The sequence below is a fragment of the Chiloscyllium plagiosum genome, unplaced genomic scaffold (genome assembly GCF_037043375.1).
Source record: "Chiloscyllium plagiosum isolate Xiang-an unplaced genomic scaffold, Cpla_swu_hap1 HiC_scaffold_23, whole genome shotgun sequence".
NCBI classification, from domain to species: domain Eukaryota; kingdom Metazoa; phylum Chordata; class Chondrichthyes; order Orectolobiformes; family Hemiscylliidae; genus Chiloscyllium; species Chiloscyllium plagiosum.
This window is the reverse complement of record NW_028270161.1, coordinates 62,192,169-62,264,257: the sequence shown is the minus strand read 5'-3', so window position 1 is coordinate 62,264,257 and position 72,089 is coordinate 62,192,169.

Genomic DNA, 72,089 nt, shown 5'->3' with positions numbered 1-72,089 from the left:
GGGGGACTGGGAGGAAGCAGCCAGTGCAGGGACCCCCTGCGACCGTTCACCTCAAGAACAAGTATACCGTTTTGGATACTTGTGGGGGGGATGACTTACCAGGGGTAAGTAACGGGGCTCAGGTCTCTGGCACGGAGCCTGTCCCCGTTACTCAGAAGGGAAGGGTGAAGAAGAGCAGAGCAGTAGTAATTGGGGACTCGATAGTTCGGGGCACAGATAGGCGGTTTTGTGGGAAAGAGAGAGACTCACGTTTGGTATGTTGCCTCCCAGGTGCAAGGGTACGTGATGTCTCTGATCGTGTTTTCCGGGTCCTGGAGGGGGAGGGGGAGCAGCCCGAAGTCGTGGTCCATATTGGCACCAACGACATAGGTAGGAGGAGTGCCGAGGATGTTAGACAGGCTTTCAGGGAGCTAGGTTGGAAGCTCAGAGTTAGAACGAACAGAGTTGTTGTCTCTGGTTTGTTACCCGTGCCACGTGATAGAGATTCGAGGAATAGGGAAAGAGAACACTTAAATGCGTGGCTACAGGGATGGTGCAGGAGGGATTCCGGTTTTTGGATAACTGGGGTTCTTTCTGGGGACGGTGGGACCTCTATAAACAGGATGGTCTACATCTGAACCTAAGGGGCACCAGTATCCTTGGGGGGAGGTTTGCTAGTGCTCTTGGGGGGGGTTTAAACTAACTCTGCAGGGGCATGGGAACCCAGATTGTAGCTTCAGGGTGCAGGGCCTGGAGTGTTGGGAGGTTAGGAACATGGCATCAATTTCAAAGGAGGGTGCCTGTAAACAGGAAAGTGGCTTCTTGAAGTGTGTATACTTCAATGCAAGAAGTATACGAAATAAGGTAGGTGAACTTGCAGCGTGGGTTGGTACCTGGGACTTCGATGTTGTGGCTATTACGGAGACATGGCTAGAACAGGAACAGGATTGGCTGTTGCAGGTTCCAGGATTTAAATGTTTTAGTAGGGTCAGAGGTGGGGGTAAAAGAGGGGGAGGTGTGGCATTGCTTGTCAAAGATAGTATTACAGTGGTGGAAAGGACGATGGATGAGGACTTGCCATCTGAGGTAGTTTGGGCTGAGGTTAGGAATAGGAAAGGTGAGGTCACCCTGTTAGGAGTCTTTTACAGGCCTCCTAATAGTCCTAGAATCATTGAAGAAAGGATAGGGAAGGTGATTCAGGAGATGAGTGACAGTAATAGGGTGGTTGTTATGGGGGACTTTAACTTTCCTGATATTGATTGGGAAAGCTATAGCTCAAGTTCGTTAGATGGGTCAGTGTTTGTTCAATGTGTGCAGGAGAGTTTCCTGACACAATATGTAGACAGGCCAACAAGAGGTGAGGCCATACTGGATTTGGTTCTGGGTAACGAACCAGGCCAGGTGTTAGAATTAGAGGTAGGTGAGCACTTTGGGGATAGTGACCATAATTCGGTGATTTTTACTCTCGTGATGGAGACGGATAAGTGTGTACTACAGGGCAAGAGTTATAGCTGGGGTCAGGGAAATTATGATGCGGTGAGGCATGACTTAGGATGTGTGGCTTGGAAAAGCAGACTCCAAGGCAAGAGTGTAAATGATATGTGGAGCTTGTTCAAGGAGCAACTATTGAGTGTCCTTGATAATTATGTACCTGTCAGGCAGGGAGGAAAGGGTCGTGCGAGGGAGCCGTGGTTTAATAAGGAATTGGAATCCCTTGTTAAATGGAAGAGGGCGGCCTATCTCAAGATGAGACGTGAAGGTTCAATTGGGGCGATTGAGAGTTATAGGGTAGCCAGGAAGGACCTGAAGAGAGAGAGCTAAGAGCAGCAAGGAGGGGACATGAAAGGTCCTTAGTCGGTAGGATTAGGGAAAACCCTAAGGCTTTCTATAGGTATGTTAGGAATAAAAGAATGACTCGGGTAGGAATAGGTCCAGTCAAGGATAGTAGTGGGAAGTTGCGTGTGGAGGCGGAAGAGATTGGGGAGACACTGAATGAATACTTTTCTTCAGTATTTACTCAGGAACAGGGCATTGTCGTCGATGTGAATACTGAGTCACAAATAAGTAGAATGGATGGCTTTGAGGTATGTAGAGATGAGGTGTTGGAAATCCTGGAAAAGGTGAAAATAGATAAGTCCCCTGGGCCTGATGGCATTTATCCTAGGATTCTCTGGGAAGCAGGGGAGGAGATTGCAGAGTCATTGGCCTTGATTTTTATGTCCTCTTTGTCTACAGGAGTAGTGCCAGAAGACTGGAGGATAGCAAATGTGGTTCCCTTGTTCAAAAAGGGGAGTAGGGATAACCCTAGTAACTATAGGCCGGTGAGTCTCACTTCTGTTGTGGGCAAAGTCTTAGAGAGAATTGTAAGGGATAGGATTTATGCACATCTGGATAGGAATAATGTGATCAAGGATAGTCAGCATGGTTTTGTGAAGGGCAGATCGTGCCTCACAAACCTTATTGAATTCTTTGAAAAGGTGACGAAGGAGGTTGATGAGGGGAAAGCGGTAGATGTGGTATATATGGATTTTAGTAAGGCGTTTGATAAGGTTCCCCATGGTAGGCTACTGCAGAAAATACGGAGATATGGCATTGAGGGTGAGTTGGAGGTTTGGATTAGGAATTGGCTGGATGGAAGAAGACAGAGGGTAGTAGTTGATGGCAAAGTTTCTTCATGGAGTGCCGTCACTAGCGGTGTTCCGCAAGGATCTGTTTTGGGACCATTGCTGTTTGTCATTTTTATAAATGACCTGGAAGAGGGGTTAGAAGGTTGGGTGAGCAAGTTTGCGGATGATACAAAAGTCGGAGGAGTTGTTGACAGTGAGGAAGGATGTGGCAGGTTACAGCAGGATATAGAGAAGCTGCAGAGCTGGGCAGAAAGGTGGCAAATGGAATTCAATGTAGCTAAGTGTGAGGTGATTCACTTTGGGAAGAATAACAAAAAGATGGGGTACTGGGCTAATGGTCGGATACTTGGTAGTGTGGATGAGCAGAGGGATCTTGGTGTCCATGTACACAGATCTCTGAAAGTTGCCACCCAGGTAAATAGTGCAGTGAGGAAGGCATATGGCGTACTGGCTTTTATTGGTAGAGGAATTGAGTTCCGGAGTCCTGAGGTCATGATGCAGTTGTATAAGACTCTGGTGCGGCCGCATCTGGAATATTGTGTGCAGTTTTGGTCGCCATACTATAGGAAGGATGTGGAGGCACTGGAACGGGTGCAGAGGAGGTTTACCAGGATGTTGCCTGGTATGGAAGGAAGATCGTATGAGGAAAGACTGAGACACTTGGGGCTGTTTTCATTAGAGAAAAGAAGGTTTAGGGGTGACTTGATTGAGGTGTACAAGATGATTAGGGGGTTAGATAGGGTTGACAGTGTGAACCTTTTCCCGCGTATGGAGTCGGGTATTACAAGGGGGCATAGCTTTAAATTAAGGGGGGGTAGATATAGGACTGAAGTTAGGGGTAGGTTCTTCACTCAGCGAGTCGTAAGTTCATGGAATGCCCTGCCAGTAGCAGTGGTGGACTCTCCCTCTTTATGGGCATTTAAGCCGGCATTGGATAGGTATATGGAGGATAGTGGGTTAGTATAGGTTAGGTGGGCTTGGATCGGCGCAACGTCGAGGGCCAAAGGGCCTGTACTGCGCTGTATTCTTCTATGTCCTATGTTCTATAAGTCATTTGTGCCGACATGCATCACCACCTCTGGCTCTTCACCTTCACCCTTGATGATTCTGTGTACTCCGTCAGTGACATCCTGGATTTTGGCACCAGGACGTCAATGCAACTTCCTCAAATCTCGCCTGTTGCTGCAGAAAACACGTCCAGTCCCTCTCACTGTGGAGTCCCCTATTACCACGGCTCCGCATGATGCCTTACTCCTCGGCTGTGCATCCACGCCAATTTTCGAGTGGCAGACCTGTCCGCCTCTCGGACTGGCAGTGTCGTCTGGCTCGACAATTTCCAAGAGAGTCAATCTGTTCACGAAAGGTACTTCCCCCGGGTCTCTTGTACTTGAACCATCTCTTCCTTCATCTTCGTCATCTCCCTCCTCTCTTCTGGCATGCTCAATGTCATGACCTCGCTGTAGTTTCTGTCAAGAAAATTCTCGTTTTCTCGGATGAACCTGTGGTCATCTAGTACTTTCTTCAGTGCTGCAGATTGCTCCTTCAGAAACTAAATATGTTCACACTTTCCACAGCTATAGGAGCCAGAGACACCATCAGTGACCCTTGCCTCCCACATCATGCACGCAGCACACACAGAATCAGCTTGGCCGTCATGTCTTCATGATTAATGCAGTGATGAGCAGTGGAATGTTGTTTGGTAGCCTAAAACTAGCCTACGAATTATGTGCTTGCCAAGCAGTAGCCAGAATTTATATTCGTACTGACTCTACTTCATAGTCTGACGCCAAATGCTTTCTCTGTAATGCCTTTGCTACAAATTACTGTCAGCGTTACACATCCTGCTTTCCCACTCTGCATAAGACCCCACAAGATTGTGTACATTTGAATATTTATGTTCCATGTTTTGTTGATTCTGCAACCACGGTACTCTAGTGGCTAAATCTTATTTGCCTCGGTGTCAGAAATTCATCTACCTTATTGCAGAGACTTTGTCCATTGCAAAAAATGTAATTTAATCTTTCCCACAATCTTCTCTCACAAACCTATCTGCTGATGTGCAGCTTTAGTTAAACTCTGTTAATGCCTGTTCCTTTCTGCTTGTGTTCAGGAAAATCCCCATGCTGTTCCGATGCTTCACATTTTCTCTTTAGATTTGGAAAGCTCCTTCCGCATGAACCTTGTCGCCGCATCCTCTTTGTCAGTTTAAGGCCCTATCCATAAACTGACCAACACGATTTGTCTGGACACTGTTCCCAGAACTGTTCCATTCGGGCTCAGTGCAATGGGATTGTTTTCATTCATTCGGGGGATATGGGTGCCTCGAGCTCGTCAGCAGACACAACCACAGCTTCCCTTGAACATTCAGAGGGAAATTGAGAGGCAAGCACTTTGTTGTGGGTATGTCATGCAGACCACGTGATGATAGCAAATATCCTTCTCTAAAGGAAAGGTGATTGGGTTTTTTGTACATCAGAAATTATTTCATTATTATTTATGAATTGTTAATTGTTATTTTCAAAATTATTGATTTTAAATTCCACACTTTCTGATGTCTATTTCTGTCTCCTGTACGGGGTCAGGAGAGTCGTGACTCAATAGACTTCCCAAGTGCTGGGTGTCTCATCCATCAACTCAATAAACCCTGAACCGAGGTCAGACTACTCACATTGAACAGAGCAGAGAGCAATGAGAGGTTTCCAAACATTGGCTAACAAGACATGATATAGATACAGTGCTGGACACACCCCAGGTTCAATCACCACTCCTACTTTAATTTCTGTTATACTAAGACAGCATAGGGATTTCACAGATATCAATCATGGCCTATGCTGTCTTAGTGAACATTAGTACAACACAGCTGAATACAGACCTCCCACAACAGGGTGGTAATGCTCCTGGAATCGTTCTGTTCTGTGTTCACTCTGCAAGACTCTATATGTGGCATGTCTTTTGGAGCAGTGCCTTCAATATATTTGTAACTGCAAGAAAAGTTCCTATCTATGTTACCTTCCCTATATTCTCTCCACATATTTGAAATGTACTGAATTCCAGACGTGCATCCTTATCACTGTAACTTGCTTATGTTCACAACATGCCTTATCTCGGTGGTATCCTCCTTCAAAAACTGGAAACAGAGTCATGCAGCACAAAACAAGGACCTTTGGTTCAACTCCTCCATGTTGACTCGTGTCCCTGGGCGAGTTGCGGTTTCCCTGCGTTTGCCACATCTTGCTTCAAACCGTATCCTCTCCATGTCCCTGCCCAAGTGTCTTTGACATGTTGTAATTGTACTTTTCTCTATCACTTCCCCTGGAAGCTCATTCCATACGTGCGCCATCCTCTGTGAGGAAAATATTATCCTCCAATCCCTTTTAAGTCTTTCCTCTCTTACCTCATATTTCTGGCGGAACATTGAAAATTACAGTGTAGTGCAAGCCCTTCAGCCCTCGATGATGCGCCGACCTGTGGAACCAATCTGAAACCCACATTATTCCATTCTCATCCACATGCCTATCCAATGACCATTTAAATGTCCTTAAAGTTAGCGAGTCTACTACTGTTGCAGGCACTGTTTTCCACACACCTATTATTCACTGAATAAAGAAACTACCTCTGATAGCTATCTTCTTTCTATCACCCCTCAATTTAAAGCTATCTCCCCTCGTGCTTGACATTGCCATCCGAGGAAATGTGTCACTTAATCGCCTCTCAACCTTCTTCTCTCTCACACGAAAACAGTTTCAAGTCCCTCAGCCTTTCCTTATAAGGTCTTCCCTCCATACCAGGTAAAACCCTACTAAATCTCCTCTGGACCCTTTTCAAAGCTTCTACATACTTCCAATAATGTGGTGACCTGAACTGTACGTAACACTCCAAATGTTGCCATGCCAGAGTTTTGTACAGCTACAGTATGAATAAAAGCTGTACAAAACTCTTAACAACCCTACCAACGTGGGTGGCAACTTTCAAGTATCTATGTACCTGGACACTAAGACCTCTCAGCTCATCTGCACTGCTATAATCTTACCAATAGCCCAATACTCTGCATTCCTGTTACTCCTTCCAAAGTTAATCACCTTTTACTTTTCCGCATTAAACTTCATTTGCCACCTCTCAGCACATCTCTGCAGCGTATGTATGTCCCTGTACGACCGACAGCATTTTATGTCTCTTTCCACAACTCTACCGACCGTAGTGACATTCACAAATCTACTAACCCATCCTTCTATGCATTCATTCAGGATATTTATATAAGTGACAAGTAACAATGGAACCAAAACACATTCTTGCAGTCCTCCACTAGTAGCGAAATTCCAGGATGAACATTTCCATTAACAAGCGTCATCTGTGTTCTTTCAGCTAGCCAATTTCTGATCCAAACCGTGAATCACCCTCAATCCCATGCTTCCGTATTTCATGCAATAGCCTAACGTGGGGAGCCTTATTCAATGCCTTATTGAAAGCCATATACACAAAGTCAAACACTTTACCCTCATCTACCTGTGTGATCACCTTTTCAAAAAAGTCAATAAGGTTTCTGAGGCACGTCCTGTCCTTCACAAAATCGTGTTGACTATCCCTAATCAAGTTAATTATCTTTGGATAATTATAAATCCTATCTCTAATATCCATTTACAACAATTTACTCACAACCGAAGTAACGCTCACTGGTATATAGTTACCAGGGTGGTGTCTACTCCCCTTCTTGAACAAGGGCACAGCATTTGCTATCCTCCTGTTTTTGGCACTATTCCTGTAGACAATGTAGACATAACGATCAAATGCAAAGGTTTGGCAACCTCCTTCCTGACTTCCCAGAGAATACTAGGATAAATCCTATCCAGCCTAGGGGACTTATCTATTTTTACACCTTTCAGAATTGCTAAGAACTCCTCCTTATGCACTTCAATCACATCCAGTTATGGACTCTTTTATTCTGGGGTAGCGACCTTTGGTATTCACCTTATCTATATCCCTCATGGTTTCATGAACATTTATGAGGTCACACCTCAACCACCTACGCCCAATGGAAATACGAAGGACACGGAAAAAATATCTCATCTATGGCCCCTGTTGTGGAAATTAAATCGAATCGAGCAAAGACAAGAGCTTTATTCTAATTCTGCAGAATCGAACAATACATTCAGCTAGATGCCTCACGTAAAGGGCATTGAGCATAATTCACATACTCTTCTGAAACCATTCTTATCACGCTCTCAAGGGCAATGACTGGGAAAACTTAATTGTTATTTTGTCAGTCCCTGTTCATAGGCATGCTGTTTTTAGGTTTTTCCTCAGCTTTTTACTGAGTTCGACTGCCACAATGTCAAGTTCAATGTTTACAAAGTTCAAATAACGACAAGCTGTCTCCTGGCTGCAGAACCCAGCACTCAGCACATCATTAAATTTAGAAAAGCATTCTCTTTCATGTTTCACAGTAAATGTTACATTTGTTTATTTCCCATTACATTTTTCCCCTTTTGTTATTTTATGACAACAAGAACTACTCCAGCAACAAACAAAAGAGCCAGAACAGCTAGACATAAAAAAAACCAGGCCATTCCTCAGACACCAGCTACCTGTAACACAGCCGTATCGTCACTTGCTCTGGGTGTCCTATGCACAGCCCAAGTTCACACGTAACACTCGTCAATGTCATGGTAGGGTGGGGTCCATGAAATCGGATCTTTCTGCCATGGGGCTACTGATAATTTTAGCATTTGGTATCCTACTGACCTCAGAATAAAGCGGCATAGGCAGGTACACAAGCAGGGTCCTATACAAAGCACTATGAGTAAGACCAGTACTACAACTAATAGGACGTGTTGGCTCCAGTACCCCCATCCTCCCCAAAGGGAGGTGAGCCATCAGAACCAGTGGTCATCTGCTGAGAACTGTGGTCGTATGACTGCCTTCATATGATTTATTACGCAAGTGATATTTTGGGACTCATCAGGAACATTAAAACAGCATGAGGTACCTAACATTTTGCAGACACCCCCTCTCTTGGCCGTTAATATGTCAAGCACTAATCGATTTTATATTACTGCTTCCCTAATCGCCGTTGTCTCAGTGTTCACGAGTGCTACGCTTTCCTACGTCACATTTGCTAACAGTAAAACACTACATGAGAGGCCATTCATCTTGTTCATTGCCACCACTGGGCCTGCTCCTAAGAGAATAGACCACCCAATTTTCACTGCTCGTGTAGTCCAGGGATCTGCGAGTGTGCACCCATTCCAATACCGTGGGATGTCCCTTCGTGTGCCCTTGTGACGGACACTGTTGTCCCAGTAGACAGTCTCGCGGGGAAGCAGCACCCCTTCCATCCCAGGGGAAGGCGGTCGTACCCTTTCTCTCCACAGGCCCATAATATACCTGCTATCATGGTCTGATTATTGATAAAGGAACAAGCAATGTTTATGACAGTATCATTTGCATAAGTTGCTGAGCAAGAATCATTGTTCAACTACAGCGTCGAAATACACTGGGAGATCCATAAATGAAGTCTTCCCCGATTGGTGCAAATATACGTTTCACCCCTGCCCTTCACTGTATGGAAGGCTGTGGTCGGGAGCGTGTCAGTTTTGGGACTGCAGTTAGCCTTGAGTTCAGGTCATACCGCGAGATTTGTCTTAATTTCTCCCCCTATCAGGGTTAGGGTAGTCGCTGCCGTCAGAAGCAGACTGCTACCATTTCTTGTCAGGCTCTCTGTGATTGGTTTGGCAGTCCACCATTGGGCTGTGTGCAAACATGTCCAACAAGGAGAGCCAGTGTCTAATCTCCGGGGTTGTATTCGGGCCAAAGTGCATACTCTGTTCCCTTTACATGCAGCAATAGCCATTCGCACTTCCCAACCTACTGGCGTCACTTCCACCATTTATCTCCTGCAGGGCCAATTACACTACCTATAGTCGTCGGAGAAGGGTCTATTTATTCCACACCACCAGATTCCCTCATCGCTCTTTTGAGTCTTGGATATTATCACCGGTGACCTGGCACCACCTGCCTTGATCATAGAATATCTATTTCCTGTATCAGGTGTCCCTTTGGCCATGGTGGTTACTAATAAATGCCAGTCTCCGGTGCTGCAAGGATCCCTGCATAAATAAGTATTATCCAATTTGCAGTCGTCCTACATGGCTGTGAGTCACATGTGAAGGTCCCATTAGCACCCTCAGCTAAGATTACCGTCTGTGGCTGCATTCCAAGTGCCCCTTCCCTTATGAAAACTCCCATCAGGGCGTTTGCTAACAATATGAGTTGGGGCATCCCCCATATACGTGTGAGGCTTCTAATATCTACTTGCACTTAATTGGTTCTGGTGTTGTCCGATGTCTCCTCAGCCCAGCTACATGCTTGCAATGGCTGGCGTGTATACACGTGGCTCTTTTGGAAATCTTAACAGCGTCTGTGTTGTAAGGGGCACTTTAAACGGTCCCAGCCACCTCTTTGCCCTCCAGTTTTTCCTCTGGAAGTCTTTCACCATTATCCAGTCTCCAGGTTCATGATCATGCAGCTTCCCTTCTACTGGTTGGGGTAGTGCTGCTTTCACTTGATTCTGTATTTGAGACAGAATTGCAGAGTGTTTTATACAGTAACACAATATCTGTATATGTTGCCGTCGCCTCTACACTGAGGAGACAGGTCACCTACTCGCACAAAGCTTCAGGTAACATCTCCGGGCCAATTGCACAAACCAACCCCAACGCCCAGTGGTTGAACACACCAACTCCCCCTCCCACTCCACCGAGGACATGCCTCGACCCACCCCTATCGCCACGCCCTTACCACCCGACGTCTGGAGGAAGAATGCCTCATCTTCCTCCTCAGAAGCATTCAAGCCAATCAGTGTGGATAACACCAGTTCCTTCATTTCTCTTCCCCCATCATATCTTAGTTCCAAACTTTCATTTCAGCACCACCCTCATGACCTGTCCCTTGTGTCCATCTTCTTTTCCACCTATCAGCTCCAACGACCCCTCCGATCTATCACTATAAACCCCCACTCCATCCACTGATTGCACTCTCGGCTATCTTACCCCCAGCCCAACTCCCTCCCATTTATCTCTCCACTCCCGATTTTCCCAGCCTCCTTTTTAATGAAGGGCTTTTGACCAAAACGTCAATTGTCCTGCTCCTCAGATGCTACCTGATCTGATGTGCTCTTCCAGCGCAACATTCTTACCTCTGATCTCCAGCATCTGCAGTCCTCACTTTCGCCTACTTGATAGGTATCTGCCTGTCAGGTAGGGTGGATATGACTGAGCGCAGGACCCGTGGTTTACTCATGAAATTGAGTCTCTTGTCAAGAGGAAGAAGAAAGCTTATATTTGTATGAGACGACAAGTTTTAGTTACGGTCATTGAGAGTTACAAGATCGCGAGCAAAGGCCTAAAGAGAGAGCAAAGTGAGGACTGCGGATGCTGAAGATTATAGTCTATATGAGAGTGGTGCTGGAAAAGCAAAGCAGCTGAGGAGCAGGAAATCGACGTTTGGGGCAAAAGCCCTTCATCAGAATGAAGGCAGGTAGCCTGCGGTGTGGAGTAATAAATGGGAGGGGTATGGGACTGGGAAGAAGGTAACCAAGAGCCCCAATCCCTCCAATTTATCACTCGACCCTGAAGACTCCCTGCCTTCATTCCTGATGAAGGGCTTTTTCCCTAGACGTCGATTTTCCTGCTCCTCGGATGATGCCTGGTCTGCTGTGCTTTTCAGGACCACTCGAATCTAAGGAAAAAGCTAAGACGAGTGAAGAGGGGACAAGGGAAGTTGTTGGCACATTAGGATCAGGCAAAACCCTGAAGTTTTCTATCGGTATATAAGGGATAAACCAATGACTAGACCAAGTTTAGGGCCAACAGTTGACAGTAGTGGGAAATTGTGCGTGGAGGCAGAGGAGTTAGGGGAAGCGCTAACTGAATATTTTTCGTCAGTATTCACACTGGGAAAGAAAAATGGTGTCGAGAATAATACTGAGAAACAGGCGACTAGACTAGATGGTATTGTTCACAATAAGGAGGTGTTAGAAAATCTGGAATGTATCAAAGTATATCAGTCCACTGCGCCGGACAGGATTTATTTCTAGATTTACTGGGGACCCAGGGAGGAGATTGCCGAGCATTTGGCTTTAATCTTTATGTCGTCATTTTCTGCATGACCAGTACCAGAAGACTGGAGCATAGCAAATATTGTTCCCTTTATTAAAAAGGGGAGTAGAGAAACTCTGGCATTGAAAAAACAGTGAGCCTTACTTCAGTATTGGAAAGGGTTATAAGAGGTAGGATTTATAATCATCTAGCGAGGAATAAGTTGATTAGGGGTAGTCAATATGGTTTTGTGAAGGGTAGGTCGTGCCCTACAAACCTTATTGAGTTCTTTGAGAAGGTGACCAAACAGGTGGATGACGGTAAAGCTGTTGATGAGGTATATATCGGTTGTCAGTAAGGCGTTTGAGGAAGTGTCCCATGGTAGGCTACTGCAAAAATATGGAGGCATGATTTAGCGGTTCGGATCAGAAACTGACCAGATGAAAGAAAACAGGGGTTGGTGGTTGATGGGAAATGTTCATCCTGGAGTTAAGTAACTATTGGTGTACTACAAAGATTTGTTCTGCGTCCACTGCTGTTTGTCATCTTTATAAATGATCTTAATGAGGGCAAAGAATGATGTGCTAGTAAATTTGTGGATGACACTTCAGTATTTACAGTTGTGGATTGTGCCAAAGAATTCTGTAAGTTACAGAGGGACATAGATAGAGCTGGGCTGAAAGGTGGCAAATGGAGTATAATGCAGAAATATGTGAGGTGATTTAATTTGGAAGGAGAAACGGGAATGCAGAGTTCTGGGCTAATGAAAAGATTCTTGGTAGTGTGGATGAGCAGGGAAACCTCAGTGTCCATGCACATAGATCCCTCAAAGTTGCCACCCAGGTTGATAGGACTGTTAAGAAAGCAAAAGTGAGTACTGCAGATGCTGGAGATTACAATCATGAGTTGCTTCTGGAAAAGCACAGCAGGTCAAGGAGCATTGGAGTATGAGGGTGTGTGCAAAATGTTCCTGCTCATCGGATGCTGCGTGACCTGCTGTGCTTTTCCAGCACCACACTCAGAACTGTTAAGAAGGCATACAGTCGGTTAACTTTCATGAATAGAGGGATTGACTTTCGGAACGAGGACGTCATGCTGCAGCTGTACAAAACTCTGGTGTGGCCGCTTTTGGAGCATTGCGTGCCGTTCTGTTCCCCTCACTATAGGGAGGATGGGGAAGGTTTGGGAAGAGTCAAAAGGGTATTTACTAGGATGTTGCCTGGCATGGAAGGAAGCTCTTACTTGAAACTTTGAGGGACTTGAGACTGCTATAGTTAAAGAGAAGAAGGTTGAGAGTTGACTTAATGGTGACATATGAGATAATAGGAAGTTTAGATAGGATGGAAGGTGAGAGCCTTTTTCTTGAGATGGTGATGGCTAGCATGAGGGGCCTAAAAATTGAGGGGGGTGATAGAATTATGGTAGATGTCAGAGGTAGTTACTTCACTCAGAGGGGCATACAATGCACCGCCTGCAACAGTGGCAGACTCACTAACTTTGTGGGCATTTAAATGGTCACTGGATTGGCATACAGGCGAGAATTGAATAGCATAGATTATATGGGCTTCAGATTGGTTTCACAACACCGATGGCCAAAAGGCCTATATTACGCTGTAATGTTCAATGTTTTAGGTTGAGAGTGCTAGGCCTTTTCTCGTTGGAACGGCGAAGAATGAGGGGTGACTTGATCGAGGTTTATAAGATGATCAGAGGAATAGATAGAGTAGACAGTCAGAAACTTTTTCTCCGGGTGCAACAGAGTGTTACAACGGGACATAAATTTAAGGTGAAGGGTGGAAGGTATAGGGGAGATGTCAGGGGTGGGTTCTTTACCCAGAGATAGGTGGGGGCATGGAATGCGCTGCCTGTGCGAGTGGTAGAGTCAGAATCTTTGGTGACCTTTAAGTGGCAATTGGATAGGTACATGGATGGGTGCTTAAGCTAGGACAAATGTTCGGCACAACATCGTGGGCTGATGTATTGTTCTATGTTCGATGTTCTATTGTCTCTCTTTCACACGTACGTGCGAGCGTGCACTTACACAACCACACAAATACGTGAACAGATATGAGCAGGCATGGTCTCTCTCTCTCATACAAACGAGCATGCACGCGCACACACACACTCACACACACGTATGCGTGCACTCGTGTGCAATCAGACATTCTCTATCTCTCTCTCTCACGCACACACACACACTCAAGCATATTCTGGCTCTCATTCATGGTCTTTCTCTCTCTTTATCACATATGCATATACATACAGACACACACGCAGAGGCATGTTCTCTCACATGCTTATGCACGCAGACAGCCAGCATCTCTCTCACTGTCGCTGTCTCTCATGCACACATGCACACACAAACACGCACACCACAATATATGAGCTCAGAACTGTATTGACATTCCCTTCTGATAAAACCTGCTCTCTCTGTATTGGGAGAGTGAGCAGCTCTCCCTGTCTAAGTGTGATTGTGTGTCTGTGAGTGAGTGAGTGTGAGCTATTCATCAAATGATCTGTGCTTTGATGTTGCTATGATGTTAAGTAACGCAGTGGAGTTGGGGCCTGGAAGCAGATAACCGTGTTTCTTGCAATGTAACATTCCTGAAAAATGTTCTCCTTCCCCAGTTCAACTATTTTTCTCTTTTATAGTAAGGAAGTTTTGTTTGGAATATTGCAATGTCTGCCGCCAGGAAAGCCTTGAAAAAGAAGACGCTGAGGAAGAGGAAGGGAGTACTGACCTGAGGCCTATTCGATAGATTGCACCCAGTGGGAGCCCAAGTGAGTCCATCTTTTTCTGACCCCGAGGTTTAATTTTGGTCAGGGTGTAGGGCAGGGTGATAAAGACTGACAGGGAGAGGCAGCTTTGAAGGATTGAAAAGCTACAAGACAGTGACAGACAGGCATTTGAGATTGTGAGTTAACTGATTCTGGGGTCACAGGAAATAATTAAACTGAAGCAGCGTCACTGACCAAATCAAATCAATCCGATGATCTGGCTGCTGATCCATTTCTCCTGTGGGAATTTATTGTGTAATAATTGACCCAGTGCTAGCAATGCAGGCAGGGATTGTTTTAAACAACTAATCCCTCATTTGAAAGTTTTCAAATGGCTCTGGCATGGAAACTCAATGGAACGCCTGATATGTGTGTGTTTGAATATTACCAAGAGATTCCCTTTGTGACCGAGAGGGAAATGTGGAATCTTACTATGCTATCTCTTCATATAGGTTTTTTTTTCCTGCTGATTTGCCTTTTAACTTATGCTGTATCTCTTTTTTCTCCCAATGGACTTATTTTGAAGATCCAAGTAGGGGAACGTTCGTAGCCCAGAAGATTGTAGAACAAGGGTATTCTCCAGAGGGGGACGCAATCCTCAGACCTTAGGCCTGCTCGACAGGCTGCAACCTGTCAGGCTCACATGAGTTGTGTCTGTTCATTATCCAGGGGATTGGTTTCCTCTGAGAGACCGTGGATATCAGGGGTCTCTGGTTTACTGGGTACTGCAGTCCTGCCATTTGAAAAACACATTTGAAGCGTGATGTTAAATAACCTGGGCCTCAGGTTTTGACACAAACAAGGAAAATGCCTTACCAGTGAGTGGCTGTCAGACAGGACTCCAAAAAGAGGAAATTCGAGCATTAAATGTGAAACTCCCTGAAAATGTTTCTTCTAATGTCAGAATAATATTTGAAGGTTAAACTAACATTGGGAGTTAAAGACAGACTTGAAACAGGGAGAGGGGCTGGAGAAATGAGAAAGAGAGAGAGAGAATGAGGGAGAGGCATTTGAGATTGTTAAATATCTGTCATTTTAGTGGCAGTGTATTCAACGAAGAATTGACATTGTCAAGCATCCCATCACAAAAATTGAGCTTACCTCGCTCCTGACTCATCGCTGCCCGTGGGATCTTTCTGTGCCTCTATGGCCTCCAGCAATGTCACTGAAGCAATGACTGTCTCAATAAAACCATCGTTTTCAGATTGCCTGATGGGTTCCGGATTGACATTTCCCAATTTTTTTTCCAACTTTGATCTGAGCCTGGCATTGCTGAGGGACAGTTTGCATGATTAAAAGACAAAAAACCCTAGCCTCTTTCTGTGCAGTTTATTTAAAGATGTCCTTATTTCCTGTTTCCACAATTTTCTTCCTCTCACCAACCCAACGCAGAAGTTTTCATTTTGAAATTTCAATGGGATAATGAACTCGTCCCTTGGGCAAGAGTTTCATCCAGATAGGGAAAAGTCTGAGGCCTGCTCACCATGGTGCCCAAGTGAGTTGTGCCTGTTTATTACCCCTAGGTTTGATTTTCTCTGGATGACGGCGCGTTTTCGTGGCTTTGGGCCTTTGATTAACTGAGTCCTGCCAGATTTCGGCCCTGTCATTTTAAAATAGGTTAAAGCCTGGTGTTAAAATAAACTGAGTCTTTGGGATTAGACACAAGCATGATCAACAACCCCCCAAGAAAGTATCAAAAGACAGGACTCCCCAGAAGAATTTGACATCCTAAGTGTAAAACTGTTTTCCAAAGACTCATTTCATGTCAGAGTAATGTGTGATATATCTCTGCCAGGACAATAAAAACTGACAGTCGCATCAATAAAACACAGGTTGGCAGTTTCAATTCAACTCAATTCCCCGGATTTCTGGAAGGGGATCTCTCTTTCTTTCAATTTCCCTTTCCTCCGCTGAACCCTTCCAACTTGCTTGTATTAGTTTTTTTTAACAAATAGAAGCATCACAAACACAACACCGTGGCCCATCGTTAGTTATAATTGCCGGGATAGAAATATTTTGCAGTACAAGGTGATTTTCTTGAGACAGAGAGTTTTAAAAAAGTCCAACATTGACAAAGATAGAGAATATGTGCGGGAAGAAGGGAGCAATATCGGGACAACATGTACCTTTTTAGCTGGGCTGGGAAAGGGAGATGTACAGGATCGAGACTGTGGTGGGAGACAGAACACGTGTCTACAATCTCTCGTCACTGCACAGCTCCAATCACTTCGTCCTAGAAAGTGTCATGTGCAAAATTATATCCTGGGACGGAGGGGTGAGTTTCAATAAATGGAGTCCCAAAGAGACCGACAACCTGTTGGCCGAATGTAAAGTTCGAATCCAACACATTCTGAAGCAGGAAGGAACAAAGCATTGCTGGCACAGAGACCGATGGGAAACAATGCTCCAATTTATAAAGCAGAATATTGTCGAACGTCAACAGTACAGGCATTTAAAAAGGTGAGAAATAGATTCCAGTGTACAAGTATAACATCTGAGAGAGGGAGAGAGAGATCAGAGAAGACAGTGAGAGAAAGAAAGCAGGGAGAAAGATCAGAGATGGAGAGGAGGAGAGATAGAGATAGATAGAGAGAGAGAGAGAGAGTGAGTGAGTGAGAGTGAGTGGCACAGTGGTTCGCACTGCTGCCTCACAGCGCCAGAGATCCGGGTTCAATTCCCGCCTCAGGCGACTGACTGTGTGGAGTTTGCACGTTCTCCCCGTGTCTGCGTGGGTTTCCTCCGGGTGCTCCGGTTTCCTCCCACAGTCCAAAGATGTGCAGGTCAGGTGAATTGGCCATGCTAAATTGCCCATAGTGTTAGGTAAGGGGTAAAATGTAGGGGTATGGGTGGGTTTCGCTTCGGCGGGTCGGTGTGGACTTGTTGGGCCGAAGGGCCTGTTTCCACACTGTAATCTAATCTAATCTAAAAAAAAAAATAGCGACAGGGACCAGAGGTGCAGACGGGAGGGGAGAGATAGAGACAGAGAGAAACTGCGGAGAGAATAGAGAAAGGGGAAAGTATATTTAATTCGGCAAACTGCAGGATTGATCCATCTTTGTTGTCCTATAGACAAAATGGAACCGTGAACAAGCATGATGGAGACGCAGAAACTGTCTGCACTCACACTGCTGCTTGTGGGATGCTGCAGTGTACCAAATTACCTGCACTGTGCCCGATGTTGCAACAAGTGGCTCAGTGTCAAAATGTTATTTGCAGAGAGGTTCTGATTTTTACATGTTTTTTTTCTCCCTATCTCGCTCTGGCCATCTCCTTCTCTCTACAGCTTCCTCCATCTTAGGTCTTCCTCCCTTTCCACCCGTCCAAGGTGTGGCTCACTCTCCTTCTCTATCTCTTTCTCTCTCTATTTCTCATTTGGGATCTCCCACGTCCAATAGCAATTTCTCCAGAACGTCCCATTATTTTAAACCCTCAGTGCTACAATTGGGCGGGGTCCAATTTACAAAATGGCAGGAGGGACAACATTTCAGAGGCAGACGTTTATTTCTGAGAGAGAGTGTTTGAAAAATGAATGGAATGACAGAGAGTGACCGGGTGGAGAGGTTGAGATGGGAGTGACATCGGACAGCTGTAAGCACGGGGAGGTGGGACAGGGAGGGGTCGGGAACATTTACAAGGTTTGGGGCGGTAGCGGGTCTCCAATCATTGAAAATTGAAAGTACATGAGAAATAGTTCATGCGTGAAGCACATGAGTGAAGATGACAGCTTGAAATAGCGAAAACGAGACAGCGACATGGCAGAGGGCGAATGTGAGGAGAGGGCGGGCAGTGTCTCAACATTTGCAGCTTGTAATTTCTAACTGTGTGTGTAACCTCCTTCTTTTAGAACGCACTGAGACCTTGTTGGAAAATTGAGGCCCACGTTTACTTTTCGGCTCAACTGGACACTGTAGCGGCATTATTGCCTAAATGCCTGCAAGCCGTGGCTGCAGCTGAAAAGGCTGTTATAGTTTCCAGGGATATAGTTGGCAATGGTGAATTAACACTGCTGGTCCCACATGCAGTATGCTAACTGCGTTCCGAACAAAAGACAGCACACATGTCGGCAGCACATTGGTTCAGATCCTATACCGTGTCATTTGAGATGCCTAACATTATAATAAAGCAAAGTATCGTCCTTAATCCTGCTAGACGTCTCCCCACAGAAGGAGACGGAGACCCACATGACTGTGTCGCTGTAACAAATAAAATTTGCAGCCCAAGACTAGACTTGCATGATTCATTATTTCAGAATCCGGATATGGAGATTCTTCTGGATGGGTCAGCATTCAGGAGCAAGGAGACAGGCCAGAATTGTGTTGGGTGTGCTGTCGTGACTACCCACAAGGTAATCAAAGCGGGATCACTCCCTTCTCATTTGTCGGCGCAAGCACCAACGCCGGTTGCCTTTACTGAGGCATATAAATTGGCTAAGGGAAGGACAGTGAATGTTCACACCGATAGCAGATATACATTCAGGATGTACATGATTTTGGAACTCGATGCAAATACAGGGGCTTCTTGACCTCGTCTGCAAAGCGCATCACACACCGTGGGCTGATTTCTGACCTCCTAGAATTGGCCCGATTTCCCAAATCAATCCTTGTGTGTTAATGTGAAGTCCACAGGAAAAACAACGATTGTCTTTCACAAGGCAATGCGACTGAAGACTCAGCGGCAAGGACGGCAGCGCAGGAACCGCCAGATGGTCAGTTTGACATGTGTATGACAACATTTATACGCCAACAGCAGACGTACGGGAGTTACAGTTGCAGGCCACGCCGGAGGAGAAGCGTGAGTGGACATGGGCGGGGTGCAGCATGAGGGAAAAGGTGTGGTGTGGCCCCAATGGAAAACCCTCTCTATAACGATCATTATTTCCATTCTATGCGAAACTGACACACGGTAAGGACCACGTCTCAAAAAGGGGAATGTACAATAGTATTTCGGCACACTAAGGGATTTATTCATTACTCCCAGAAATATTGTGAACGATGTGTTATCTGTGCCGATATAATTCTGAGATGGGTCATCCGTGAAAGGCTCAGTAGCAACAATTGGACATCGTTTGTCATTAACACCCTGCAGCAGATCAGTGATTATTTGGGAATTAATTTGAGACAACACTTTGGCTACAGTGAGCGGTGGGGCAGTGGAAAGAGAAAATGCGACCCTAAAAAATAAACTGACAAAATGTTGTGAGGAACTCGGGGTGACATGGACATAGGCACTTCCGATTGTGCTAAGGTATGTGAGGCCTAGCCCGTTTGAGATTTTGTTTGGTAGGCCACCCAGTAAAGGAATTGTCTCAAGACCTAATGTAAGACAGATGACAGACCACTGTGAGGATGAAATGTTATGTTACTGTATAAAACGACCCACACTTCTGTCTCAAATACATAATCAAGTGAAAGAAGCACTACCCCAAACAGCAGAAGGGAAGCTGCACGATCTAAAACCTGGAGACTGGAAAGTGGTGACAGACTTCAGGACGAAAAGCTGCAAGGTGAAAAGGTGGTTGGGGCCGTTTCAAGTGCTCTTAACAACACAGACAGCTGTGAAGTTCGCCAAAAGTGCCACGAGGAGACATCAAACAACATTTAGTTGTCTCCACCACGGAAACAGTGGCACCTGACACGGGAAATAGATATTGCATTATCAAGGAAGGAGGTGCCAAGGCAAGGGTAATAATAACCAAAACTCCGAAGAGTGATGAGGGAGCCTGGTGGTGTGGAATAGATAGATTCTTCACCGACATCTATAGAAAGGTGAATATAGTGGTACAGTCGCCCCCACGAGATGCAATGCAGAAGGTCCTACAGGGAGTAGTATCACCAAGTAGTATAACCAACCAAACCAAATCATAAACCTAACCCCTAGCAGGGCAGAGGGCATTAATGTCACACCAGAACCTGGAGGGAGTCGTCAGGGGCCTGGGAACGAGTCTAACTCGGTAGTGGAGTTGGCCCTTCATAAGCTAAATGGCATAAATGAGACACTAGTAGATTGGGAGATGCGAAGGGCCATCGCTAAATGTGAAGGGAAAGAAGCTTGTGTCTTGGCCCGAATACAACACCGGAGTTTGTTGGATATGTTTGCACACAACCCAGGGGCGGACTGCTGAACCAATTACAGAGAGCTTAGCAAGAAATGCTAGCTACCTGCTTCCGCGGATTGTGTCTACACTGACGCTGATTGGGGGAGCAGTTAGGGCAAATCTCGCGCCACCACCCCAACTCAAGTCTAATTGCAGCCCCAATGCTGACACGCTGCCAACCACAGCCTTCCATTTCGTGGAAGGCAGGGGAGAAACGTGTATTTTCACAAATCAGGGGAGACTCCATCTGGGGATCTCCCAGTGTACTACGACACTGTATTTGAACAATGACTGATGCTCAGCAATCTACAAAAATGGTATGATAATCAGTATTACTTGTTCCTTTCTCAATAGTCAGACCATGATGGTGGGTATAATATGGGCCTGCGGCAGTCCCTGTGTTTCTTACAGCAATCAGCAGTCCCCGTATTTATTATAGTGGATATCAGTACGACTTTGTTAAAGGCAAAAGATGTTCCTGTCATTGTGAAAGAGAATAGTCGTCCCTGATTTCGTCAAAGTGAACAACAGCCCTATTGTTATTAGAGTGAACAGCAGTCCCCGTTGTTATTGGAATGAACAGCAGCCCCTGTCTTTATTGTCAACAACAGCAGTTTTAATCAATAATGTAGACAACAGCAGTGTCTGTTTTTATTAAACACAAAATCAGTTCATTGCTTTATTGCAGGGAAGAGCAGCCCATGACTGTATTAAAAAGAACAGAAGTGCCCCCCTTTGTTGTAGAGAGCAGCAGTCCCTGTCTGTATTATGGAGAACAGCAGTGTCTGAATTTACTGCGGGGATGAACTGTTCCTGTTTTTATAACAATAACCCTGCTGTTAAGGCAGAAAACAGTAGTCCCTGCCTTGTCTTCATGAGCAGCAGTCCCATTATTTGCATTGAAAACAGCAGTGCCTGTTGGTATTATAGAGAACAGCAGCCCCTATCGGTCTCTTGTGAACAGCAGTCTTTATCATTGGGAACAGCAGTCCCTGCACCTCTCATAGAGAAGAGAAGTCCCTAAGTTTCTTTTATTATCAGCAGTCCAGTCTATGTCAATGAGAATGGCAGTCCCTGTTTTTATTATAGAGAACAACAGTCCCTATCTTTCTGATGTGAACAACAGCCTCTGTCTTTGTCATTGAGAACAGCAGACACTGTTGTTATTATGGTGAATAACAGTCACTATCTTTCTCTTGTGAACAGCAGTCCCTGTCTTCTTTTCACTGAGAAAAGCATTCCATATTGTTATTATAGAGAATAGCAATCCCCTCCCTATCGTCTAGAACCGCAATCCCTATCTTTATTGTTGACAACAGCAATTTGTGCTCTGTGCTCATTATGGTGTTCCTGCCATAATTATAGAGCTTCGCAATTCCTGTCTTTATTATTGAGAGTAGTAGAGCCTTTCTTTATTGCAGAGACAAGCAGTTGATGTCGTTACTGCGGAGACTTGCAGTCTTTGTCTTTTTGTGGAGAATGAAAGTGGCTGTCTTTATCAAAGAGAACAACAGTTTCTGATGTTATTATAGGGAACATAATTTCCTGTCGTTATTATGGAGAACATCCGTACCTCTGCATATTGTCAGCAATAGCAGTTTATGTCTTTACTGTACTGACAGCAGGCCCTGTATTTGTTACAGTGAAAAGGACGCCCTATCTTTGTCACAGAGAACTGAAGTTACTGTCTTTATCATAGAGAACAACAATCCTTGTCGTTGTTCGTATTACATCATATAGTTCTGCTTTATGACTGAAAAATTCTCAAATATTTTCTGAGAAATATTGAAAGAGTGGAATTCGATACATATTGCTATTAGTGACTGGAAGAAAATATGGAGCAGATACTGTGATTATTGGAATGAGCAATGATACCTGCAAAGAATCTTTTGATATTGTGATTGAATACACAGTAGATATTAGCTTCGAACTAAATTATAAGCAAATCCATTCAAAGATGTTTCCAACTTCAAAATAAATACAAATATTCATATTACAATGTCCTTGCATTTTTTGTTGTATGGAAGCATAATTCCACATTTATACACCTTACTGGATTGAAAGATTATTAGATATTCGATATAAGATATTAGCAACAAATGGATTTTAAAAATTCTATTCGTGAATTTGAGAATAATCTCTTCTTGATATTGGACTGAGTAATGTGCAGAAATGAAGAGTAATATTGCAGTGAAAAATAATCGGAGCTCTCTGAATTTCAACGGTTGATATTACTGTGATCAAATGAGCAAAAATCAGATATTTACAAAGAATTTTGCAAGGGATATTATTGTTTTTTTGTGTTTGTATTGGCTTGAACAAACAGGTTTTTAAATTGCAGCATTGACAATAAGAAATAATGAATTCAATGAAAATACATTGCATTTGTTGCAAAGTCTAAGTTAAAGTGCTGTATAATTATTGTAATTGATAATTGTTTCCAGAAAACTGACGGATAAATTGACTTTATATTTTGAAAACAATTTCATCTGACGTTGATTGGATTTCCATTAAGATTAAGAAACTGAAGATTAAAACATAAAAGTTAGCTTTATGATTTGATAAAAAGCATTCCGCAACAATTGAACGAAATTGTTCTTGTTCAAAAATGCAGGCAAAGCAAGAATTATATGCTTTCTTGCTGTCGTTTTCTTGATGCAATTTTTATCATGATAAATGTTCCGACATTTACTTCAGAATTAGGAGGGAAATAATTAGGCTATGAAAGTGACTATTATTGTAAACAAAAGATAGAGTCAATGACATTTTGTAAAGAAAGGAATTCTCATAATTGTGTGATTATTGTTCATTGACAACTAAGTTTGGAAGGAAAAGGAAAATTGTCAACATTCCCAAGCAACTTTTTTTCTGAAAATGAAATGAAATCATTTTGGAGTGCGCATGATTTGAAATATGGAAACAATTATTTAGCATGACATTTGAGCTGAAGTCAAGTTCCCTTTTCCCAAATTTTATTATGGAGATGATATCATTAGATTACATTACATTACAGTGTGGAAACACCGACCCGCCGAAGCTCAACCCACCCATACCCCTACATTTGCTTGCCCCTTACCTAACACTACAGGCAATTTAGCATGGCCAATTCTCCTGACCTGCACATCTTTGGATTGTGGGAGGAAACCGGAGCACCCGGAGGAAACCCACGCAGACACGGGGAGAACGTGGAAACTCCACACAGTCAGTCGCCTGAGGCCGGAATTGAACCCGGGTCTCTGGCGCGGCGAGGCATCAGTGCTAACCACTGTGCCACCGTGCCGCCCACATATCGCTCTGAAAGTAATCATTTCATATACAATAAATGTTTGCATTAAATTGAAATTTCGTCAGAGCTGTAAGAGTGTTTCCCTTTGAGAGGGAACGAAGACTCAGGAGGCAGGCAGAACTTAGGCAAGTGGAAGATGTTTACTTATGATGCAACCAGTTAATGCAGGGTTTTGTTCCCGAGGCCAATCTCGGAAGGGAGATCCATGACACACTGGAACGTGAGCGGTTAAAAAAGCAGCATTTTTATACACTTTCTGTACTACAATGGCCACATGTATAATGGCCACAGCCCTTCCTTCCTCATCCAGACATCCAATCCAAACACATATTCTCAGATGCGCATTCTAATCAACAGCCCGGTCCCTATGAAGTTTAATTCAGATGAATGTGAGGTGCTGCATTTTGTGACGTTCCTTCATCAGTTGTCGCTCCGAAAGCTAGTGTGCTTCCAATTAAACCTGTTGAACTATAACCTGGTGTTGTGTGATTCTTAATTTTGTAGACCCCAGTCCAACACCGGCATCTCCAAATCATTAGTAGGACTTATACACTTAATGGTAAGGTCCTAGGGAGTGTTGCAGAACAAAGAGACCTTGGAGTGCAGGTTCATAGCTCCGGGAAAGTGGAGTCGCAGGTAGATAGGATTGTGAAGAAGGCGTTTGGTATGCATTCCTTTATTGGTCAGAGTATTGAGTACAAGAGTTGGGAAGTCATGTTACAGTTGTACAGGACATTGGTTAGGCCACTTTTGGAATATTGTGTGCGATTCTGTTCTCGTTCCTGTCGGAAAGATGTTGTGAAACTTGAAAGGCCCAAGAAATGATTTACAAGGATGTTGCCACGGTTGGAGGATATGAGCTATAGGGAGAAGCTGAACAGGCTGTGGCTGTTTTCCCTGAAGCGTCGGAGGCTGAGGGGTGACCTTATAGAGGTTTACAAAATTATGTGGGCCACATATAGGGTAAATAGGCAAAGTGCTTTCCCTGGGGTCGGGGAGTCCAGAAATAGATGGCACGTGTTTAGGGTGAGAGGGGAAAGATATAGAAGAGACTTAAGGGGCAAATTTTTCAAACAGAGGGTGGTATGGGTATTGAATGAGCTGCCAGAGGAAGTGGTGGAAGCTGGTACAATTGCAACATTTAAAAGGCATTTGGATGGATATATGAATAGGAAGTGTTTGGAGGGATATGGGCTGGGTGCTGGCAGGTGGGATTAGATTGGGTTGGGATATCTGTTCGGCATGCTCGGGTTGGACCAAAGGCTCTGTTTCCATGCTGTACACCTCTTTGACTCTCTATGACTATAATTTCCAGGCCTTGGGATCTTTTCATGCATCTTTTTCATTCGGATACTAATTGCTCTCATGCTGCCTGATATGTATGGACAAGTTGAATTCTGTTATTCCTTGTATTTTACTTTTTCAAAGTGATTTACTTCTTATATTGTCCACTGTCTTAAATATATATGCACGCAGAAATACAAAAGTCAGTTAGTTTTAACTTACTTGCTATAAGATTAGTATTATTGACTTGTGTTATAAAATTAGTTACAGTGTATAAATATGCAGTCATTCTTTCTGTCAGGACTTTTTAATTAATGGGCAGGGAACATTATATCTTGCAGCAATTTCCCAAAGCTAGTTAAATTCACATCTACGTCCTAATGTTTTTCTATAATACTTTTATTAAGCATTGGTTATATGTATCTAATTTATGTTGCAAATGACCACTATGATTCTCAATAATCTGTAATTAGAATATTTTTTACTGTTCCGAGTAACTTTTGAAGTGTAACTTCGAATAGCAAACGACGCATGTCTGTTGTCTTGATAGCGGCTTAGAGAGTTAACTGGGCTGCATCTTGCAGCTGGTTTTAATTCATTCATGGGACAATTTTTAAAATTATTGACGGCCGGGTTTGGTCGTTTGTCTCTCTGCCGGCATGCACTGATCAACAACTGTCTGGAATGCTGTACTCATGGCGTTGGAGTAGGTCTATTCAAAGTGATCGATTTTTTTAAATCAAAGAGTGGAACAGGTACTTATTCTTGTTTATGTCCCCTCTGCCATGTTGTGTTTTAATTCTAAGGCAGGCTGCATCTTTTTGTTTGTAATCCATTTTGTATGAGCCAACATGGAGCATTCTGTTCCAGATGGGGCAGACCATCCCTGGAATAGCAAATCAACGAGGATTCCAGTATTAAAGTAAAACATCTGCATTCGCTACCATTGGTACAATGCAATATGTTTACGTCACTGATCCATAATTCCACATTTCAAGCTAATAGACTGGATTTGATTAAATATTAAATATCAGGTATTAACAACAATTAATTTTAAAAACATTTCATAGAAAACTTTAAAAAGATTGGAAATCTCATATTGCTGGCTGTGATGTATAGAAATGAACAGTAACTGTAGGAGTGTAAATCAATCAGATGTGTCTTAATATGTAAGGCCGAATATTGATCTAATGATTTCTGTGAGCATTCAAATAAAAATGTGAGTGTTGGATGGGGAATCATTTGTTTATTTGTGGTTGTGTTGACCTAGACTAAAAACTCTGTTATTCTTTGTAATATCGGCAATAAGATATAATAGATTAAATTAAAATGTTAATTTGACGATGTTTGTTCCAAAACCTAAACTGAATTATTGTGCGATTGTTGGAATGAAAATTAATTTAAAATTAAGTTTAGAACTCTGGCAAAGTAAACGATTCAATATTTCCAAATGGGCTTGCTCTGATGTTGATTAGCTATTTATTTACATCAGTCAACTGAGAAAAAAATAATCCTGGCATGATGGTTTGGAAAAAACACTAGACATTCAGTTAACGTTGATCAGAATTGGTTTGTCATTCAAAATTCTCAGATCTTCAAGAATGCTATACTTGGTGTCTCTGCTTTTCTTATGGAGGAACATAATATATAATTAGAACAAGGGGTGCAAACCCCTTTCACTTGTTGTTATTTCCAAGAGAGATGTATAGTACTCAGACACTGGCTGCAATTCATAATAAAGAATATTTAATTCATGCAATTTTTAAAATCATCAAAAGTTACACTTTTGAGTCCGCATTGCAAAGAAAATAAGCCAATAAGGAACATGTTTTCATGGAAAATTATAGTCAAAAGTATTTATGGAGGCTTTTGTTTCCAATGTTGTCTCTGAATAAACAGATTAATTAGTTTCATGTGGATATGTTCGCAATGTACTGATCCACAATTACATTTTTATCATAACTTTTAGACTAGAAACCTTTCAGAAAACTTGCCTATATTCAGGTTTTGCTGCATCTCAATACATGTTACGATTAGTATTTTAAGCCAAAAGCAATAAAGTGTGATATTTGGTTGTGGAAAGATGTCTTGTGTTAATTACAAGAAGGTATCTCTTGCATATCTTTGGATCTGGTAGAGTGTGATGTGTGCTGTGGTTATCCATCCTGAGAAAAATAAGATCCTTACAAAGAGTTTTTCACTGAAGAGTAATAAGGTGGCCTTGAAGACCATTACGAGTATTTTGATTTCAACCATGTTGAGCTTTTTGCCATGATTTGGAAAATGTTTAAAAACATTTTGCCGAAGTTCTGGATTCTAAGCATCCAATGGATTTCGTGCAAACCCCTTTCACTTGTTGTTATTTCCAAGAGAGATGTATAGTGCTCAGACACTGGCTGCAATTCATAATAAAGAATTACCACAGCTTTGACCAAACTGTATCGTGTGTTATTATTGAACTGAAATACCACAGGACAACTATTGTATTTATTGGACGAAATGATAATCAGATCCTTCCTGTGGTATTGCTGATTGATCTCAGGAACAATCAGGTATTTGCTGTGATTTTTCCACTGAACAGTAATTAGATGGTTGTGAAGACCTTTGTGTAGTTTTCAGTGCAATGTTTTGTGTTAGCGTTGATTTAAAAAAAACTGAGGTGTTTTACAAGATTTAGGAACACGTTGATAATAGAGTGTAAAAGATATTATTTAAAGTTAAAATTTTCAAAGGAAAATGTTAGTTTTGCTTAGCAAAACGCAATTAAAAAATTATTTGATCCCATCTGTGGGAAAACAGGCCATTTGGCCCAACAAGTCATCATTGACCCTCCAAAGGGCCACTCAGATCTACTTTCCAACCCTATTACTGTACAATTTATTCTGACTAAAGCACCTAACCTAATTGCTCCAGAACGCAATGGGCAATTTAGCTTAGCAAGTTCACTTAACCTGCATGTTTTTGGGATGAGGGAGGAAACCAGTGCAAAGCCACCAAAACACGAGGAGAACGTGCAAACGTCCCACAGACAGTCGACCGATGATGGATACTAATCCTGGTCCCCGCCCTGGCGACGTATTTTTTCTTCCAGGTGCGTAACCTCAACTACGACACGCAGCTGCTGTTCGTCTACCGTGATGGTTTGGAGGTCACCCTCAAGACGCTGCCTGTCTTTTACCAGGACCTGATCACTGTCTGGAACATGGTTGAATCGCATCGCGCCTACCCTCCGGCTGGAGTAGTGGCTGTCGTCAGGGAGCCGTTGCTCAGGAATCCGCACCTCCGTACTCGCGGGTTCGAGTGGCTGTCGGAGGGGAGGGCCGTGGCGGTAAGGGTGACCAGGGTCGGGAATGTGCTGGGTGCCGGGGGCCTGGGCTGGACGCTGCCACAGGACATAGCAGGCAGGGCAGCGGTAGACGTCCAGTACGGGGCCACCGCCATCCGACGCCTTAAAACGGCGGTGCTCGGACCCAACGTAGTGCTCCAGTTGGAGGACGCTCAGGTGTGCGGTGGGATCCCGTCCGTGCTCACCCCAGCCTGGCCGGAATTTCACATTGGCCCCAAGGTCCCGTACTTCCCGCGGGAGCCTGTGCCCCACAACCTGAGCCGCCTCCGAAATTTTAATTTTGTCTCATTTAGGGACGTAAAAAGGAAAGCCCTGTATCGACTGCTGCTGCACACCGTCCACCTCTTCTCCCTCATCCACCGTCCGGACACGCCTTGGCGTGCCCATTTGCCGCTGGGCGGTGGGGTTTCCCCAGTGGAGGGCTCTCTTCACGGGAGTCCTCCCCCTTTCTCTCGGGGATCTGAGGTGGAGGGTGCTGCACGCAGCAGTCCCCTGCAACCACAGATTGCGGTGGTTCACGGACTCCCAGCCCAACTGCTTGTTCTGTGGCGCTGTGGAGTCCGTGGACCATGTATATATTGGGTGTGGGTGTTTGCACTCCCTTTTTGATTTTCTGAAAAACCTTCTCCTCTGTTTTTGGCTGCACTTCAGTCCCACGCTCCTGATCTTTGGTCACCCGGTACGGAGGAGGGACGGCAGGTCTGAAGACCTCCTCGTGGGTCTGCTCCTGGGCCTGGCCAAACTGGCCATCAACAGGTCCAGGCAGCGGGCCGTGGAGGGGGTCATTAGGGCCGACTGCCTGCCCCTCTTCCGCGGTTAGGTTAGAGACCGGGTGTCCTTGGAGAAGGAGCATGCGGTGTCGACCAACACCCTGGAGTTGTTCAGGGAGAGGTGGGTGCCGCAGGGAGTGGAGTGCATCATTTCTCCCTCCAACTCTATTTTGATTTAATCCCTACTCTCCCCTTCACTGTTTTGATCACACAGCACTGCCCTTTGATGTGAAGGGCAGTGTTCGTCACTGGCCACCCGGGTGTTTTCCTATCTTCCTGGTGGTGGAATTGAATAAAGATTTGTGCACTTTGTGTCTTTCATTGTGTCTCACACCTGCACACACACACCATGGGTGCGGGGAAAAGAAAATATAAGCACTATCGCACTTAGGTGGTAGTGTGGAGGTTAAAGAAGGAAAAAAATAACTAATCCTGGTCCCTACTGCTGTGGTGCAGCAGTACTAACCACTGAGCCAAAATATCGCCCTGTACAAGAAATGAGAGACATGCAAAGTGAAATTTCAATTTTAAGCAACACTCTCCAATATTGCCAAAGGACATCAGTCTTACATTCAATGCGAATAGCTGAATGGAAAACAAGAAAACAAATTTCTGACAATCCATGAATTAACAAGAATTAGAAATTTAATTTCATCAGAGGACAAAACAATATTTAGAAGAATTGCAATGTTTCATAACAAATGTAGGTAATTAGCTGACTAATGAATAATGGGAAGTGGCATTTGTTTGTTTTACAGAAGAAGAAAGTGTGTTGTTTTCATCTTTGTAACACTGCAGAATAACTATTTATGTTTTGGAAATGTATGAATTAAGCTGTTTAGAACAAAAAAAAGTGATCAGTTTGATCACTTAGCCCTTTCATCGTTAACACCGCAACATTCTAAAATATTTTCCCAGAATTTAGAACCAACAGAACTAATTAACTTCTCTTCTTGGGAATCTGAAGAGAATAAACAGCACATACTGTGAATTAGTCATTCAATGCGAGTATTCAGCTGAAGACAGCATCCCTCCTTTGCAAACATGTTCAATTCCCAAAAAGTCAGAAATTATTGTCATTGTTTAATAAAACAATAAAGAGATGTTAATTCCTTTTCATTTGACGTCAAGAAACGACTGAATTTCATATGGTTTTGTTGCATGAAAAATACATAACTCTTATTGTGCTTTAATATACAATAAATGTTAGCATTGAAGTGAAATGTAATTAAATGAATTTCACTATGTATCCAACGGGTAAAATAAGAATTGATATAAAAAAGATTGATCCTTTTCTCAACAGAGAGCGGTGCGAGCTGGGCGGAAGTGAGGTTGGAGTGCAAAGCTGGCCGGGAAGGTAAGTGATGTATAAAGACCTTACCTTGACGCCAACGGTCTTTTCTCATCAGAGAGCGGCGCGAGCTGGGCGGAAGTGAGGTTGGAGTGCAAAGCTGGTCGGGAAGGTAAGTGATTGATATTTGAGTGGGTGAGAGTGCAGTTGAACACGTGGCTGCAAGGATGGTGTAGGAGGGAGGGCTTCAGGTATTTGGACAATTGGACTGCATTCTGGGGAAGGTGGGACCTGTACAAGCAGGACGTGTTGCACCTGAACCAGAAGGGCACCAATATTCTGGGGGGTAGGTTTGCTAGCAATATTCGGGGGGGTTTAAACTAATTTGGCAGGGGGATGGGATCCAGACTTGTAATCCAGCAAGTAGGCTAGCTGTTTGTCAGGATGTCCAAGAATGTAGGGAGGCTGTGAAGAAGGTAGTACTGACAGGGAATACTTGCGGACACATAGATGGGTTCAAGTGCGTATACTTCAACGCAAGGAGTATCAGAAATAAGGTCGGTGAACTTAAGGCGTGGATCGGTACCTGGGTCTACGATGTTGTGGCCATCACGGAAACGTGGCTAGAAGAGGGACAGGAATGGTTGTTGGAGGTTCCTGGTTACAGATGTTTCAGTAGGATTAGGGAGGATGGTAAAAAAGGAGGGGGGGTGGCGTTGCTAATTAGAAATGGTATAACAGCTGCAGAAAGGCAGTTCGAGGGGGATCTGCCTTTAGAGGTAGTATGGGCTGAAGTCAGAAATAGGAAAGGTGCAAGTCACCTTGTTGGGTGTTTACTATAGGCCCCCCAATAGCAGCAGGGATGTGGAGAAACAGATTGGGAAACAGATTTTGGAAAGGTGCAGAAGCCACAGGGTAGTAGTCATGGGCGATTTGAACTTCCCAAATATTGATTGGAAGCTCTTTAGATCAAGTAGATTGGATGGGGCGGTGTTTGTGCAGTGTGTCCAGGAAGCTTTTCTAACTCAGTATGTAGATTGGCCAACCAGAGGGGAGGCCATTTTGGATTTGGTACTCGGTAATGAACCGGGACAAGTGATGGGCTTGTTAGTGGGTGAACATTTTGGTGATGGTGACCACAATTCTGTGACTTTCACCTTGGTGATGGATAGAGAGAGGTGCGTGCAACAGGGTAGGTTTTACAATTGGGGGAAGGGTAATTACGATGCTGTAAGACAGATTCTGAGGAGCATTAGTTGGGAGCATAGGCTGTCAGGGAAGGATGTTGTGGAAATGTGGAAATTATTTAAGGAACAGATACGACGTGTCCTTGATATGTATGTACCTGTCAGGAAGGAAAGAAATGGTCGTGTGAGGGAACCTTGGTTGACGAGGGAGGTTGAATGGAGGTTGAAGAGGAAGAAGGAGGCTTACATAAGGTTGAGGAAACAGGGTTCAGACAGAGCAGTGGAGGGATACAGGATAGCCAGAAGGGACCTGAAGAAAGGGATTAGGAGAGCTAAGAGAGGGCATGAAAAATCTTTGGTGGATAGGATCAAGGATAACCCAAAGGCATTTTATGCGTATGTGAGAAACATGAGAATGACGAGAACGAGGGTAGGTCCGATCAAGGACAGTAGTCTTGAATGAGTACTTTTCTTCAGTATTTACGAATGAGGGACCGTATTGTTGAAGAGGAGAGTGTGAAATGGACTGGTAAGCTAGGGGAGATACTTGTTAGGAAGGAAGATGTGTTGGACATTTTGAACAACTTGAGGATAGACAAGTCCCCCGGGCCTGATGGGATATATCCTAGGATTATGTGGGAAGCAAGAGAGGAAATTGCAGTACCGTTGGCAATGATCTTTTCATCTTCACTGTCAACAGGAGTGGTACCAGGGGACTGGAGAGTGGCGAATATTGTGCCCCTGTTCAAAAAAGGGAATAAGGATAACCCCGGGAATTACAGGCCAGTTAGTCTTACTTCGGTGGTAGGTAAAGTAATGGAAAGGGTACTGAGGGATAGGATTTATGAGTATCTGGAAAGGCACTGCGTGATTAGGGACAGCCAGCACGGATTTGTGAAGGGTTTGCCTTAATTTGCCTTACAAGTCTGATTAAATTCTTTGATGATAGACCAAGCATGTGGATGAAGGTAGAGCAGTGGATGTAGTATACATGGATTTTAGTAAGGCATTTGATAAGGTTCCCCATGGTAGGCTTATGTGGAAAGTCAGTAGGCATTTGATAGAGGGAAATTTGTCCAGTTGGATAGAAAACTGGCTAACCGGTCAAAGTCAGAGAGTGGTGGTAGATGGTAAATATTCAGCCTGGAGCCCAGTTACAAGTGGAGTTCCGCAGGGATCAGTTCTGGGTCCTCTGCTGTTCATAATTTTTATTAATGACTTGGATGAGGGAGTCGAAGGGTGGGTCAGCAGATTTGCAGATGATACGAAGATTGGTGGAGTTGTGGATAGTGAGGAGGACTCTTGTTGGCTGCAAAGGGACTTAGATATGATGCAGAGCTGGGCTGAGGAGTGGCAGATGGAGTTCAACCCTGCCAAGTGTGAGGTTGTCCATTTTGGAAAGACAAATAAGTATGTGGAATACAGGTTTAATGGTAGGGTTCTTAGTAAGGTGGAGGAACAGAGGGATCTTGGGATCTATGTTCATAGATCTTTGAAAGTTGCCACTCAGGTGGACAGAGCTTGTAAGAAGGCCTATGGTGTATCAGCGTTCATTAGCAGAGGGATTGAATTCAACAGTCGTGAAGTGATGTTGCAACTGTACAGGACTTTGTTTAGGCCACATTTGGAGTACTGTGTGCAGTTCTGGTCACCTCACTTTAGGAAAGATATGGAAGCTTTGGAGAGGGTGCAGAGAAGATTTACCAGGATGTTACCTGGAATGGAAAATAGGTCATACGAGGATAGGTTGAGAGTGCCAGGCCTTTTCTCGTTGGAACGGCGAAGGATGAGGGGTGACTTGATAGAGGTTTATAAGATGATCAGGGGAATAGATAGAGTAGACAGTCAGAAACTTTTTCCCCGGGTACAACAGAGTGTTACAAGGGGACATACATTTAAGGTGAAGGGTGGAAGGTATAGGGGAGATGTCAGGGGTGGGTTCTTTACCCAGAGAGTGGTGGGGGCATGGAATGTGCTGCCTGTGGGAGTGGAAGAGTCAGAATCTTTGGTGACCTTTAAGCGGCAATTGGATAGATACATGGATGGGTGCTTTAAGCTATGACAAATGTTCGGCACAACATCGTGGGCCGAAGGGCCTGTTCTGTGCTGTATTTTTCTATGTTATATGATTGTACACTGCAATATATTTAGAGTAGAGCATGTACTGAGCCGTAATGACACATTTATTCCACATACTGGATTGAATGATTATTAGATATCAGCAACAATTGAATTCTCAAATTCTATCAATGAATTTAGGAATAATGAGAAATCTGATTTTGCTATGCGACTGAGGAATGTGTGGAAACAAACATGAACTCTTGCAGTGAAAAGTAATTAAAGTTGACTGAATGTTAAGGCTGTGATTACGGTGGTCATTCAAATAAAAAAATCAATATTTAAAATGAATATTGGATGGGAAGACCTTGATTCCAGTGTGGGATACTTGACCTGCAAAAAAACAGTTTCATACTGCAGTGTTAGTACTAAGAAACAATGGATTAAGTTAAAATGCGAATCTCATGATCCTGGCTCAACAGACATTCTTAAATAATTGTTCAATTATTGTAATGACAATGACTTGGCAAGTCATATGAGCAATTTTAATGGTTCAATATTTCAAAAGCACTTTGCTGTGATGTCGATTGCATATTTATTAAGATTAGCAAACTGAGGAATAAAATATCGTAGCTAGATTTTTGAACTGAAGAATCAAGTGCTATTCAGTGATTATTGAACAAAATTCTTTTTTTAAAATCAGTAATACAGATAATACAAGAATTATGATTTTCCATCTGCTGAATTCCTTGTAGAGACGTGTTGTTTTAATTTACATGATTAATATTGCGATCAATGTTTCCGCATTTGTGTCAGAATTAGGAAGAACGTTAACAGATAATGGAAGTGAACAAACAAAGCCGTCAATGACATTTGGTATATAAAGCGATTTTAATAATTGAGTCATTATTGTACAATGATGAATAAAGTTGGAAGAGAGATGACAAAAAATCAACATGTTCAAAGGAGTTCTTTTCTTACAATGAAAGTAAAGCAATCATCATTTTGCAGTGCAAATGAGTTTTAATAGCAGTAATTCAATGTGCTATATCTACTGAAGACTATTTTCCTTTTTGAAAGAATGGAGGAATTTCACAAATTCGAAATTTAGTTTTTTTTAATTATACAACAAACATGGCTGTAATTTGAATTTTCTCTTGCACACACCCAAAAAAAGGGAACTTAAAGATTTTTAGAATGACACAAAAAAATGTTTTTAGTGTGATTTCAATACAGTCAATACCTGTGATGGTGTAGAATTATTGGTTTTAGCAACATAAATTGTCATTAAATACTGAACTAAAATATAACATATCAATTGCACTTATTGCGTGAAATGGTAAACGAATGCTTACTGATGTCATTGGTCTCAGGAACAATAAGGTACCTACTCAGGATATTCTACTGAACAGTAATCAGGTGGTGATGAAGACCTTTGTGTTGCTTTATGTCCACTGTTTAGTGTGAACATTGATTTGCAGAACATTGAGATATTTACATTAATTAAGAACGGATTGATAATTGGGTGTGGAAGATCTTAATTAAAGTCAGACAATCTTTGATATTTACTAGGACTGCTGAGTGAAACGTTCTTAAAACATCATGCAATAAATGAGATAAGTGAGAGATATGTAAAGTTAACATTCAAACGAACACAGCATTTCAATCTCACATGCAATATAAATAGGCGAGTGGAAAACTTAAAACAAATTTCACACAGTGCATAAACAGATCAATAATTAAAAACTGATAAATAATAGCAAGTGGCATTTGTTTATTTTACTGAAAAAGTAATTGATCTTTTCTTACATTTATAGCACTGGAGCATAAAGCTCAATGTGCTGTTTGAAATAAGATCTTCGCAACAAAATAAACTTGATGGCCATCATTACTTTGTATATTTAAGCTTTATGACTGCAACTTTCTCGATTATTTTCCAAGGAATATTGATTGAGTGGAATTAGATACATATTGCTATTAGTGAACTGACGAAAATATATAGTATGGAATATCGCTATCTACTTCTGCTCAGTGATTTTGCATTGTTGCATATCTCGAATCCACCTTGGATGATGCTCACCAAAGATCGGAGGCACATTGATGACATTGGTCAAGTCGTTAGAGTACCTAAAATCTAAGTGGTGGTTGGTGATTCCACGTAGGACAGTAGTATCATGTCGATAATCTGACATATCCTACAGACGTTGCCATGGCAGATTTGTGTGGTGTGGTTGTCAATATTGTGCTGGAGTCTGTGTTGCTTACTGTGGACAATGGTCTGTTTTAGGTTCGGTGTTTGATTGTGAAAAGTGGAGGGGTGGGAATATTTTGGTGAGGTATTCAACGTCGACGATCATGTCTCAAAGGCTGTGGAGAGCATGATGCAGTTTCTTCACTCCGGTGAAGTAGTGGACAATGAAGTGTACCATTTCGGTCATATTCCTTGTCTGTCTTCTGAGGAAGTCATTACAGATTTTCACTGTGGTGCAAAGGAATTGGCGACTGATGAGCTGAGCATTATATCCCGTTATTCTGAGGGTGTCCTTCAACATCTTCAGGCGTCCATCACATTCTCTCCTCATCCGAGCAGATCCCAAATCCATCAGGCTTGACCAGGGGCAACGGCTGTTTTAATATGTTTGCTTGGGACGCTTGAGAAGTGTGGAATAATGAGGTAATCTGTAGGCTTGCTGTAGGGTGTGGTGCTGAGATGCTCATCTTTAAGGGTGGTGTGTATGCCCAGGAAAGAGACTGATTCTAAAGAGTAGTACAGGGCAAGTCTCATGGTGGGGTGAAACTTGATAAAGTGATGCAGTTGTTTCAGGGATTCTCTTCAATGAGTCTAAAGGAAGAAGATGTCATCAATATATCTGCTTTGCGACTTTTGAGAAGATTTGTAGCTTATGTTGAGGATCAGGTTTTCAGTTAGCTCGCTGAGCTACAAGGTTTATTTTCAGACGTTTCGTAACCATGCTTGGTAACATCATCAGTGAGCCTCCGGTGAATCGCTGGTGGTATGTCCCGCATTATATTTATGTGTCTTGGTATCTTAAGGTGGGTGATATCATTTCCTTTTCTTTTTTTCAGAGGTTGATAAATGTGGTCCAAATCGATGTATTTATCAATGGAGTTCTGGTTTGAATCCCAGGCCGCTACGAATTACCGTGCTTATCTCTGTTTAGTCTGTCAAAGGATGAATGTGTTGTCCTAGTCAGAGTGGTGTCCCTCTTGGGGACGGACCATTGAGGAGACCAGTGACCATATACTTGACGACAGAAGTAATTATCCCATCACCCACAAGCAGACCTGCATCAGAACATTATTCAAACGTGCCAGGACACACTGCAGTGCCCAGGAACTACGAGCAGCAGAAGAAAAGTACCCATACAGTGTATTCAAGAAGAACTCAATAAACACAGTCAACCGATTCCGAAACAACAAACTCAAACAAGCAGAAATGTAGCCACATTGTAATACATCAAAGACATCTTCCAAATGATTATGAGACTACTCCAACCCCTTGCCATCATGTAGTCCACAAACCTACCAATACACGAACACCAACTAACCACCAAAACAATGAATCACTAGCATTAGTATCCATTCATACAGACGAAGGTCATCACACCAACTGCGACAACACATGCAGCCGAGAACAGACTAAACAGAGTATCATACAGGATTTCTGAGAGGCCTGGAATTCATATAGGAAATCCATTAATTTACACATCGATTTGGACCCCATTTACCAACCGCTGAGGGAAAAATACACTTATGACAACAACCACTTCAGAGACCAAGAGACATAAACAGAAAGTGGGACACAACACCAGCCCTTCACTGGAGATTCCCTGATAATGTCACCTAACATGGTGAGGAAACTTCTGAAAGGAGAGCTTCCAGTTGAGCAAGCAAAGTTACAACCATACATCTGGTGTGCAGCAATGGTTGGAGGTCCTGCATAGCGAAAAGGTTATGCTCGAGCTTGTGCATAAAAAAAGTTGGCATACTGAGGTGCGAATTTGGTCTCCTTGGGCACTCCGTGTGTCTGAATGAAGAACGAGTTGTCAAACTTGAAGACGTTGTGTCCGACAGTTAAGAGAATGAGTTGGTGAATGGCGTATAGAAATTGCATATGTTGGTATTGAGTATTCTTTCACACACACACACACAGTGGTTAGGGGGGAATTACTTCATTCAAGATTTTTTTCTGTCAAAAAAATCACCAAGATCATGACCTCAGCTAAGTACATAGTCAGATTCAAATGGAATCTCACCGAACTTGCATTGCTTGTCGCCGTTTGGACTTGATAAAATATTTAGTTCTTAAGGGACAAAGAATTGAAGGAAATCTGGATTTTACGTTTAAATTAGCTGTCTATCTCCCAACTGATTGCAGAATTCAACAATGGCAGCCAGTTTTAAAGTTAACTTATTGCTTATAAACACTGTCAAATACCAGTTTATCATACCACGCCAGAGGAAGCAACTGAGCTCGGAATGCTTCCAATTTCAAATAAACCTGTTGGATTGTAGCACGGTGTCATTTAAATTTTGATGTAATTATGATTCACAACATTAATCTTTCCAAAGCTTTCTTTGGTGCAGATTTCTCACACAAATGTTTTTGATTAAACATCAGACGTGAGATAAACTTGCTGTCCTCAATGTGAAGAGAAGTTGTACTTGAACTTTAAGGCAAACACTCACTCTGGTCTTGTTGTGTGTCTTTCTCTCATGCTTCAGAAAAAAAAGCATTCTGCAAAATATAGAAGGGTTGACATGTCCGAACAAAGACCATCGGAGAAGTCTTTAAACAGTTGAGGCTGACAACCAAGAAAACGTTTTGTCAGGAACAACGTCATGGCATAGACAGAGGATTGGCTAACTAGCAGCTGGCAGGCAGTGCGGATAAAAGCGTTTTCTTTGAAAATGGCAGTTGGAGTCATAGAGATGCACATCATGGAAACAGATACTTCGGTGCAACTCGTTCATGCCGAACAGATGTCCTAACCTAATCAAATCCCATTTGACAGCACTTCGCCCATATCCCTGCAAACCATTCCTATTCAAATAAACATCCAGATGCTTTTTAAACGTTATAATTGTACTAGCCTCCACCACTTCCTCTGGAAACTCATTTCATACATGTACCACCCCGTGTGAAAAAGTTGCCCGTGAGCTTCATTTTATATGTTCCCGGTCTTACATTATGCCTTCTAGTTCTGGACTCCCCAACACAGGGAAAATACCTTGTCTACTTATCGTATCCATGACCCTCATAACTTTGTAAACCTCTATAAGGTCAGCTGTCAGCCTCCGACGGTTCCGGGGAAACAGCACCAGCTGATGCATCTTCTTCCTGCAGCGTAAATTCTCCAGTCCCGGCAAAACATTTGTAAATATTTTCTGAGCCCTTTCAAGTTTCATTGCATCCCTCCGATAGGAAGGAGACCAGAATTGCATGTAATATTCCAGAAGATGCCGAACCAATGTCCTGTACCTGCAACATGACCTCCCAACCCCTATACTTAATGCTTTAACCAAAAAGGAAATCACACCAAGCGCCTTCTTACTATCTAGCTTCGACTCTACTTTCAAGGAACAATGAATCTGCACTCGAAGTTTTCTTTGTTCAGCAACAGTCTCATGGACATCACCATTAAGTGTATACGTCCTGCTCTGATTTGCTTTTTTTCAAAATGCAGCACTTCGCATTAATCCAAATTGAATTCCATTTGCCACTCCTTAGCCCATTGGCCCATCCAGTTGTACTCTCAGAGCGCTTCAGAGAACATCTCCGGGACACCCGTAATAACAAAACCCACCACCCCGTGGCAGAACACTTCAACTCCCGCTCACACTATGCCATGGACATGCAAGACCTGGACCTACCCATCCCCACTCCCTAACCACCCGATGCCTGGAGGAAGAACGCCTCATCTTTCCACTGCAAGGCCCTCCAATCCCACAGCATCAATGCGGATTTCACCAGTTTCCTCATTTTCCCTCCCCCACTTCATCCCTGATCCAACCTTCGAATTCAGCACCACCCTCATGACAAGTCCACCCTCTCCATCTTCCTTCCCACCAATCCGCTCCATCCTCCCCCTTAGCTATGAATATTACCCCCATATCCATACACCTATCGCATTCTTAGCTGCCTTACCACCAAACCAAACCTCTCACATTTACCTCTCCACAGATTACGCTTCCAACCTAATTCCTGATGAAGAGCATTTGTCCCAAATGTCGACTCTCCTGCTCCCCGGATGCTGCATAACCTGCTGTACTTTTCCAGAAGCACAGTCCCGACTCTGAGCTCCATTTCTCCTAGGATTCTTTGAGAAGCTAGGGAGAAGATTGGCGTTGATCATTATGTCATCATGGTCTACAGGAATAATGCAAATGAATGGAGGATAGCAAATGTTATCCCATTGCTCAAGAAGGGGATTGGAGACAACTCTAGCAATTAAAGAGCAGCGAGCCTTATTACAGTTGTGGGGAACGGGTTGGATAAGGTTCGAAGAGCTAAGATTTATAAGAATCCAGAAAAGAAGAAGTTGATTAGGGATAGTCAACACGGGTTTGTGAAGTGTAGTTCATGCCTCACAAACCTCATTGATTTCTTTGAGAAAGTGACTGGGAAGGTGGATGAGGGAAAATCAGTTGATGTGGTGTATATGGATTTCAGTAAGGCATTTGATTAGGTTCCCTATGGTAGGCTATTGCGGAAAATATGAAGGCAATGAATTGAGAGTAATTCATCTCTTCGGATAATAAATTGGACAGCTGAAAGAAGACAGAGGGTGGTCGTTGATGGGAAATATTCATCCTGGATTTCAGTTACCAGTCGTCTACTACACAAATCTGTTTTGAAGTCACTGCTGTCCGTCATTTTGATAAATGACCTGGATGATGGTGTAGAAGAGTGGGTTAGTAAATTTGCATATGACACTAACGTCGGTAGTGTTGTGGATAGTCCCAAAGAATGTCGAAGGTTACAGAAGGTCATAGATAAGCTGCACAGCTAGGTTGGGCTGAGAGATGAAAAATGGAGTTTAATGCGGAAAAGTGTGAGGTGATTCACTTTGGAAGGATTAACAGGAATGCAGAGTATTGCGTTAATGGTAAGATAATTAGCAGTGTAAATGAACCGATAGATCTCGGTGTCCACGTACATATATCCCTCAAACTTTCCACCCAGGTTGCTCACGTTGTTAAGAAGGCATACAGTGTATTATCTTTTATTTGTAGAGGGATTGAGTTTTCGAAGCATGACATCATGCTGCAGCTTTACAAAACTGTGGTACGACCGCACTTAGAGTATTGCATACAGTTCTGATCATTACATTGTAGAAAGGATGTAGAAGCTTTGGAAAGGGTTCAGAGGAGATTTAATGGGATGTTGCCATGGTATGGGGGGAAGTTCTGACGAGGAAAGACTGAGGAACTTGTGGCAGTTTTCTTTAGAGAGAAGAAGGTTGAGAGGTGACTTAATTGAGACGTATATGATAATCAGAGGTTTAGATAGGATGGACAGTGACAAACTTTTCCTCGGATGTTGAAGGTTAGCACAAGTTGGCATAGGTTTAAATTGAAGGGTGATGGATATCGGAGAGATGTCAGAGGTAGTTTCTTTACTCAGGCATTAGTAGGGGTGTGTAACAACCTGCCTGCAACAACAGTAGATTCGCCACCGTTAAGCATTTAAATGGTCATTTGTTAGAGATAGGTGAAAATGGAATAGTGTAGGTTCGATGGACTTCAGATTGGTTTCACAGGTCAGCGCAATATCGAGGGCCAAAGTGCCTGTACTGTGCTGTCATATTTGATGTTCTATGTTCAATGTTCTATGTCCTATGTCTGCGGAGGAGAAAGTGAGGTCTGCAGATGCTGGAGATCAGAGCTGAAAATGTGTTGCTGGAACAGCGCAGCAGGTCAGGCAGCATCCAGGGAACAGGAGAATCGACGTTTCGGGCATAAGCCCTTCTTCAGGAAATTCCTGAAGAAGGGCTTATGCCCGAAACGTCGATTCTCCTGTTCCCTGGATGCTGCCTGACCTGCTGCGCTTTTCCAGCAACACATTTTCAGCTATATCTGCGGAGGTCAAGTCATTGAAAGTATTTAAGACAGAGACAAATTGATCCTCTATTACTGAGTTCCTGCAGAGAAACGGACCGAGAAACATGTCAGCCATGATTAAATGATAGATCGCATTTGATGGTCCGTATGGCCTAATTCTGCTTCATCATCTTCTGCGTCTATTAATGTTTTCACGATCATTCTGCAGACAGTTTGGCAGTTCATTCCGTCAGTAACAGAAATCAATGGCTTCATTAAGTCAGATGAGCAGTCACTCACTTTTGCAGAATGCCTAACTTCAAGATGGGAAGAAAGGGAGAGCAGCAGTGAGAAAGGAAAATGGAGGACAAGGGACACCAAAACAGCACGCAAGGGACAAAGTTGCAACAGCTAAGATCAAAGGAGTGCAGACGGAACGAGACCAGGAGCAGCATGGCAAAACAGTATCAGGCTGTGGGACAAGAATGGGTTGAATTAAATATTCATTCTGAAGCCAGTGCTGGCAAGATGGGCAGAGTGCCTGTGCTGCACTAATGCTGCATTTCGTTGAATTTACTCACTGACCTTAAATAATGCAGGTTAAAGGTTCAGGATGCCAGCTTACTACTGATGGTTATAAAATGGCAGATTGACTGTGAAAGATACAACTGTTCCACTGGGGAACACAAATAAATAACATGAAGATACCAAATAGAAACACGCCATTCACCTGGGAGTTCTCTTTTGTGATTGATTGATCAAGAGAAATGTTTTCATCAATTTAAACTCTGCACAGCAAGATCTGTCAGGGCCCACCAAGATTTTATCCTCTAACACCATCCCAATAGTCAGTGCTTTCTGGAGCTCTTTTTTTTTTGTTTCATTCCGGGTCTACTCCACTACTCGACTTCAAACTTCAACTCGCGCATTCTGCCAGAACTGCTGTGAGTTTCAGAAGCACAATCAAAAAGAAAGTTGCATTAGTCACACAGTTTCAATTCAAGCAACAAACTAACTTTTCTTAACGAGAAATGGAACACAGGTCACTGCAGACCTTCGCAAAGTGAAATTAGCCTTGACTATTACTATCTACAGTACCTCCAGTGTTTTCAGAAAAAACTATCCCTGCAGATTCTCAGCTCTACTCTCCCTACCATGCGTCGACACTTTCTCTCCCTGCAGTTGTCCTTACTGCAGCTCAAGGCCTCTCCCTCCCAGACCTGGAGAGATCCTCTTCTGAGCTCATTGAACTCAGAAGGATTCATGCCCTCAAATAACACTTTCTCTCCGTTCTATCAGATATCAAACATTTTAAGTACTCCAAACTCCACCATGCTTTCCTCCAGCCACAAACCTCATCAACGATTCAGCATCCAAACTTCATGTCTGACCTGTTCCGTGTTCAGCCTGGCGACATTGACCACCTGGATGCTCCAACGACTCCCCCTCCCGCATCTGACAAACCAAAGGGGTTGTCCTCCATGGTGCAAAGCTATGTCTGCCTCTTTGTAAGATTCGTGGAGCAGTCCATCTACCTCAACGACACTATCAGCACCCCACGGCTCTTTTTCTGAGATATTGATAGCTGCATCTGTGCTGCCACTTGCCTAGAGTCCCCGCGAGGGGAAGGGGCAGTTCACCAAAGTCGTCATAATCTTCCAAACAGAACGTAAATTTACCTGGACTATTTCCGAAACTTCCCTTCCTTACTGGACCCTCTCCGTCTCCATCTCCAGAAACCTATTCGTCATTAACATCCATTTCAAACCTAGTCACTCCCACAAATGCCTTGACTACAACTCCACTCATTTACCCTCATGCAAAATTTATATCCCATACTTTGAATTCCTCCTCTGCAACCGCAGTTGCTCCCAGAATGAAGCGTTCTACTCCAGAACTTTCTAGATATTCTCCTCATTTCGCAACTGTAGTTTCACCATCTTGGTAATTAAGGACCTCAATTATACCTCGTCCATTTCCCACACTTTACCACAATCCCCCTTCCCTAAACAACAAGAATATAGTTTTCTTAGTCCTCATGTACCACGAGAAAGTCAGGACTGCAGATGCTGGAGATCAGAGCTCAAAATGTGTTGCTAGAAAAGCGCAGCAGGTCAGGCAACATCCAAGTAGTAGGAGAATAGACGTTTCGGGCATGAATCCTTCTTCAGGAATGAGCCCTTCTTTCCTGTAGAAGGACTCATGCCCGAAACGTCGATTGTCCTGCTCCTTGGTTGCTGCCTGGCCTGCTGCGCTTTTCCAGCAACACATTTTGCGCTTCTCATGTACCATCCCGTAAACCTCTGAATCCAACAGAGGTCGACATTCCCGCTACCTACAACCAGAGTGATTTGTGATTCCCTTGTGAAGTCTACGCTTGCTACCAATTTCTTAACCACACTCGGTACCTTTCACTGCAACAGCAAGAGGTAAAATGCCTCTCTTCTCATCTCTGTCCATTTTCCCAAAAAAAACCTTCCAGATCCAGAAGAGATTCACCTGCTCTTTACCCAACCAGATCTATTGCATCCTTTGCTCCTGATGTGGGAAGACCAAACGCAGACTCCGCCATCAGTTCTTGGTGCATCTGAACTGTGCTTGCATCAACCAAACTGACCTTTGAGTTGCTATTCATTTTTCTTCTCGCTCCTACTCCGCTGTCGTAATGTCCGCCTCCACTCTCAGAGAGAGGCCAAATGTAAACTGAAGGAAAAACACCTGGTATATTGTGGGGTATACAGCCTAATGATCTTTATATCGACTTCATCAGCTTCAAAGTCCCTCCATGCCCCGTCTTATACAATGTCCTGTCCTCCCCAACCTCTTTACCTCAAGGATCAGAGCTAACCTGTCCAGCTTCCTACTTACATCGGCGCTCCACTCTTCCAACTGACCAATCAAAATAACCTCCAAGCTGCATCCAACTATCGCTATCCGAATTATCTTTCCCGCAGCACCACCTACACTCTCTAATTATTTATGGGCTCCATTGCCCCTCCCCATCCCGACAAAGTGTTTCAGACCGAAATGTTGACTTTCTTGTTACTCTGATGCTGTATCACCTGCTGTTCTTTCCAGCTTCACATCTATTGACCCCAAAAATGAGCCCCTTGAATCTTAACAACCGGATCACCAGGAAAGTAACACAAATAGAAACTTGCCAACTCTTCCTGTCGATGCTGTTTTTGACATTTGTTTTCCTCATTTTTCACCAGGGACACGCTTGACCGCCAAACGATTTGCTTTTGGACAGGGGAAACGACTCTCCCAAGCCTGTGCTAAAAATTATGATTGCTCTCTGGAACATTCTATCCACATTTTCCCCCGCTCGGATAGTTCCTGAAGTTCTAACTCTTTGCCTAAGCTTATGCTCACCTTCCTGAGTATATGCCTTTGTGTCAGAGTTCTGTAAGGCCCCAAGAAGATTGTCGGCAAATGTTTGAAGAGACGATGGGGGAAGGTCATTGTACTTCTTATGGGGCATAAAATGGAAGAGACACAAACCTCATCCTCTTCTATGCTTTCTACATGAGACATTTTCCTCTGTAACATTTTGATATAAAAGCGCGCAATTGATGTGACAAAGGTTTGGCTGAGACATTCATGAGCACTTGGATCATAATCTTAATGGCAAAAATGATACAAATAACAGTAGGAACGAGTTTAAAAAACTGGAGATTAGCAATATGGTAAAATGCATAGAGATGTGCTGCAATCATGGTGGACCGACTGGCTTCCATCTGCAATGTAACAAATCTGTGTTTCTGAATCGTCTGCTGGGAAATTGCAAGTGATCTTCAATGGATCACATTCGCCCATTGGCCATAAAGGCTGATTTGTACTTATACCGATGTTGTTAATGTTTCAATCAGGGAATGGTCCCAGCAGAGACAAAGGTCAGTTGCTCAGTATTGTTGGTGCCATTCCCACATCGTTTCCCAGTCATCACTCATGTGTATCAGTAACCTCGATCTTTCTGCCAAGAAGGAACCCCGCATTCAGCAGCTGCTTCTTGAAAATCCTACAGAGGGCGCTGCAAGTACCTGCTGTGGAACTAATCTGTAATGTTATCAGGAATGAGACTTCAATCTACACCTTCGAGAGTCTGAAACGTCAGTGATTCGCCGCACAATCACACCCTGGCCACTTCAATTTACTTTACCCACTGCGTTGAGGGTAATTGATACTGAATGAGGAATACAATTAAACTATGGTCAGGAGAGACGATCTGACATTCCTAATGTGTTTAAAATAATTCCTTGTAAGTATATGCCACTGACACCTGTGTTTATTTCCAGATCCCAGAATACCCAGACATGGTGATAGTTGATCGAGACTAACTTGATTTGTGACTCATTGTTTGAGTTGGTTTATCATTCGTGCTTTGCAGTCTATTGCAGGTCGGGAATATTGCTTATTTATAAGAATGACTCCTGACTTTCGAATAATGAAATGTAGAAAGTCTGGAAAAAGGACCGTCATGTCCGTATCGATCCTGTAAAAATCATCCCGCCCTTCAATTCTCTCATAAATTGAATAACATTCAGGAGATCTACCTAGTTTTCTGTTGACAAGGAATTGCCACTATCAGTCAACCCCAAAAATAGGCATTCTCATGCTGTGACTCCGGAGTCTGCTATTTAAAAGTTTCATCATTCATTGTCGATTGGACGCATAAACAAACTTTTGTCTGGCGCTTCGAGCGAAGCAGAAAGAGTTTTCACTCAGAAACCAGAATATTCCCAAAAGCAACTAAAGAATGACGTTGCTTTGTGCGGTGACTCTGCCAATGGATGGAGGGCTGGTTTCCAACTCGAAAAGTGAACTTTCAAAATGAAGTTGACCAGCATAGTACTCAAACTTACACCACAGATGTTAAAAGCTTCACGCATTACTGACTGAGTTAACTCGACACTGAGCTCCACTTCCTTTGCCATGTCATACTGAGCCAAATGCACAAATACAAAATACTGAAAGTCACAGTTTTAGAAACTGACAAGGTTCCAGTTCATTCTTTTCAGTCGCCAATACCCTCATTTACATCTTCTGCCTCTCAGTTGTAATAACTTCTGAACATTGCAATTCAGTTGCAGCACTAATTCGGGATTCAAAGTTCAATAATGATGTTTGAGTTCTGAGAAAGGGTCACTGGACGCGAAACAACAATTTGAATTCTATCCACGATTGCTTCCTGAACTGCTGAGCATTTTCTGTAATTTCTGCTTTGTATCCTGATTTCCAGCATCAGCTGTACTTTTGTTTTTTAATGTAATATTTGCATCTTTATGTTTAAGCAGCCCATCTGACTCCACGTCAATCTGTCTGATGTAGAATAAATCAATGAATCTGCTTCAAGAGACCCAGATATTTCTGTGAAAGACTGTAAGAAATCCTCATCTCTTTACCGAGTCAAACTCAACACTTTCAAATTAGTTATCCCCAGTCAGCAACTTTTGCTGCTTTTCATTTTGGGGACTGAATTTTCATAGTTCCATTTTAAAACATCTCCTAAAGACAGTAATAATCTGCTGCAGCCGGGGTCATATTTAAAAAGAATTTTTGCTCCTTTCACACAAGGAAAACCTTTCATCAGGCGCAAGTGTCCACAAGTAGCATGAGCTGATTGAAGCACAAAGGAAGTTCCACTCACTCGGGATTGTGTCAATGCTGCTCAGAGCTTTACTGCCAGACATATGATTTCCCTGCGGTGTTGTAAGCCTCTGACCAGTTTACTAGGAGGTTTGGCGCAGGTAAGAGCATATTGTGCCCCAGGAATGGGCGGAAAGCCACTGACTAAAGCCGCAGTTGTCACTTTCAACTGGTTGCAGGGTATTGGAGAGTGTGGGATCACAGCGTACTGCTGCTCCATGTGGAGCCAGGGAATTGAGTTATTGATTGGTTAGTTGGGATTCAATTTCTCAGAATCACAGACCTGGACAGCATGGAAACAATCCCTTCGATCCAACTAATCCATGCCAACCAGATTTCCTATATTCACTTAGTCCAATTTGACCCATATCAGTATAAGTTTTTTCCATTCATGTATCCATCCAGATGCATTTAAATGTTGCAATTATATCAACTTCTGCTACTTCCTCTGACAGTTCATTCCAGATATGCATCACTTCTGCATCATAAAAGGTTATCTTTAGGTCTCCTTTAAATCAACACTGTCTCACCTTGAACTATGACCTTCAGTTTTGGACTCCTACACCCCTGGGAAAAGGCCTTCCCTATTCACTGTATCTGTGACCCTCGTGATATTATAAACCTTGATAAATTCACCTCTCAACCGCCAATACTCCAGGGAAAGCAGCCCCAGCCTATGCACCCTCTATAGCGAAAACACTCCAGCCCTGGCAACGACCTTGTAATTTTTTTGAATGCTTTCAAGTTTCACAAAATGTTTCCGATAACAGGGAGACGAGAACTGAATGTAATATTCCAAAAGTGGTCTAACCAATTTGCTGCACAGCTGCAGCATGATGTCCCAACTCCTATACTCAATGTACTCATCAACAACGGCAAATGTAGAAAACGCCTTCTTCACTGCCCTGTCTGCCTGGAACTCCATTTTCAAGAAACTATGAACCTGCGCTCTAAGGTCTCTTTATTCAGCAACAGTCCGCAGGACCTTACCATTAAGTGTATAAGTCATGCCCTGATATCCATTATCAATATCACCATCTTATATTTATCCAAACTATATTTATCAACTTCCGCCTTCTATTCCTTGATTTCGAGTGCTTTATGTGTAGTTATGTAATTTATTTGTTTTTCTCGTTCTGCTCATATCTTTGGGGCGATAACCATGGAGAACAATTTTCCCGTATCTCCTAAAACATTATTTGAGGACTAAAACACGCTTTCAACCTCAGAGATTCACTGTTTCCTCAAAAAGAAAGTAAAATCTGTCACTTGTGTATTGGCGTGGGGAGGCCTCCAGAGGACGGCATTGTATTGCATTAAACACAAGAGGGATGGAGAGACTCTGAGCGATTTGATTTATTCCTTTAGTCGTTTAAATTGCGTCCCATTGTAGCCAGAGATAGACATGCAGACAAACACATAAAAACAGAGACGTGCACATAGAAACACACATCATCACGACCATCAGCAATTTATCACTGTAAATTCAAGAGAGATGAAAGAGTGAAAGGGGGTGGTGTGGGGGCTTACTGCATTTCAATAGATTCACCGCCAAAACAGCAGACAAACATAGAAACATACTAATAGTTACTAACACACAAACACAGCTACAAACACTCATAATTCAATATTGATAAGTACATAGGCCCACAGACAAAAACAAATATAGCCACAGAGGCACTCACTATACATATAGTGCAGGCACAGAGACACACACATACAGAGACAAAAACACACAGATAGGCATACTGAGACACAGAGAGAGACGCAGACGAACATACATTCAGCGCAAGAGACCCAGTTTCAATTCTCGCCTCAGGCAATTATCTGTGTGGAGTTTGCACATTTTCCCCGTGTCTGAGTGGGTTTCCTCCGGATGCCACGGTTTCCTCTCACAATCCAAAAGTAGTGTTAGGTGAAGGGGTAAATGTAGGGGAATGGGACTGGGTGGGTTGCTCTTTGGATGGTTGGTGTGGGCTTGTTGGGCCGAAGGGCCTGTTTCCACAATGTAAGTAATCGAATCTAACATCGAGTTGCAGGCAACTGACTGGATGAACTGGTATTTGAGAGAACAAAAAGGTTTTCGTGATAGACCTAGGGTTTATAAATCAGTCCCTGTAGCCATGCTTCGTTTTGCCATTCGAACGGACGAGAAGGTGATTATCAATGGGTTTCTGTCGGACTGTGTGAATGAGAGAGAAATAGATTGTGTGGGTACCATAGGAAGCTCAATATCAGTTTTGATCTTTTACACCTGATGAGAGAGAAATAGATTGTGTGGGTACCATAGGAAGCTCAATATCAGTTTTGATCTTTTACATCTGATGTGCATGAAGCTGTCCCAGTCTGAAGCAATTCCCAAGGTTGCTTACAGGATGGAAAGAGATTGAGAAAGCACTGAGATGGAGTGCAACCACTGCAACGGTGAGGATCACCTATTCTGTATCTCTGTTATTTTCCTGAACTCCTACTTGTTTCTGACTGACATCTTCCATGGTCTTTATCTCTTAGTCGTTGTCCTTTTTGAAAAAAAAATTTGCTTCTCTCTTTGTGTCTCTGCTTCTTTCTTTCAATGTTTCATCTCTTTTCGCTCTATTGCTTTTCCTCTCTTTCATGTTCTCTATCCATTTCTCTCTCTTTGTTTCTTGCTCTTTATCGCTGTTTGTTTTGTTCTCTTTTGTGTCGCTTTCTCTACCCCACACTGTCAACTTACCTCTTTTGTTTTCTCCATTTCTATCCTTCCCTTTGTCTCTCGTTCTCTTCTTTATCTCTTTTTGTTCATTTCACTATTTTCTCTTTGTCTGTCTGTCTATCTATCTATCTATTAAAAGTCTTTATGCTCCACCTAAATTTCCCAGCCTCGAGTTTCACGCTTTACCACCCTCCATCCAATTGCCCTCACTGCACAACTTCAGCCACTCTCCTAATTCCTACAGTTGGCCCCTGACAATGTACATAAATTATCTGGTATCTCCACTTCCTGAAATCTTAAACCCAGCGAGGAGGACACAATAAGCATTTGAAGAGACTAATCAGCTGAGTGGTTCCTGCTTAACTGGCTTCCTGCAAAAAATGTTCCCAGGTTATAGGCACCCGGGCCCTGACAAAAGTCCTTCAATTGTCACCCCACCCCATTTAATTTAAAAAAAATAGAGGTGAAACACAGTTGAGTTGGGGAACAGGAAGACTCCCCACTGCATTACACATATCAGAGAGAGAAAAGGGCGTACGGATGTTGGAAGTGAGTGATAGAGAGTGAGGCAGAGAAATAGAGACAAGTGTTCACATGGAGGGAGACAGAGAGATACACTGATGAAGATGGAGAATCACAGAACATACAGCATTACAGTGCAGTACAGCCTCTTTATGGAACCTCTCGACTAATATGGGACATTAGACCAATACAACATAGAACATTACAGCGGAGAACAGGTCCTTTAGGTAATCGCTCAGCTAATACAGGAAATTAGAGTCATAGAACATACAGCAAATAAAGCGCAGTATAGGCCCTTTATGGAACCACTCGGCTAATACCCAACATTAGTCCAATACAACATAGAAAATTACAGTGCAGTACAGTCCCTTGATGGAATCGCTCAGCTAATAAAGGAAGTTAGATTCATAGAACATACAGCATTACAGCACAGTACAAGTCCTTTATGAAACCGCACAGCAAATAACTGAATATAGATTTATAGAACATACAGCATTGCAGCTCAGTACAGTGCCTTTAGGGAAACGCTCGGCTCATAAGTGAAGTTAGAGTCATGTTAGCATTCAGCTAATCCGGGACATTGGACCACTACATCATGGAACATTACAGCACATTACAGGCCCTTAGTGGAACTAATCGGCTAATACCGGACATTAGACCAATACAACATAGAACATTACAGCACAGTACAGCTCCTTTATGAAACCGCACAGCAAATAAAGGAATGTAGATTCATAGAACATACAGCATTACAGCACAGTACAGGCATTTTATGGTACCATTCGGCTAATATTGGACATTCGACCCTTACAAAATAGAACGTTACAGCACAGTACAGTATCTTGATGGAACCCCTTGGCTAATAAAGGAAGTTCATAGAACATACAGCATTACAACGCAGTATAGGCCCTTTAAGTAACCACTCGGCTAATACCGGACATTAGACGATTAAAACACAGAACATTACCGCGCAGTACAGGTCCTTTAGGGAAACGCTCGGCTCATAAGGGAAGTTGAGTCATAGAACATACAGCATTACAGCGCAGTACAGGCCCTTTATGGAACCACTCATTCCGGACATTAAACCAATACAACATAGAACATTACAGCACCGTACAGGTCCTTTAGGGAACCGCTCGGCTAATAAAGGAATTTAGAGTCATAGAAGATGCAGCATTATAGCACAGTACAGACCCTTTATGGAACCACTCAGCTAATACCTGACATTAGACCAATACAACATAGAAAATTACAACACAGTACAGGTCCTTTATGAAGTCGCTCAGCAAATAATCGAATATGGATTCATAGAACATACAGCATTATAGCGCAGTAAAGTCCCTTTATGGAACCAACATAGTCCGGTATTAGCCAAGTGGTTCCATAAAGGGCCTGTACTGCGCTGTAATGTTCAACGTTCTATGAATATATATTCCCTTATTTGCTGAGCGGTTTCACAAAGGACCTGTACTGCGCTGTAATGCTCTACGTTGTACTGGTCTAATGTCCGTTATTTACCGAGCGGTTCCATAAAGGGCTTGTACTGCGCTGTAATGTTCTATGTTGTATTGGTTTAATGTCCCTTATTAGCCGATTAGCGAGTGGTTCCATAAAGGGCATGTACTGTACCGTAATGTTCTATGTTGTACTGGTCTAATGTCCGGTATGTGCCGAGTGGTAACATAAAGGGCCTGTACTGCGCTGTATTGCTGTGTGTTCTATGAGTCTAATTGCCTTTCGTCGTCAAATGATTCCTCAAAGGACCCAACGGGACCAATACCCCACGATTCCACGGACTACCAAAAATCCATAAACCAGGAGCCCCCCTCAGACCTATAGTCTCACTACCCGGAACACCAACTTACAGACTGGCCAAAGAGCTACACGCAAGACTGAAGTACCTAGTAGAAGAGTCACAGCACTCCATCCACTCCACCCAGGAATTCCTAAAAATCATCAAAAACACCAAAATAGAGGAAGACGAAGCAATGATCTCATTCAACGTATCAGCACTGTACACCTCCGTCAACATCAACCTAGCAAAGGAAACACTTACCACACTTTTGGAACAGACCATCACACACACAACAAACACCATCAATCACATTACCAACGAAAACATCATGAAGCTAGTGGACCTGTGCCTCTCCACCCACTTCACTTTCAACAACATAGTCTACAAACAAACCAATGGCACACCCATGGAATCTCCGCTATCAGGATTCATAGCAGAAGCGGTAATGCAAAGGCTAGAACAAACAGCCCTACCAATCATCAAACCAAAAATCTGGGTTCGCTACCTTTGTCATCACAAAACGAAACAAGATAGAAGAGACATTGAACATCATCAACAACACCCTCACAGGCATAAAGTTCACCAAGGAGGAAGAAACCGACAATAAACTCGCATTTCTGGACGTCACAGTAGAAAGGACAAGGGAGAATTAGCAAACCTGCATATACAGAAAATCGACAAACACTGACCAAATACTCAACTACACCAGCAACCATCCCAACACACACAAAGAAAGCTGTATTAGAACACTATTCCAACGAGCCACCACACACTGCAGCACAGACGAACTTCGGAAAACAGAGGAGAACCACCTATACAACGTATTCAAGAAGAACGGGGCACGGTGGCACAGTGGTTAGCACTGCTGCCTCACAGCGCCTGAGACCCGGGTTCACTTCCCGCCTCAGGCGACTGACTGTGTGGAGTTTGCACGTTCTCCCCGTGTCTGCGTGGGTTTCCTCCGGGTGCTCCGGTTTCCTCCCACAGTCACAAAGATGTGCAGGGTCAGGTGAATTGGCCATGCTAAATTGCCCGTAGTGTTAGGTAACGGGTAAATGTAGGGGTATGGGTGGGTTTCGCTTCGGCGAGTCGGTGTGGACTTGTTGGGCCGAAGGGCCTGTTTCCACACTGTAACGTAATCTAATCTAAACGGATACTCAACAGATTCCTCAAGAACAAACCACGACAAGCAGACCAAACACAGCCAGAAACCCTAACCACCTTACCATATATCAAAGAAGTTTCAGAAATGACAGCCAGACTACTGAGACCCCTCGGAATCCTAGTAGCACACAAACCCACCAACACTCTCAAACAAAAACTAACAAACTTAAAAGACCCAATACAACCCATGGACAAAACCAACGTCATCTATAAAATTCCATGCAAGAACTGCCACAAACACTACGTAGGACAACCAGGAAGAAAGTTAGCCACCAGGATACATGAACACCAGCTCGCCATAAAAAGACACGACCCCCTCTCCCTCATAGCCCTACACACGGATGACAAAAAAACACCATTTCGACTGGGACAACATATCTATCCTGGGACAGGCTAAGCAAAGACATGCCAGAGAATTCCTAGAGGCCTGGCACTCCAACCACAACGCCATAAAAAAACACATAGATCTAGATGCCATCTATCAACCCCTCAGAAAACGAACAGGAAATGACATCACCACAAACCCCAGGAACCCCATGCAGAAGAAAGATATAAATAGAAAGCAGGAGACAACAGCTTCGCTTCACTTGGAGGTCACCACTTATGATGTTACCTAGACAGGTAATGAAACGTCTGGATATCAAACCTACAGCTCAGCGAGCAAACCTACACCCTAAACCTCAACCTGAGCTACAAACCTTCACAATCCTTGCAAGGACATGTACTGCACTGAAATGCTCTACAATCTGTGAGTTGAACTTGCTTTATTGTCCAAGCGGTTCCATGAAGGGCGTGTACTGTGCTGTATTGTTCCATGTTGTATGGGTCTAATGTCCCGTATTAGCCGAGCGGTTCCCTAAAGGACTTGTACTGCGTGGTAATGTTCTGTGTTTTATTGGTCTAATGTCCGGTATTAGCCGAGTGGTTCCCTAAAGGACCTGTACTGCGCGGTAATGTTCTGTGTTTTATTGGTATGAGCCAAGTGGTAACATAAAGGGACTGTACTGCGCTGTAATGCTGTATGTTCTATGAATCTACATTCCTTTATTTGCTGAGCGGTTTCATAAAGTACCTGTACTGCACTGTAATGTTGCATATTCTATGACTCTAACTTCCTTTATTAGCCAAGCGTTTCAATCAAGTGCCTGTACTGGGTTGTAATGGTCTATGTTGTATTGGTCTAATGTCCTGTACTAGGAATTGGTCCCATCAAGAGCCTGTACTGTGCTGTATTGTTTGATGTTGTACTGGTAAAATATCTGGTATTGGCCGAGTGGTTCCATAAAGCACCTTTACTGCGCTGCAATGCTGTATGTTCTACGACACTAGCTTGGCTAATAAAGGAAGTTAGAGTCATAGAACAGACAGCATTACAGTGCAGTACAGGCCCTTCATGGAACCACTCGGCTAATTCGGGACATTAGACCAACACAACAAAGTACATTACAGCGCAGTACAGCTCCTTTAGAAAACTGCTAGGGTAATAAAGGAATACAGATATATAGAACGGAGAGAATTACAGCACAGTACAGGCCCTTTATGGAACCACTCGGCTAATACTGGACTTTAGATCAATACAACTTAGAACATTAAAGCGCAGTACACGACCTTTATGAAACTGCTCAGCAAATAACCGAATATAGATTCATAGAACATACAGCATTAAAGCATAGTACAGGTCCTTTATGGTACCATTCGGCTAATACCGGACATTAGACCAATACAACATACATTACAGTGCAGTACAGGTCCTTTATGAAACTGCTCAGCTAATAAAGGAGTATAGATAAATAGAACATACCGCATTCCCAATACAACATCAAACATTACAGAGCAGTACAGGTCCTTTAGGGAACCGCTAAGGTAGTAAAGGAATAGAGATACATAGAACGTAGAGAATTACAGCACAGTACAGGCCCTTTGTGGACTCACTCGGCTAATAATGGTCATTAAACAAATACAACATAGAACATTACAGCGCAGTACAGGTCCTTTATGAAACCGCGCAGGTAATAAAGGAATATAGATTCATAGAACGTAGAGAATTGCAGCACAGCACAGGCCCTTTATGTAACCACTCGGCTAAAACCAGTCATTAGACCAATACAACTTAGAACATTACAGAGCAGTACACGACCTTTATGAAATTGCTCAGCAAATAACGGAATATAGATTCGTAGAACATACAGCACCGGGTCCTCCGGTTTCCTCCCACAGTCCAAAGATGTGCAGGTCAGGAATAAATGTAGGGGTATGGGTGGGTTGCGCTTCGGCGGGTCGGTGTGGACTTGTTGGGCCGAAGGGTCTATTTCCACACTATAACGTAATCTAAAAAAAAGCACAGTACAGGCCCTTTATGGTATCATTCAGCTAATACTAGACATTAGACCAATACAACATTGAACATTACAGCGCAATACAGGTCCTTTTGGGAACCACTCGGGCAATAAAGAAAAAGAGATTCATAGAACGTAGAGAATTACAGCACAGTACAGGCCCTTTGTGGAATCGCTCAGCTATTAATGGACATTAGACCAATACAATGTAGAACATTATAGTGCAGTACAAATCGTTTAGGGAACCACTCGGCTAATAAAGGAATATACATTAATAGAACATAACGCATTACAGCACAGTACACGCCCTTTATGGGACCACTCAGCTAACACCATTAGACCAATACAACATAGCACATTAAAGCGCAGTGCAGGTCCTTTAGAGAACCACTCGGCTAATACCGGATATTGGACCAATACAAAATACAACATTACAGAGCAGTGCAGGTCCTTTAGGGAACGCTCGGGTAATAAACAAATATAGATTCATAGAACATAGAGTACAGGCCCTTTGTGGAATCAGTCGGCTAATAATGTACATTAGATCAGTTCAACATAGCACTTTTCAGCACCACTCGGCTATTACCGGACATTAGACCAATACAACATACAACATTACAGCGCAGTACAGGCTAATATTGGACATTACACCAATACAACATCAATCAATACAGCGCAGTACAGGTCCTGTATGAAACCACTCAGCAACTAATGGAATGTAGATTCATAGAACTTACAGCATTGCAGCACATTACAGGCACTTTTTGGTACCATTAGGCTAATACCGGACATTAGACCAATATAACATAGAACATTACAGCAAAGTACAGGCACTTGATGGAACCGCTTGGCTAATAAATGAAGTTAGACTAATACAAAACAGAGGACATTACAGCACAGTTCAGGCCCTTTATGGAACCGCTCGGCTAATGAAGGAATTATGACTAATACACTATATAACATTAAAGCGGAGTACAGGCCCTTTATGGAACTGCTCAGCTGATAAATGAAGTTAGGCTAATACAACATAGAACATTACAGCGCAGTACAGGCCTTTTATGGAACTGCTCGGCTGATAATGGACACTAGACTAATACAAAATAGAACATTACAGCGCAGTACAGGCCCTTTGTGGAACCGCTCGCCTAATATAGGAAGTTAGACTCATTGAACATGGGGCATTTCAGCGCTGGACAGGCCCTTTATGGAATCTCCTGGCTAATAATGGACACTAGACCAATACAACATAGAACATCACAGCTCAGTACAGGTCCTTTATGGAACCGCTCGGCTAATAAACAACGTTAGATTAATACAAAATAGAACATTACAGCATAGTACAAGCCCTTTGTGGAACTGCTCAGCTAATAAAAGATGCTATTCTCAGAGAACATAGATCATTACAACGTATTACAGGATGTCAATGGAACTGCTCGCCTAATAAATGAAGTTACACTCATGCTGTATTAGTCCAACTTCCTTTATTAGTCGAGCGGTTCCATAAAGGGCCTGCACTGTGCTGTAATGCTCTATGTTGTGGAGTCTAACATCCTTTATGAGTCGAGCGGTTCCATAAGGGCCTGCACTACACTGTAATGTTCTATGTTGCATCAGTCTAATTTCCTTCTTTAACCAAGCGGTTCCATAAAGGGCCTGTACCGCGCTGTAATACTCAATGTTGGATAAGCGTAACATCTGTTATTAGCCAAGCAGTTCAATGAAGAGCCAGTACTGCGCTGGTATGATCTATGTTGTATTAGCCCCACTTCCTTTATGAGCTGAGCGGTTCCATAAACGGCCTGCACTGTGTTGTTATGTTCTATGTTGTATTATTCTAACTTCCTTTATTAGCCGCGCGGTTCCAGAAAGGGCCAGTACTGCGCTGTATTGCTCCATCTTGTATGAGGCTAACTTTCTTTATTAGCCGAGCCATTCCATAAAAGGCTTGTACTGCATTGTAATGTTCTATGTTCTCTGAGACTAACACCCTGTATTAGCCGAGCAGTTCCATTAAGGGTCTGTCCTGCGCTATAATGTTCTATCTTGTATTAATCTAACTTTCTTTATTAGCCGAGCGTTTCCATAAAGGGCCTGCACTGTGCTGTAATGCTCTTTGTTGTGTGAGTCTAACATCCCTTATGAGTCGAGTGGTTCCATAAGGGGCCTGTACTACACTGTAATGTTCTATGTTGTATCAGTGTAACTTCCTTCATTAGCCAAGCGGTTCCATAAAGGGCCTGTACTGCACTGTAATGTTCCTTGTTCTATGAGTCTAGCTTTCTTTATTAGCTGAGCGGTTCCTTAAAGGGCCTGTACTGCGCTGTAATGTTCTTTGTTGTATTAGTCTAACTTCCTTTAGTATCTAAGCGGTTCCATAAAGGTCCTGTACCGTGCCATCATGTTCTATGTTGTATTAGACTAACTTCTATGTTCTGTGAGTTGAATCATAGGACTGATGTTAGGGGTAGGTTCTTCACTCAGCGAGTCGTTAGTTCATGGAATGCCCTGCCAGTAACAGTGGTGGACTCTCCCTCTTTATGGGCATTTAAGAGGGCATTGGATAGGTATATGGAGGATAGTGGGTTAGTGTAGTTTAGGTGGGCTTGGATCGGTGCAACATCGAGGGCCCAAGGGCCTGTACTGCGCTGTATTCTTCTATGTTCTATGTTCTATGTTCTCCTGTAATAGATGAGCAATTCAAAAAGGACCAGTGCTGCGCTGGTATGATCTATGCTGCATTAGTCTCACTTCCTTTATTAGCCAAGCGGTTTCATAAAGGGCCTGCACTGCACTGTCATGTTCTGTGTTGTATTAGTCTAACTTCCTTTATTAGCCAAGCCATTCCATAAAAGGCCTGTACAGCGTTGTAATGTTCTATGTTCTCTGAGATTAACACCCTGTATTAGCCAAGCGGTTTCATAAAGGGCCTGTATTGAGCTGTCATATTCTATGTTGTATTAGTCTAAGTTTTTTTATCAGCTGAGCGGTTCCATAAAGAGCCTGCACTGTGCTGTAATGTTCTATGTTGTATTAGTCTAATATCCGTTATTAGCCGAGCAGTTCCATAAAGGGCCTGTAGTGTGCTGTAATGCTCTATTGTGTCTGAGTCTAACTTCCACGATTAGCCGAGTGGTTCCATAAAGGGCTTGTACTGTGATGTCATGTTCTTTGTTGTATTAGTCTAACTTTGTTTTATTATCTGAGCAGGTCCATAAAGGTAAGAACAAGGACTGCAGATGCTGGAAACCAGATTCTAGATTAGAGTGGTGCTGGACAAGCACAGCAGTTCAGGCAGCATCCAAGGAACAGTAAAATCGATGTTTCGGGCAAAAGCCCTTCATCAGGAATACAGGCAGAGAGTCTGAAGGGTGGAGAGATAAATGAGAGGGAGGATGGGGGTGGGGAGAAAGTAGCATAGAGTATCCCAGTGAGTGGGGGAGGGGATGAAGGTGATGGGTCAGAGGGGGAGGGTGGAGTGGATAGGTGGAAAAGAAGATGGGCAGGTAGGACAAGTCATGGGGACAGTGCTGAGCTGGAAATTTGGAACTAGAGTGAGTTGGGGGAAGGGTAAATGAGGAAGCTGTTGAAGTCCACATTGATGCCCTGGGGTTGAAGTGTTCCCAGGCGGAAGATGAGGCATTCTTCCTCCAGGCGTCTGATGGTGAGGGAGCAGTGGTGAGGGAGGCCCAGGACCTCCATGTCCTTGGCAGAGTGGGAGGGGGAGTTGAAATGTTGGGCCACAGGGCGGTGTGGTTGATTGGTGCAGGTGTCCCAGAGATGTTCCCTAAAGTGCTCTGCTAGGAGGCGTCCAGTCTCCCCAATGTAGAGGAGACCGCATCGGGAGCAACTGATACAATGAATGATATTAGTGGTTGTGCAGGTGAAACCTTGATGAATGTGGAAGGCTCCTTTAGGGCCTTGGATGGAGGTGAGGGAGGAGGTGTGGGCGCAGGTTTTGCAATTCCTTTGGTGGCAGGGGAAGGTGCCAGGATGGGATGGTGGGTTTGTAGGGGGGCGTGGACCTGACCAGGTAGTCACGGAGGGAACGGTCTTTGCGGAAGGCGGAAAGGGGTGGAGAGGGAAATATATCCCTCGTGGTGAGGTCCGTTTGGAGATGGCGGAAATGTCGGCGGATGATTTAGTTTATGCGAGGGTTGGTAGGGTGGAAGGTGAGCACCAGGGGCGTTCTGTCCTTGTTACAGGGTGGCATGTGGACGAGATGCGTTGGAGGGCATCTTTAACCACGTGGGAAGGGAAATTGCGGTCTCTAAAGAAGGAGGCCACCTGGTGTGTTCTGTGGTGGAACTGGTCCTCCTGGGAGCAGATACGACGGAGGCGGAGGAATTGGGAATATGGGATGGCATTTTTGCAGGAGGTAGGGTGGGAAGAGGTGTAATCCAGGTAGCTGTGAAAGTCGGTGGGTTTGTAAAAAATGTCGGTGTCAAGTCGGTCGCCATTAATGGAGATGGAGAGGTCCAGGAAGGAGAGGAAGGTGTCAGAGATGGTCCAGGTAAATTTAAGGTCAGGGTGGAATGTGTTGGTGAAGTTGATGAATTGCTCAACCTCCTCGCGGGAGTACAAGGTGGCGCTAATGCAGTCATCAATGTTGCGAGGAAGAGATGGGGAGTGGTGCCGGTGTAATTACGGAAGATGTTCTACGTAGCCAACAAAGAGACAGGCATAGCTGGGGCCCATATGGGTGCCCATGGCTACCCCTTTGGTCTGGAGGAAGTGGAAGGACTCGAAGGAGAAATTGTTAAGGGCCTGTCCTGAGCTATAATGTTCGATATTTTATTGTTCTAACTTCCTTTATTAGCCGAGCGGTTCCATAAAGGGCCCACACTGTGCTGTAATTCTCTATGTTGTGAGTCTAACATCCTTTATGAGTCGAGCGGTTCCATAAGGGGCCTATACTAAACTGTAATGTTCTATGTTGAATCAGTCTAATTTCCTTCATTAGCCAAGCGGTTCCATGAAGGGCCTGCACTGCACTGTAATGTACAGAATGTAGTTCCAAACTAAGTGAAAGTCTGCAGGGGTTTTCACATATTGTGGTCATGTACGCTGCTTTGTTGTGAATACTGTCACACTTCTGAATGCTGTTGGAGCTGCCACCATCCAGGAAAGTGAGCAATGTTCCACCACACTCAGAACCTGAATCTTGTAGATAGTTGACAGATGGTGGGAAGTCAAGACATGCTTTGGTCACTTCAGAATTCCACAATATTTATATGACTGCACTTGCTCATTTTCTGGTCAATGGTAACCCTCATGATGTTGATAATGAGGGTTTCAGTTATGGCAATGTCACTAAATGTAAAGGGACCATCCCTTTGAAGATGGTCAATAAATTGTGTGGCACGAACAATGTCAGCCATTTATCAACTCACACCCGGATATTGTCTAGGTTATTTTTCTCCATTTGGCATGGATTGATTCAATTTTAGAGGAGCTGTGAATGGCAATGAATATTTTACAATCATTAGTGAAATTCCCAATCTGAGTTCATGTTGAACATGAAAGAGCTGAAGATGTTTGGGCTTATCCTAAGACATTATCCTGAGAAAGAGCAGGGTTCCTTGCTGCCATATTCTGTCAAATGTAGCCTTCATGTCAAGGGTAACCATTCTAACTTTACCCCTAGAGTTCCACTTTTTTTTTCATGTATGCAATAAAGCTTTAGTGAGGCCAGGAAACAACATTTCTCCTTTCTTTGTTAATCCAACTTCCCCTCCAATGCATCTATCACTACTACCTCTCCACTCTCTGAGTGGTCATTAGATGAGAACACTCAACACTCTGTAAGTGAAGAATATTCTCCAGAATTGTCTATTTGTTTTATTTATGTTTCACTTCACAGCAAGGGTGTGGAGGACTGTATACCGAGGAAGTCAATACGGGTGTTCCCCAATAGGAAGCCCTGGATGAATCAGGACATACAGAACCTGATAAAACCAGGTATGAGGCCTTCAGATCAGGAGACCCACTCAAATATAAGGAACCTTCGCAGAGTCATGAAGACAGCTAAGGTCCAATCCAAACTAGAGACCCAGCCACACAACTCTGGTAAGGTCTGAAGGACATCACACATTCTAAACGCAGACAGTGCAAGATAACAGACAATGACACATCCCTTCGAAATTGTCTCAATGTCTATTATGCTCACTTTGAGCAGAATTTCAGCAGAGAGGTAACACCTATTCTGACAAGTCCTGACAAACGTATCGCAAACATCACTGCATCAGAGGTCAAATCAGTTTCCCTTCATATGAATCCAAGGAAAGTGATGGGACCAGATGGAGTACCAGGCTGGGCACTCAGACCATGCTCAGATCAACTGGCAGAAGTATTCTCAGATATATTCAACCTCTCCCTGCAGCAGGCCACTGTCCCTACCTGCTTCAAGAGGGCCAATATCATCCTAAGAAGGCTCATGTAGCATGTCTCAATGACTACTGCCCATGGGCCCTAACTTCAGTGGTCATGAAGTGCTTTGAAAGGCTGGTCATGGCATTAATCAACTCCAGCCTCCCCACTACTCTTGACCCACTCCAATTTGCTTATCGGACCAACAGATCCATGTCAGATGCCATATCACTTGCCCTTCACTCCTCCCTAGAACAGCTTGACACCAAGAACAACTGTGTAAGAATCCTACTCATTGACTACAGTTCAGCCTTCAACACTATTACCCTGTCGAGACTGATTACTAAACTTAGTGATCTCAGACAAAGCCCCACTCTCTGCAACTGGATCCTCAGTTTCCTGACCCACAGGCCACAATCAGTGAAGACTGGGGACAATATTTCATCCTCACTAACACCTGACACTGGAGTCCCCCCAAATGTGTCACCAAATATCAGAACAACCTAGCTGTCAATGCTGGCAAACCCAAGGAAATCATTATTGACTTTCAGCTAGATGGTACTTATGCCTCCCTACATGTTAACAGCACAGAGATGGATCGAGTGGAAAATGTCAAGCTTCTGGGAGTTGTCATCCACAAAAAGCTTTCTTGGGCTCTTCATGTGGATGCACTGGTTACAAAGGCCCAACGATGTCTCTTCTTCCTCAGAGAGCTGAGGAAATATGGCATGACAGCGAATACACTTGTCAACTTTTATAGGTGTGCCATAGAGAGCATTCTGTCTGGACGTATTGCTACCTGGTATGACAGGTAACATTCAAGATTGGAGACAATTACAGAGAGTGGTGAACTCGGCCTGGACAATCACAAAGGCCAACCTCCCATCTTTAGAATCAATCTACCAGGCCGCTGTCAAGGAAAGACTGCCAGCATTCTCAAAGATCCATCCCACCTTAGCAATGTTTTTCTACAATCTAACCATCGGAAGGTACAGAAGGTACAGAAGCCTGAAGACACGCACCAGCCAGTTTCAAAATAGCTTCTACCCTACTGTTGTTAAAATACTGAATGGACACACAAACTCTTAACATTTGCCTGTACCTGTATTTTTGTTTTTGCCACTGTTTACCTATTATTTACTTATCTACACTACTTAACAATGTGATCTGCTTGTGTTGTTCACAGGACAAAGCTTTTCACTGTGCCTCAGTACACATGACAACAAATTCAATTCAATAATCTGAGTTTTCTACATCTGAAACGTTCTCTCTTAATGTAACATATGCATTGAGCACCACATAATTCACAACCCAAAATTATGACTTTCTATGTCCCACTCATGACAACTTGGTTTATGAAAGGAGCATAATAGAATATAGGTAACCACAAAAATAAAACGAGGTTGTAACATAGACTCTTTGGCAATTGGAAAGTAAAACAAAAGCTATTTGGTGTAATACTAAAATGAGAAGAGTTCAATTTTAAAATAGTGCAAGACTGGGACTGGGAGATATCTGGCTGGAAAAGAAAGCTAAGTGTCACAGAATAAGGTAGATAAATGGAGTTAGTGCAAAGATCAACCTTGCAGTCATTTAATAGTTGAATAGAGGTAGGAACCTTAACATCCTCCTGGTGTTTCCATATTTTGGCTACTGAGAGATATATCGCTTTTCTTCCTCAGAAGGGTACGCTTTCAATTGAGTAGCAGTGCCCTGTATCAATGTCATTACACAATTCTTTTAAAACACATTCACGAATGCAGACACCTCTGACTAGGCTGGCATTTATCGACCATCACTAATCATTTAGAGTCAACTACATTGCTGAGATCCTGCTATAGGTCAGATCAGGTGAGGAAACCAGACGTCCTTTTCTAAAGGATGTTAGTGACCTAGTGACTACAATATATGATAATAGTTTCAAGGTCATCATTCAACCCTTAAATATGGAATTTTTAAAATTGAATTCAATGTCCCATCGCCTTTGTTGCATTTGAACTAGGTGCCCAGAACATTATCCATGTCTCTAGAATAATAATACCACTATCCATGCCAACTGCATTGCTTTCACCATCTTCTTCAGATTTTCTGACAAGCAAATTGATTTCACAAAAGTTCATACACCCTTTGCATGCTTTCAAAAAGTATTTTGCTGTCAATTATCAGATATCTATCATGGAATTTGGCTTCAATGTGACTAAGCGACACTTCATAAATTCAGACCTACATTAACAATGATCAAAGATAGATTTTCAAACAAAACTGGATAGGCCAGTTTGTGTGATGATTCCAGTGGACCAATAGGATTTATAGTAACCAATAACTGTTATTCAAGAAAGTATCCCATCAGTTCTGTCACCTTTAAAATTGCAAACCAAATTTCAAATAAAAATTTGATAGCAACTTTACATGATATCATTATTTCATTGATGGAAGCTTATTTTGTGCAGCTTACTTTGGATATTACTTGTTTGTCAATTACCAGTTAATGGACAGTCATGACCAACAAATCACTATGAGCAAAATTGGACAGGTTGGATATGTACCCATGAAGATTAAGTGGGGGTGGAATGAGGATAAACTGGAACTAGGTAGGATGGAATAGGTGGATTGTTCATTGAAGCATATAACATCCTGAGGAAACTGGGCAGCACGATGGCACAGTGGTTAGCACTGCTGCCTCACAGCAACAGGGACCGGGTTCAATTCCCACCTCAGGCGACTGTCTGCGTGGAGTTTGCACATTCTCCCCGTCTCTGCGTGGGTTTCCTCTAGGTGCTCCGGTTTCCTCCCACAATCACAAAGATGTGCAGGTTAGGTGAATTGGCCATGCTAAATTGCCCGTAGTGTTAGGTGAAGGGGTAAATGTAGGGGAATGGGTCTGGGTGGGTTGTTCTTCGGAGGGTTGGTGTGGACTTGTTGGGCCAAAGGGCCTGTTTCCACACTGTAAGTAATCTAAACTTGTCAATTTTAGATGCAGAAAGGATGTTTCATTTTGTGGGTTGGACTGGAACTGCTGCTAAATACAGAGTGATCCATTTAAGAAAGAAAGGAGAGGGTTTTCCTTTTTTTCAGATGGCCCAGTGTTTATGAAATTCTCTTCCCGCAGAGCTGTGCAAGTAGGACCACTGATTATTTTTGAAGTTGAGGGAGCTAGAAGGGACTGAAAAGTATTGAAACCATGACCTCATCAGGCATAATCTTATCAAATAATGAAGAATGGGTAAGGCTTTCCAGTTGTCAAGTTCTGTTACAACCTCATATCCACACAAAAATGGGTTTACATAAGTGGCATGTGAAATGTAGAGTCCAGTTTCAAACTTTGATAAGGAAATCAAACTTAGAGAAATGGACTTCAACAAGGTTCATGCAAACTAGATTAGATGGCAAGAAGCCTTCCGTGGACCAGACAAATGGCAGATGATTGAAAGCTGGAGTTGGCTTTAGAGCAACATGCTGCATTGTATTTCAGATGAATATTGCATTTGGATTAATAAATTGCTCAAAACATGTTCATATCCAGTAGGGCTGAAAAAGAAATCAGGTGCTTCGAACATTAGAGTTTGACAGGTAATAAAAGATTAAAAGGTATGGGGAGTGGGTAAGGCTGAGATAAGATCAACCATTATCATATTGAATGGCAGAGTAGGTTTTTGGGATTGAATTCTAGAAGTGTGGTGTTGGAAAAGGACAGCAGGTCAGACAGCGTCCTTGAAACAGGAAAATTGACATTTCAGGCAAAAGCCGTATATCAAGAATGAGGAATTTTGGGATTGAATTGTCTACTTTCAATCCAAATTCATATATTCTTATAATTACAGAATTGTTGACAAAATACGTGGGGATTTTTGCTGACTCATTATAAATATCAGCAACACAAGCATTCAGAGCATTGGAACCAGTTGTGATGAACATTTTTTGAACAAGGATGTATGTCCGAGAGGGGCTGGAGAGGAAATTAACCAGAATAAACAACATATGTGCTGCTGATACATATGGACAATTAGATCATTTCCAAGGCTGAATCATGATATCAGATCCTGCCGTGAGCACCCCCCCCCCCATCCAATTTTTGTTCAAGGCTGGCAGACTGGATGGCGACTGAGTTTTGTCAGTTCCGTGTTATGGTTAAATACTTAACAGACCAAGAAAATCATAAAATGACACATGCTTCGTTTGCACCTCAGAAGATGATGTTGGAACACTTTGAAATAAACATCAGTTAGCATGCACATCCAAGGAAATAAACAAACCTTGGGAACACAGAAGAAGACATTCTTGCACAGAATGTCTTCTTCTGTGGGAAGGGCAACATCTGGTAGCAATTCCTAATTGCCCTTGAATTGGGCCACTTTCTTGTCCATTTCAGAAGGACAGTCAAGAGTGATCAGAATTTAAACCAATTTGGAAGGGGGAAGGAATGCCAACTGGAGATTCCGTGCAGGGTAAAGCAGATAAGTACAGAAAGTACAAACATGTCGCTCTGGAAGACAGAGTGCGTATCATCAAGTTAACACCCAAGGAAGCATGGCAAGACATTAATTTTAATGCAAGAAGTCTTTATGGTTGGTATCACTGAAATGTTATTAAAACAGGGATAGCATTAGCAGCGAATATTCTGGAATATAGAATCAACAGGTGAAATGGGAGTTGAGGACAGTATAAAAGTGTCACAGTATTGATCAAGGACTACAATAAAGGGGGAAGATACCTTCAAATGTCTCTCAAATTAGGCTACATAAGGGGATCAATCACATTGCATAGACTGTAGCATGGACAGTGAAACATTCAGACAGAAATATAGGAATGCAAGCAAATGTCACAGAAGTGTGAAAAACAGCGGTAACAGGTAATTTATTATTCATTAATATTAACTGGACTAGGTAGAGTACAAGAAGATTAGAAGGAGTGCAAATATTAAAATCTATTCTGGAGAATTTTGTTTTAAAGCCAGCACAAAGAACATCCTATTCGAGAGAGGGTAGTGCTGGACCTAAGCTTATGCAAAAAGTTGTGCTGGTGGCAGAAGTGTGAATGGGAGAGTATTTACATGACAGTGATCATAACTCAGAATGGGCATTATGGAAGAGAACAAAGATGAGAATTGAAATTGAACAAGGAGCTGTATTCCGTGTAGAGAATTTTATTCCCAAGATTCAAGAGAGTTTTGGCCAGATGTCATTGCATCTATACAGTGGAGACTAACAAGATTTACTGCAATTACTGGTAGCTTCAGTGGAGCCTCAGGTGTAGCTATGGCACCTGTTCATATTTATAACAATATTTGAAGTTCTGAAACTTGATTCATTTCCAAGATATTAGTTTCATCATATTGATTTGAATGTTTTGTGTTCAGATTTTTTTCTTTCTCTGCTACATTTAAGATTTTTTTCTGGGGAGCAGAATTGCATAGTTCATCAGTGAAAGCAGGCAGTATCATGATCAGCCAAGTGCAGTCCAGTAGGGGAATATGGAGAATTGAACTGTGCACAACACTCCTAATGGGTGCACCAAGTTATCTGTACTAAAACTGTTGGCAATGCATCGAGGGTGGAAAATGAAAGATACCTGGAGACCAAAACTATGGAAAATTCTCAGCGTAGACTCACTAAGTTGAATTGAGAATTCAATTGTTAAAATCACTCCAAATCTGGTCTAGTAAATGTATATCATAAGAGAACTGGGTACAATGAGAATGACCCTGCTTATACCATACATTATAGACAGAAAGTTGCTTTAACTGGCCTTGCTAAAGGAAATTAGTAACAAACAATTGGATACAGAAGCATATGAACTGCTAATTGGACACTGCTGATCAAAGAGCAGCCTTAAATCATTTGGCTTTAGGAATGGTCTAAAATGACAGAAATACAGATGGAAACAATAACAGAGACACCAGAATCTGAAATTGTTTCAGAGGGGAGAATATTTGACAATTTATTTACAGCTTAAAGCATTTCATGATTTTAGATTAGATTACTTACAGTGTGGAAACAGGCCCTTCAGCCCAACAAGTCCACACCGACCCTCCGAAGAGCAACCCACCCAGACCCATTCCCCTACATTTACCTCTTCATCTAACACTACGGGCAATTTAGCATGGCCAGTTCACCTAATCTGCACATTTTTGGGAGGAAACCGGAGCACCCGGAGGAAACCCACACAGCCTGAGGCGGGAATTGAACCCAGGTCTCTGGCACTGTGAGCCAGCAGTGCTAACCACTGTGCCAACGTGCCGCCCAGTTTGTTTTTTTTTTAATCCAAAAGAGGTTCTATTGTGGGCTGGAGTCACTCATTTGCAAAGGATTTAATCCATGTTCATCAAATTGCTCTTATTCACTCTATCCTCCCTGGTCAACACATTGCCATTGTTGAACTTCCCCTCCCCAGCTGTACAGATTCATGTGTCACTGAGCTGCTTGGGATAAATCTTGACAACAATCATGGCTTCTATCTCCAGACTTCCTTTGCAAAAGCATGTTCCAGAAGGAGATATGTGACAGTCTCTACCCATTGCGGCATGTTCGAGGGCAACGTGCAGTGGCACAAACCAGTTCTGCTCTTGCTTACTCTTTTACTGTTACTTCTGTTGCCAGTATCTAAGCGAGGCGATTCAGATTTTATAAAGTGCAGGCTGAACCTCAGACACTGACATATCAAGGTTGGGGAAGTTGCCTGAATGTTTGTATGAGGAGGCTGTCCAACACTTCAAAATAGTGTCATTCTGATTTGACCATACAAAGATGTATGTGACGACTTGTGAAGGGGGTTCAGGGACTCAGAGAGCAGGAGCCACAATTGATCATGACACTGAGATGTAGGAAGCCATTCAATCGTGGGAGATAGCAACAATTAACCTGACGTCAACAGGAACATAGAATAGTACAACGTAGGCACAGGCCCTCCCACCCACAATGTTGTGTCAAACATGGTGCCAAATTAGACTCATCCCTTCTGTCTCCCCATGGTCTACATCCTACCATTCCTTACTTACTCATGTGTTTATCTAAACGCCCCTTAAATGCCCCTATCATACTATACCTCCAGTGCGGAACCAGGTTTTTTGGCCCAACAAGTCCACACCGACCCTCCAAAGAGTCACCCACCCAGACCTGTTCCCCTACCCTGTTACTCTACATTTCTCCTGACTAATGCACCTAACCTACACATCCCTGAACACTATGGGCAATTTAGCAAGGCCAATTCAACTAACCTGCACATCTTTGGATTGTGGGAGGAAACTGGAAAATGCAGAGGAAACCCACACATGCAGGAGGAAAATGTGCAAACTCCACACAGACAGTCACCCAAAGCTGGAATCAAACCGAGATCCCTGGCACTTTGAGGCAGTAGTGCTAACCACTGAGCCCTACTTTTGTATCTGTCTCCACCACTACCCCCGCAGGGAATTCTAGGCATTGTGCTTGCCATAGTATTTGGCAGCATAATCCAGGCTCCTAACATACTCTCTGTAAAACTTTGAACTTATTTCTGGATTAGTGGTGCTGGAAGAGCACAGCAGTTCAGGCAGCATCCAAGGAGCAGCGAAATTGACGTTTCGAGCAAAAGCCCTTCATCAGGAATAAAGGCAGTGAGCATGAAGCGTGGAGAGATAAGCTAGAGGAGGGTGGGTGTGGGGAGAAAGTAGCATAGAGTACAATGGGTGAGTGGGGGAGGGGATGAAGGTGATAGGTCAGGGAGGAGAGGGTGGAGTGGATAGGTGAAAAAGGAGATAGGCAGGTAGGACAAGTCCGGACAAGTCATGGGGACAGTGCCGAGCTGGAAGTTTGGAACTAGGGTGAGATGGGGGAAGGGGAAATGAGGAAACTGTTGAAGTCTACATTGATGCCCTGGGGTTGAAGTGTTCTGAGGTGGACGATGAGGCATTCTTCCTTCAGGCATTCTGTGGTGAGGGAGCAGCGGTGAAGGAGGCCCAGGACCTCCATGTCCTCGGCAGAGTGGGAGGGGGAGTTGAAATGTTGGGCCATGGGGCGATGTGGTTGATTGGTGCGGATGTCCCTGAGATGTTCCCTAAAGCGCTCTGCTAGGAGGCACACAGTCTCCCCAATGTAGAGGAGACCGCATCGGGAGCAACGGATACAATAAATGATATTAGTGGATGTGCAAGTAAAACTTTGATGGATGTGGAAGGCTCCTTTAGGGCCTTGGATAGAGGTGAGGGAGGTGGTGTGAGCGCAGGCTTTACAGTTTCTGCGGTGGTAGGGGAAGGTGCCAGGATGGGAGGGTGGCTTGTAGGGGAGCGTCGACCTGACCAGGTAGTCACGGAGGGAACGGTCTTTGCGGAAGGTGGAAAGGGGTGGGGAGGGAAATATATTCCTGGTGGTGGGGTCTGTCTGGAGGTGGTGGAAATGTCGGCGGATGATTTGGTTTATGCGAAGGTTGGTAGGTTGGAAGGTGAGCACCAGGGGCGTTCTGTCCTTGTCACGGTTGGAGGGGTGGGGTCTGGGGGCCGAGGTGTGGGACGTGGTCGAGATGCATTGGACGGCATCTTTAACCACATGGGAAGGGAAATTGCGGTCTCTATAGAAGGAGGCCATCTGGTGTGTTCTGTGGTGGAACTGGTCCTCCTGGGAGCAGATACAGCGGAGGTGGAGGAATTGGGAATACGGGATGGCATTTTTGCAGGAGGTAGGGTGGGAAGAGGTGTAATCCAGGTAGCTGTGGGAGTCGGTGGGTTTGTAAAAAATGTCGGTGTCAAGTCGGTCATCATTAATGGAGATGGAGAGGTCCAGGAAGGGGAGGGAGGTGTCAGAGATGGTCCAGGTAAATTTCAGGTCAGGGTGGAATGTGTTGGTGAAGTTGATGCGGGAGCACGAGGTGGCGCCAATGCCGTCATCAATGTAGCGGAGAAAGAGGTGGGGTGTGGTGCCAGTGTAATTACGGAAGATCAACTGCTCTACGTAGCCAACAAAGAGACAGGCATAGCTGGGGCCCATACGTGTGCCCATGGCTATCCCTCAGCATTTGCAACTCCAGAGAAAACAACCCAAGAATATCTTAAAGCTCATGCCCTCTCATCCAGATAGCACCCGAGTTAACCTGTTCTGCATCCTCTCCAAAGCCTCCACATCCTTCCTGTAATGTGGTGACCAGAACTGAACACCTTGGCCTAATGTCTAATAATGCTGCAACATGACATTCTGACTCAAATACTCAGTGCCCCAAGCAATAAAGGCAAGCATCATATACACCTTCTTTACTACATCTACTTGCATGGCCACTTTCAGGGAGCTATGGACTTGAACCTCAAGATCCCTCTGTATATCAATACTGTTCAGTGTCCTCCCATTAACTATATACTTTTCTGTAACATTTGATCTCCCAAAATGCAGTACCACACACTTGTCTGGATTAAACTCCATCTATTATTTTGCCATTATTATCTGCAATTGATCTACGTTTGGCTGTATCATTTGAAAACCTTCTACATTATCCACTACTCCACCATTCTTCGTATCGCCCGCAAATTTATTAATTCACCTATCTACATGTTTGTCCATTTACATAAATCACAAACAGCAGAGATCCCAATATAGATCCCCGCAGAACACTACCAGTCACCAAGCTCCAGCATGAAAAACAGCATCATTAACCTCTGTCTTCTATGGGCAAGCCAATTTGAATCCAAACAGCCAAATCAGCATGTATCCCATAGATTTCAATCTTCTGGATAGGCTGACCATGAGCG